General features: G+C 42.3%; 2 protein-coding genes across 2 annotated transcripts in view; one reads left to right on the top strand and one right to left on the bottom strand.

Annotated features, from left to right (window-relative positions):
- The window catches only part of LOC309586895 (uncharacterized protein C13orf42), a gene marked incomplete at both ends in the record, with an annotated part of 4,979 nt that extends 3,500 nt beyond the window's left edge, over positions 1-1,479 (bottom strand). Inside the window, one exon of the mRNA XM_082304522.1 lies at positions 1,066-1,479. Within this exon, the coding sequence (XP_082160648.1) occupies positions 1,066-1,479 (414 nt within the window). The remainder of the gene's footprint in view (positions 1-1,065) is intronic.
- Positions 1,480-30,049: 28,570 nt separating this feature from the next.
- On the top strand, positions 30,050-71,889 carry FAM124A (family with sequence similarity 124 member A; the record flags this gene model as incomplete). Its single annotated transcript, XM_082333816.1, has 4 exons — positions 30,050-30,108; positions 40,669-40,700; positions 58,266-59,005; positions 71,086-71,889. The coding sequence occupies 4 exons, from the start codon at positions 30,050-30,052 to the stop codon at positions 71,887-71,889; spliced, it is 1,635 nt and encodes a 544-aa protein (XP_082189942.1).
- Between the last annotated feature and the right edge of the window lie 200 nt (positions 71,890-72,089).

Raw genomic sequence — 72,089 nt, 5'->3', positions numbered from 1 at the left:
TGTGAGCCTTGTCCTTTCATTAAGCAATGCTTGTAACGGAGCTCAGCTTCAGCCATTCTGACATTCTGCTGTGACAGAACATCTAAATGTGGCAATAACCTTTTAGTAAAGTCTACCTGGCCTAATCAGTAAGTCAGCCATACATCCCTTCTTCCCACCATCCCCATTAGTATCCAGTTTAAAGACTGCACTGGGTAACCTGTGAGTCTGCTGTCAAAGTCATGTTTGGTCATGTTACCTAAACAGATCACCCTACCTGCTGCAGTCCTTTCCTTTGTCCTCACTGAATCAAGTCCAGAGTCATATTAATGAGTGAACTGTCTAGAGAGATGAAATCTGTGAATGGCAACCAGGAGGAAGCTTTGCAATGCAAAGGATACATAGAAACAGTCTACACCAAAGATGATATTTCAGTTTGATTTTTGTGGCACCACTACAGTAAAAGGTGAAGAATTACAGTGGCTAAAAATGACCTGCCATATTAATTAAACGAGAAAGGAACCCTTAAGAATTCCTCATGCCCTACAGCCTATCAGTAGAGCTTGCACTGATGTTAAATGTAGCACTGACAAGCTATCTGACCAGTCAGAAAAAATCCTATTTGTTTCAATGAATTTACAATTACTTTCTGTATGTAGTTTTATGCCAATAAAAAGGCTGTCAGTAAACTTAGGGATTACTGTGCTTGTCAGTCATTAACAGCTATGAATAACCAGAGTGGAGAATTCTTAGGCACTTAAGTAGCCTGTCAGAGTATCGAGAGAACAGCTCATTCTTTCATAACATGTTTTCAGATACTTCCCATACTCTCATACCTCTTTCCTTCTCCTATTTTCTCTCCCCTCACATAAACATAGACATATATACATTTCTTTCCATGACCAGTCATTTATACTTAATTTCACTACTCAGAAAGAATCTTAAGGTATTTAGCAGCATTTCAAATGATGTAACAGTAAAAAGACAACCAGCTGAGACCAATAAAGCAGTAAATCAACATAGGTCAAACAGCTAATTGCTTCATGGCTTAAGACCAAGCACATGGCAAAAGTTCTTAGTAATTACCTTAGAAGACTCTTTGGAAGGAAGTGGAAGAAATGACTTCTTTCCAGTTTTGGGTGATTTTGTGGACGTTGGGGAATCTGCAGCCACATGCATGGATTTCAAGTTATTGATGTTGTCAAGATATTTTTTCCTCAAGGCTAACAGATCCTGTAAGTACTTCAAGCAGTCCTGAGTCTTAGAGTACATCCAGTCTCTGTCTTCCTCTTTTGGCTGGAAGCAAGAGTCGATGCTGGTTGTACTTTTGCATTTTTTTAGTGGTTCACTAACTTTTTCCTGCTCACCTCCAAGGACGTACATAGAAGTGCTGCGGATCAATCTCACTGCAGAACCTGTGCCATCACAGTAAGGGATGTCATCTGTCACATTTCTTCGGTGGGAGTTGGGGTGAAATATAGAATGGATCTTTTTGAACATAGTGTGTCGCTTCCTCCCCTTTATTCCCTTTCTCTTTCAGCACCTTAATTTAACCCTAGATCTGGTAATCAGCAGCTGTTACTCTTGCCCTCAGCAGACAGACAATTTTGCCACTTACTGTAATGAGGAGAAAAAAAACCCTGTTGCTACGCAAATTGCTTTCAGTCTAATACGTTGTGAGGAGCATGATGGTAACGCCGAAGTGTGTTTTCTATTCCATTTGCGTCAGCGAAATAGCTTTATCCTTTCCTCGGTTTAAAATATAGTACAGGAGGTCAAATATCATGCTTTGACCTTCTATTTGACTGCCCCTCCCCATAAAACCCATCAGCATCGAGGCAGAATTCCCCTCTTCCCCGTTTCCCCCGCGCTGCTGGGGGCCGGAGCTGTCAGCCCCGCGCTCCCCTTCACCGCCGGCCGCCGCCGGCCGGCGGGCGCCGGGCGCTGACCGTGGTGCTGAACCGCTCTCCCCCGAGCATCCCGCCGCCTCCCGCCAGGGCGGAGCGGCAGCCTGGCCGGCCTCTGCCGGAGGGTTTTTTTTGGGAAGAGTTTGCGGAGATCAGCCTCGACGGGGACAAAAGCCTCAGTGGGGAAGAATAGCTTCTGTCGGGTGAAGTTCAGCTGCTGAAAGAAGTCGCTCTGGGTTTCACCCGACGGTAACCAGGAGATGGCTACAGCTACCTGATACCACAGCACTGCTAGGAACAAAGTGGATTCAGATGTCAGGCTCTATTACACTCAATACAAAGATGCCCCATGTAAGGGATGCTGTAAAATAAAACACTCTTCCAAAGTACTCACCGGGCAAAGTGTTGCAGACAGAAACCAATGAATTTGTATCTTTCCACATTAGTTCTTCTCCTAGGTTAACGCAAGAACATTTAAGACAGTGGTTTGGATCACTGGTTTTTGTCTGAAAGCTGCTGAGAACATTGACTATTATTGGCATATTTGAGCATTGCTAGTATTTGTGTCTCTGTGACAACATGATGTGTGCTTTAGAGATAAGTAGATAGCGAAATTTGGTCAGTTCTCATGACTAAGACAATCAACAACTTTTTAAAAGCAAGCAGGAATGTCCAGATTTACCATGTTCAAAAGAGTTTTCATAATTCATCCTGCTCAAGCATTGAGTGCTTGAGAAAATAATTATTTTGAAAACCAATGGATATCACCCTGCAGACTCTACTGAGCAAATTTCTGCTAATGCCCCTGGAAGTGCCAACTGAAAGTTTAAGCATCCTAAGATCTGTAGGATCTCAACAGGAAAGATAGGTTCTAATATAAATTTGCATTCATTCCCTCAGGAACTCTGATTTACTGGATACTAAACATATACCACAACCATCTTAAAATATGCACTTTTTTCCTTTTACTTATAGCTAAAGTTGAAATGTCCTTATAACATAACTAAAAATTGCAGCAAACTAACTTTTTGCTACTTTTTCAGGCTTCTAATATTAGCATAGACACTATTCCCACTGCAGCTGAGAGCAGCCTAGGGATTGTCCTGAAATACATTCAGCTGCTTGAGATCTAGTACCAGTATAGAGGTATTCCACTATTGATTATCTCCAAAGTCCTACTCAATCTCACAGCTAGGTAATAGATTAAGTTGACTTTATGCTAGCATAGACCATTAGAACTATGAAAAAAAAAGAGGTCTCTCCATAAAATTACATGTCTGAGATGGAGAAAGTTTCTGGTCATCAATACTAGCATAGAATACTAATACTAATACTAATACTAATACTAATACTAATACTAATACTAATACTAATACTAATACTAATACTAATACTAATACTAATACTTCCATCTACGGATTGATTTAATTTTCAGAGCAAAAAGTTACAAGGGGATTTTAATTTATTGTCTGAATGAGTGAGGTAAATATCTGTCATAGTCATTCTAGACACTGTTTACTAAGTTACAAAAATGAGATTGTTCCAGAATAACCCTATTAAAAATTACTTAGATTTGCTACACGGGATATTGGTCTTTGGTTATAGACATGATACAATACTAGTGAGCCTCAGAGAGGCATTCTAAGGGACCTCATAGTCACAAAACCTGTAATTCAAGAAAATCAGTGGGAGCTCAAGGCATTATTGACAAAGAGTTGAGTCAGTAAGGTCAATAGGAACTCCACTGAGCAACTGCTTTTAGGATCAGACATTGCCTTTCAATAGCAGATTGATTTCTAAGCTCATCTGGACTTACAGAGAGCTACAGGGTAAAGCAAAAGAAAGAAAAACAAAACCCCCAAGATTCTGTTCATGAAACCACAGAAAAAGATATATCTGTGAAGAGTAAATCTGATGATACACTTTGAAAAACATTTCATATGGGCCATAGATTTTCTTATCCTGCTTCAACTAAGTACTTAAAACATATGCTGACATCTCACTAATTTAAAAAAAAACTTTCAGGCTCGTAAGAGGGTTCTCAATTTCAAGCACGTTCATTCCCAATTTTTAAAAAAGCTTGCTAGGCCACATTCATTCTGTGCCAATATATGTGTGGTTTCCATTGTTCACAGTGATGTTAAAATAAGGAAGGATTAATAAAGCATGAGACAACACAGTAGCTGCATTATATGCTAGAATTTCATTTGGACTAATAAAGGGTCATTTACAATTATTTCAGACATGAATATTTTATTCTATGCATTGGTTATGGGCAGTGGGAATTCACAATCTTCCTATCCTATTGTAAAAATGAATATGAATTTGTTTTCTTCAGAGTATCTACTTTAATTTAAATAGCTCCATGGATTTAGAAAGTTAAAGGACAAAATAATGGATATATTTAAAGGTCACAAATGTCTCTAGTGTGTTTTGTGAGAAGAGGGATGCCCTATGCCTTTTTAAGATATTTTCCTATAAGGCATTTGCATTGAAAGATGTTTCCTGAGTAGTGCTTTATTTATTTATAGTCAAACTCTGGTTCCCTTGTACCTTTAAGTGTCTCTATTTAAGTAAATAGCAGGGCAATTATAATTCAGCCACCACAGATCACAGGTCTCTTCCCTAGTGGGTACTGCTGGGGACTGAGTATGCTACCATTGTCTGAGATGGCTGGTAATTAAAAACCAGGATCTTATTCAAGAATTATTTCTTTCTGCACAAAGACACTCATCAAATGGCAAATATGGTTGAAGAAGAATATTTAGTTTGTTAATTCAAAGTACCAAATTCACAGGCAGCTATTAAATCATAAATAAAGACCTCCCAAGGAAGGAACTTGTGAGAAGCAGATCAAATAGACCACACTAATCAAATAGACCACACTAAATATTTAATGGCATCTAAGATTACTAACTTTGACAAGGCAATGCTTATACCTTGTTTGTTCATTTGGCTACTTGAATCTGACTTCACTTACTCAATATTTTTTTTTATTTTAAGTGACTTTTTTTTCTATTACTGCTTTCAATGTTTCTGTTTTCTTTGTAGCCAGCAGAGTGATCTAAGTTCCATAGACCACCACCCAATCACTCCCAAAACTGCTTTTGTTATCTAGCCCTGGCATTCTGGCAATTCCTGAGCCATCATGACTGGGTAGGAAAATCAAGTTAGAAAATCCAATGTATGTGCTCTATTTAACTAAATTAACTATACAGTTGAACAGCCCCCCGCCCCCAAAATAAAATCATAGATAAACACAATTAAAAGAAAATCACTCATCTTTTAAGTTTTCCACAATAACTTATTTGTTAAAATGCATTGTTATCTCCAGAATAACATGGTATCATGCATACAAATCTATGTACTTCATAGTTACATTTCACCCAAGTGACTGATACAAAGGAATGTCAAATCATCCTTGAAACAAAGTAAAGCTGGGATACCAAAGAAGAAAACCTTTCACAAACTGTAGATGACAAGGTATTCTTTCTCTATCATAACGTCGTATGAAGCTGTTGTATCTCATTCAGGATAATATATTTTATTATATTTTAAAAAGTAAAGTGAAAACACCTTCTTTGCTTTTAAAGAAAAAAATCCACTCTTATAAAATATGTGAGTGGATAGTAAAGCTATTGAGCCTTCTGTTATTTTAGATAATTCAGAAACTAAAGTGCAGTTGTCAATCTCTGTTGAACTCTGCTATGTCTATATAGCTACATAAAAGAGTAGATTGTTTGGAGAGAGCTAACCGAAACAGTCCAAAACAGAGGAAAACAGAGCAAACAATTCATCACAACAGGTGTCTACACTTTGCTCCCTAGTTCCTTACTATTTACCACTTCATATGTTCCCTTGAAGTTCTGCAAAGACACACACAAAAAATACACAATCTCACAGAGATTTAAGAGAAAATCAACAACTGCAGGAATGCTGAGACCACAGCTGAATACTAAAGAAAAATAACATCCCAAGGTTTGATATCTGCATATGGTGGGTGTCATGACACTTACTGTTTCAAAGACCACACATGCTTGAAAAGATTTGATGGTGTAGCATTCCCAAATCATGGATCAGGTGCTGAATGTCAGTGCTTTTGGTGGGTGGCAAGAAACATCCACTATTAGAGGTGCAATACCACAGGACTTCTACCTTTCATTGACTAAAAGGGAAGATGGAAGAAGAATGGACCTTGTTATCAAGCAAAGAAGAATCCTCAGGAATGGTTGTTTCATCTCTTTCAGCCCATGAAGGCAACAGTCTGGAGGAGTTCTGCCTCCCCAGAACTGCTATCAGCAACTGCTTGATATTCTTCCTCTTTCGGGAAGTTCTCAAAGTATGGGAAAGGAGAGCAATTCTGATACCATGCATTTGAAATAGCTATGATTGCTTCTCTGAGGCATGAAACTGGGGAAATCAGTTTCCCAAGAATGAAGATAAAGATTTTCATTTGAGCTGATTTAGATGTAAATGCAGTGAATCTAAATGTGTTGCCCATGTCTGATTTAACGGTGATCTTTTTGTTTAAGGGTACATGCTTGAGCCGTGCTGTCACCCAGGCAACACTGACCTGCAAAACCAGCTGAGTCAGAAAATCGAGGCTCCTGTCAGAGGATGAATAGAATTTTTTGTAAATCTGGAGCATCATCTTTCCACCTAATCTAAATTTGAATCTGAGTATTTCCATTTGACTTAGACCCTGCATATTCTCCATAAATTTTCACCACATGCAAAATTTGCATTCATTGAATAGGTTTTGTTGCAGCATAAGCACTGACTGCGACTAACTGAAGCAGTGACAGCATTCCTATCAGGCATGAGAAGATAAAGAAATGACATTCATGTACACAGAAATGCTTAGGAAATGATTACACAAATGAGATATCAGTCAAGTTTTGTTTTGTTTTGGGTTTTTTTTAATTTGTTATCCTGGCATCACTGTTGGGAAAGGTTTTGTGTGCATCCTATGATAAAGCAATAAAATGCACTCTAGTGAAACACCCCCTGCTTTAGAGCTATCTCTATAGGGGCTGCCTGGCAGCATTTTCAGAGGGTAAGAGGTTACCACACTTATGCCCTGCTGCATCTAGCCTCCTCTTTCCCTTTGTTTCCTCGAATAACCCTGCCGTCATTAAAAACTCCATCTCTGTGACAAGCTTGACAAGGGAACTTTGCCTTGTCTTCTGTCACACAGGGTCAAGGGACAACCAGTTGGCCTTGCTTGTTTCATTGGAAGAATTCATGTCCTTTTAGTAGAAACACTGTTAGGACCTTTCAAAGCTTTGTTAGTCTTTGTTGAATTAGTTATTGTCTCGCCTCTTGAGTCTTTTGTTCCAAAGATGGCTGAAGAATTATTGTGATGTCTAGCTTGTTGCCTGTCACATCCATCACCCATTGATAAAGTCTTTGCTAGAAGAATGTGATAAATAGCTAAGATTCCTTCATGATAGCTCAATGAGGAATGGATGTTGTAAGCAGCAGTTCTTCAAATTAGTTTATAGAAGACAAACATTTAAATGACCTGTCTGTCTTGATCTTTAACTGGATCATCTGTTTCTCATTCCAATTAAATTTTAATACACTATTTATCCTTCCCACAAAGGAAGTCCATAGGAGGATTTATGAGAGGGGATGGTCTGGATCTTTGGGTAAGTCACAGAGTTGCCAGACCGTATCAGTCATCTCCAGGCAAGGCCCACTCATGATACCTACAGACATTTTTGTAGGCACCCTTGGGTCCCTAATTCCCATTTCTATCTCCTTCCTACTCTGCTAACCCAATGAAACAGGGCAAAGACTAGTTTAACTGGAAAAGCAAAGAAGGAGCAGTTTGGCTGGGATATCTGAGAAAGCAAGACTCAGTACAAGTGAGACATCATATGAGCACTAGGGAGGATGGAAAGAAAGAGAAGAAATATATCTTGAGCACTTCCCAATAGTTTTTTTGAGCTTATTAACTGTTTTTCTGCTCAGATCACAAAGTCCCTGAGGAAAAATCATAGAATCGTAGAATCATAGAATCATTAAGGTTGGAAAAGACCTCTGAGATCATTGAGTCCAACCTCTAACCTACCTGCCAGGTCCACCTCTAAACCATGTCCCTAAGCACCACATCCACACATTTTTTGATCACTTCCAGGGACTGTGATTGCACCGCTTCCCTGGGCAGCCTGTTCCAATGCTTGACCACTCTCTCCGTGAAGCAGTTTTTTCTAATATCTAATCTAAATCTCCCCTGGCAAAACTTGAGGCCATTTCTTCTCATCCTGTTGCTTGTTACTTGGGAGAAGAGACTGACCCCCACCTCACTACAACCTCCTTTCAGGTAGCTGTAGAGAGCAATAAGGTCTCCCCTCAGCCTCCTCTCCTCCAGGCTAAACAACCCCAGCTCCCTCAGCCGCTCCTCATAAGACTTGTGCTCTAGACCCTTCACCAGCTTCATTGCCCTTCTCTGGACACACTCCAGCACCTCAATGTCCTTCTTGGAGTGAGGGCCCCAAAACTGAACACAGCACTTGAAGTGCGGCCTCACCAGTGCTGAGTACAGGGGCACTATCACCTCCCTGGTCCTGCTGGCCACACTAGTTCTGATACAAGCCAGGATGCTATTGGCCTTCTTGGCCACCTGAGCACACTGCTGGCTCATGTTCAGGCGACTGTCAACCAACACCCCCAGGTCCTTTTCCTCCAGGCAGCTCTCCAGCCACTCTTCCCCAAGCCTGTAGCATTGCATGGGGTTGTTGTGACCCAAGTGCAGGACCCGGCACTTGGCCTTGTTGAACTTCATACAGTTGGCCTCAGCCCATCGATCCAGCTTGTCCAAACTTCAAAAAGCATTTCCCTTATGCCCACTGTGAACAGTCAAATTATACACTCCTTAGAGCTGTGGCTATTTGCTGGGGCAAAGAGAGTTCATTTACATCCTCCCAGGAATTTTCAATCAATTAACATCATCCTCCACAGTAGCTGACCTACTGTGTGGGATCTACATATGAGGGAAAAAATACCATTCCAAAGCAGTGGCTGCACAGAAGTTGTAAAGAGACCTGCCACCAGCCTGTTGGGTACAGTGTAGCTGCTGCTGGAATATCTGGATTCAAAAAGGCTGCATGAAGCCCTTTGGAAACTTGCAAAAGTGGACACTTGAGGTGTCCCTGGGGCAGACACTGCTTGCAGGGGGTTCAGAAGTTTTAAGAAACTTCGAGATGGCTCACCAATAATACTAAAGGAAGTAAGACAAAAATAACCTTTACATATTCATCTTCTTAAAGCAACCTGAAAAGTCTCAGGAAAGGTACCTGGGTTAGATTTCAGTCAGGTCATAAAAAACATGAGAAGACATAGGTGCAGGTGCACATGTATGCTGAACTGGGTTTGCAGCTTAGCAAGATATTTGCAGTGATCTGCAAAGCCAGAAGACACTTTCCAGGCTAAGCTACTCATTAAATTCACAAAGCTTGCAAGTCAACTTAGGCTGTGCTCAAAGGATCATGGAGACTTATGCCTGCACCCTGAAATCGGTCAGGACATGTGCCTTTGACCCAAGGTGGGCAAAATACAGAGGTGCCAAATATGTTTTTCTCTGACACCTCCAGATCAGGCAGGAGGGAAGTGAAGCCGGTTAACTGAAACAGAAGGAAATATGTTAACTCTGGTGAACTGTAAGAGCCCAGTCTTACGGGCCTGTGATCTGGGCACCAGCACTAACTGAAAGGGACCATCAGAAAGGAAAGGATTGAGGTAGACAGCCTTCGTCTTATGATTTTTTTCTAAAACCATTATTAAGAAAAAGCACCCCCAGGAAACTGTGGTAGTTACAAAAGTGCACAGGCCAAAGTAACAGATCAAATTGTGGCCAGAGCTGGCAGCAAGCAAAGGTCACTGCATTTCTGACTCAAAACACAGTCAGCAAGGACTTCATGGAGGATCTTTTACACATCCACTGGAGCTAAGCAGATACAACAGGAACATCCAGAAGAATTTGCTGCAGTGGAAATGAACTGCAATCTATCACCCATAATTCTTCCTGCATAAAGTGAAATCCAATTGTCTGAAAACATGAGGCAGCAGAAATCGAGTTGATATTTCAATTTAATTCACTTCAGTTCACCTTATTGACTTCAACAGTATGCAGAACACTATCTTTTATCACTCAAGTGTCACTGTTCTTTTTTTGCATAGTGAATATGGTTATGGTTATTGATGCACTTATGAAATATGAGCTTAGATTCTTCCACAGTGTGTCTGGATTTGTGCCTGTGGATATCAAGAATTGTTCTGTGGTGGTTGGTATTTGGTTTGGGGCTTGGTGTTTTTTTGAGGGGGGGGGCAGGGGGAAAAGAAGTAGGCTAATCTTGCAAAAGCAACCTCCACAAGGTCACAGACCTCTTTCTTTACAGAGTTTTCTGCTGTTGCAGAGACTGTAATGTCATTAGAGTTTCCAAGAAGGGCTCTATTTGTTCCATCTCTTTGGCATGTCCTTGCAGAAGTGATTGTGAGCCAGATTACAGTTCTAAACCATGTGGGAGAAAAAAGATTATCAAGAGGTCTTGACAGGATGATCGCAACCTGGAAAATGTTGTTCTCCTCACCCTCTATGACAGTCACATTTTTTACTGAAAAATGAAATCTGAAAATATAGATTACTGTGCAGAGACCAGGCTTTGCTTTCTGCCACGTCTGAGGTCATGGGTTGGGCCCCAGTACACCCAACTACTGCCAGCATATCTGCAGAATGTCCTGCCTGGCTTTAAGTAAAAGACAACACCCATCCCAGTGAACTGTCCTCCCGTCCCGCCTGCACTACACTGCTCCTCCAAAAACTCGGAGATTTGTGGGTTCCCTGGTTTTTTTCCTCCTTGTATTTTCTTTCTCTTCTCCTCAGTTACAGTTTGGAACAAGGAGGATGCTCACAAGGACCTCAGCCATGCTCATTCCCATGAACGGCTCCTTTTGCACCTTTAAGTTTTACCACTAGATGGAAGCCTTGACCTCCCGAGTTCCTCTGTCAGCTTCCTGACCATTCAATTGCACACTCGGGCTTCTCGGTGAGCTGTTTATCTACGCTGAGTCAGAAATTTAAGTAACAACTCTCTGGGCTCAGGCATTTCTGTCGCTCACGGATTCGTACATGGAAGGTATAAACCTCCCAGGTGTGGTGGCATTCTCAGATACAACTGTAGAGATTACTAGGGCTAGGTAAATCTTTACTAACGATATGGAGCTAGATTGGATCAGCCTTGGACAAGCAAAGGGAAGAGAATGGGATCACAGCTTCCCATCGGTCTCAGCACAGGGGGGTAGTCACCGGTGGTATATAGCTGGGGTTGCAAAGCCTGTTGAAGGCTATTCCTTTGGGCAGCACTGAGCTCCCAGCACAGTACTGAGGTCCTAGGACATAACATAAATAGTGGCTATATAGTCCAAGTTTCCTACAACATCGCTGGCTGCAAGCACCACGTGAATGAAAAGTGAGTTTTCAATTGTTACTGTAAGAAATTTCTCACCAAATACTTCCTATGAATGAATACTTTTTACATCTTATTTCCGAGCAGTTCACTGTCAATATTTATATTCAGCATTCAAGGTGTTTAGGACATACGGCTCTCATGGGATCATTCTCTGACTGGGGAAGTAGCTCTTAGTAATGGGATATGAACTGCTGAATACTCACGATTATGAACTCAGAATTTGCTTTTGAAGAGAACTGATGTTGGCTGTTAGCCAACATCAATGAGATCAATGGGAGATATTTCTGCTCCTGAGTGCCAAGTCAGATGCTGAGAACTCTACTGTTTTAGCAGACAGCAAATTCATTTCAATACTTAGACAAAGCAAACAGGAAACACAGTTTATAAAAATTTGCTCAGAAACTCAGAAGGCTATTCCTGAAAAGAATTTCTGATGCTCATGTGTCTTTAGCCCTTACTTTTATAAGCCTATGGAAAGATCCAGAGGCAAAGGGACGAAGTTTCTTGTTTCTTGCTCTTCAATTATTTTTTTAATAAAATTGCAAAAATCTGATGTGATCTTGCTGTTTATCCTTATAATTGTTCTCACACACAGCACTACAGCTGTTACGTCTGTAGTGCTACTAAACTGCAGAACAGTTTAGATTAGATGGTGTGCATGTCAACCAGTGGCATGTGAGGTTACATCTGCGCAGGTACATCAGATAGATAGTGAAAGGTTGGACCTCTGGCTCTGAGAGCAACAGACATAGCATGGATTACATCTACCTAAATAAATTCTCTTTTTCCCCCAGAGTATATGGCTTTGTCTTTAATGCCAGACAGGCAGATCTCTAGTCTGTGCTATTGCCCAAATTGTGATGGGTGCTGTTTGATGGAGCGCTAGCTGATACAAGCTGAAACTGCTGAAAAGCATGTAGCCAGTGTGGACAATCACAGGCTAGTCATGATTCCATGGTGCCATGGACCTGTTTCATCTACCAGTATAGGCATAGCTCTTAAAGTCTAGGCCCTGAGCTGGTATAGATAACCTAATTCAAAGGACTTACTTAAACACATTCAGTGTAGTCAAGGATTTGGTACACACTAGCACAGATCAGTACAGGTTAGGAAAAAAACTAGATTTGTTTTCATCATAACATACTTGGGAATTTCACATTGCCATTTGCAAATGATTTGTGTGTAATACAGACAGCAAAACCAACCCTCTCATGGGTGACAGAGGCAGCTCTTTTCTCTTGGGCTCTGCTTGGGGTTAGGATTGTGTTGTCGTTAATCTACATGTCATTAATCCCTTCTATTCATTTGAGTCAATCTGTTTCATAGTCCTGCTTGGTCTCATTGGGTGTCCTTTTTGTGGATTGGGACAGGAAGGGGAAGATGTACCATCTCTGTAAAGCAATTGCATTGTAACAAGCAATACTATTGCTTATTACAAGGAGAATGCCTTATGTGTATGTGCTAGTCCACACCATATACATGTTATCTCAGTGGGACAAAACAGTTAAAGTCTAAATGTAGCATGTCTGAACTTCAAAAAGACACTGTACAAAAGATTACTTTTCCTGGAAAATTGTTTGTTTGGTGTTACCACAAGTAACACTGGAGATTATTGTAATTGAAAGGGATGGAAAACCTTGGGCTTGGACATGGTTTCTTTGTGTACACATTCCCATTCATTCCTTGTGGAGCATACTACATGGGTTAGGGCATGGTCCTGCACCAGCTGGATTTTCTGGCTAAGCTCACGTCAGCTTCACCATTACAGGATGATAGCTTGAACTAATAATATTCAGCTTGTATACATCTCTTATATAGTAACGAAGAAGAGAAGAAGCTATAGTTGAATGCAAAAAAAAAAAAAAGCACCAACTGGCAGGAGTCACGAGTGGCTGTACTATCTGAAAATACTTTGAATTCATTTCTGAAACCAAATGCATTTCAGGTTGCCAGTGTCCTTTTAAGAAGTACCATTTAATGCGAAAGCCATTTGTAGAAAAGAAGCAAAAGTCTCATTGATAATGGTATCAGCATGGAATGAAGGACAATGTCACTGTATTTCATCACTGCCTTCTGTGGTAGGACTTGTGTTTATTGAATGGAAAACAGTAAATAATAAATATGTGGTAAGCTTCTATAAATAGCACCTTTTTGTTATACTAATCATTTTCAGTTTTCCATGATTTGCAGATGCCTCAGATTTTGCAAGCGGAAAATGCACATACACAGAGTGGAGCCTGGTGTATGGGAAGAGGTGAAAATGTCAGTCTGATGGCTAAAATTTGAATTAATACTTGATTTGAGTTTTATTTTAATCTATAGTTATAACAGAGTCATGTGAACATTCATCTTATGGGCCAAACTGCTTAAATCTTTTTTTCCATTAATGAGCCAGCCGCTGCTGAGACATTCACCCAATTCAGTAGATTCACAATCTGTTCCTTAATCTAATTACTAATAAAGGTGTTCACAGAAAACTTATTTTGGATTGCTCAATTTCACCAAGTTTAATGTAGTTTTACCAGTCAGAGATATAAGTCAAAGGCTGCACTGGTTCCAATGTCTGATACAATTAGGTTAACGGCATGAAGCCACTGGAGTGCGGAGATGCGGGCAGACTGCTCCGTGCCCAGGAGTCAGAGCCATGGTCATATTTGCCCTTCCTGTCAAAGAGAAGAGAACAGCAGTGACAACAGTGGCTAGAAGGATATTTCTAGAAATAAAAACTGTCAGGCTTTCCTTGCATTCTCACGCCTGTAGGCAGCTGTCCTACAAAGTACTCCCACTTCCTACAAATTTCAGTACATTTTTCTGGGAGCGGACAGAGAACTTTTTACAAAAGAAAAGTAACAACTTGCTCTAATGAAAGACATGAACTGCTGTGCTCCTCAGGTCTGAGTCTTTTCCTTACGTAGACACTAGCATGAGAACTTAAGGATAGATCAGACTGAGGTCTCCCTGCAAGTGAGAACTCATCTGAAATGACTTGAACATCCCCAGAAAAGCCCCTAACACGTTAAACTTTTTGCAGCAGCCTTCCTAAGTATAGGAGTTTTCTCCCCATTTTCTTCCTGCAACTTGGCTCCATTTTTGTGTTTTTTTTTTTTTTTTTCTCTAGTTTCTACCAGCCTGCTTCCAAGCTGTGTTTTAGTTCAGCTGAAACAAAGTCAATACTGGAATGAGCAGCATACTGTCCTCCTTGGCCATTGTTCTGGCTATATAATGGCTTACCTCACTCACCCTTCAAGTTTGTGATCAAGGTCAAAGATGCCAAGTTTGTTGTCACATCTATACACTCCTCCCACAACTGTTTCTTTTCTACAAAGGTGTAGATACAGGCAATTTCCACCTTGAACAATACCCTCCGTCATGTAGACTTGCCTTTGTATTATATGGAAATCATTACTAAGTATTACCGAGAAAGAGCCTAGTTTATATAGACATGAAGCCTACTTTCATTAGGGCAGTCAGATGTCAGTTATTTATAGATTGGTTCTAGCTTTTTATGTTCTCCTCAGAAAAAAAAATTACTTTCAGTCATAATCCTGTTCTTGTTTCATGTGGAAAAGGAGGTGACTAGACAGACTAGAAAACACAGAGCAGGTTAGGTGGAACATTCTCATTAGTAACATGAATGATCACCATGCGACCACCCATGCAAGGGTCGGACTCTGATTATTCTCTGGCACTGAGGGCCAGATTATCCAGTTTGTTAGGGAGGTGCTATGCTGCATAAGCATGATAAAATCTCAGTCAGAGCCTTAAAGGAGCTAGAGATGCCTGGAGAGAACCCCTTAATATGAACCAGAAGTGCTGTGCAGGTGAAAGGAAGGTATCTGGATATGATACCAGTCGGGTCCAAAAGCAGTCTGTGTTCACATGGCACTGCACCCAGTTTCACAACCCTTGTTTCAGGTGCACTGTTACGTGCATTCACTCAGCGTGATTTGGGACTTGAACTGGCAAGTCTACCTGGCTTGGGAGCTGGGGAATCTCAGTACTGGGCTCCATTCCCAGGTACAGACATCCCTTCTGACATCTTCCCTCCACAGAGATGGATGGGGAGAAGTCAGACAAGGACCTCTGCCAGCACCAAGGAGTGGAGGTCGCACTAAGGACAACTGTGGAGTGGGAAAGGAAGATAGTTTTTTAGCACAGAGGCCTAGGCTCCCACTAAGTGGCAAAAGCTAGAATGAATTTCTAATGCTCTACAAGCAGTCCCTTTCTTCTCTTGCCCGTGTGTAGCTTCAAAACAGTGGAAAAAGAAGTCCATCCTTACAAAAGAGCTCTTGAGCTGCTGGGGACTTTTACTGTAACTTGAGTGCCTCCAGGAGTCCTGAGGCATACAACTTCTAGAGATTTTATTGTAAAATGGAATTAAGATAAATACCAGTAGCACCTCACCATCCTTGTGGCTTTTTGCCTGCCCTGGCTACCCTGCCAGAACTGATTGGTGACCCATGAAGATCAATAAAAGATCATGCAATAACAGTACACACATTCACAGCTCAGCATTCCAACAAACTGCTTGTTTGGTCATTGTCATCTAGATCTTAATACTGTGAATTTTCTGGTTGAAGGCACAAAATCGGCCTTGCAAGTACATACAGGGACTATTGATTTCACTAAATTGAGGCAGTGAAATTATGTGTTTAAGTGTGCTGGTTTTGGCTGGGATAGAGTTAATTTTTTCCATAGTAGCTAGTATGGGGCCATGTTTTGGATTTGTGCTGAAAACAGTGTTGATAACACTGGGGTGTTTTCCTTATTGCTGAGCAGTGCTTACAGAGTCAAGGCCTTTTCTGCCTCTCACACCACCCCACCAGCGAGGAGGCTGGGGGTGCACAAGAAGCTGAGAGGGGACACGGCTGGGACAGCTGACCCCAACTGACCAAAGGGCTATTCCATACCATATGATGTCATGCTCAGCATATAAAGCTGGGGGAAGAAGAAGGAAGGGGAGGGACGTTCAGAGTGACAGCATTTGCCTTCCCAAGTAATCATTACGTGTGATGGAGCCCTGCTTTCCTGGGGATGGCTGAACACCTGCCTGCCGATGGGAAGTAGTGAATGAATTCCTTGGTTTGCTTTGCTTGCGTGCACGGCTTTTGCTTTACCTGTTAAGCTGTCTTTATCTCAACCCACGAGTTTTCTCACTTTTACTCTTCTGATTCTCTCCCCCATCCCACTGGGGGGAGTGAGCGAGCGGCTGTGTGAGTCTTAGTTGCCGGCTGGGGTTAAACCACAACATCGAGATACTGCCTACTTGCAAAGAGTGTGCTGCCTAGTACTTGGAAGGGAACAAATTCCTTTGGAGGTGACTCAGAGGACCTATTTCTCTTCACTGGCTTTGAAGGGAGTCCAGAGAGGTAAGTTTCCAGGTATGTAAACTTCAGCAGTCTGACCACTTGCCCACAAATCGTCTCCAAGAACCTCTGCTACATGGGAGTGAGGGAGATCTCCCGAAGCACAGTCACAGCCTGCCAGCACCATGTCCCCAGTGCTGTGCAGGGCAGCAGACAGGCAGCCTGCGGCCAAGGGCCTTACTGCAACAGCCGTAGTGACACCCCATCCCCTGTCCCCTAGGCAGGGCACTCAAAATCAGAGGAGCTCCTTTCTGTGCAAGGGCTTTTGCTAACCTGCGATGCAGAGGAGTGAGGGCTGGTCCTAGTACATTTCTTAACTCCATGGAAAAAGGAAAGAAAGCCAAGTTGTGAGGAGCAGCCCTAAAATTAGCTCAAAAAACCAATGTGATGCATATTATGGAAAGGTTTCCTCTTATAACCAGATCTGTACAAATAGTGAGAAAAGTAAATAGCAATGTCTCTCTGTTACAGACTAAATAAATATTCTGCTACTGAGGATGCTGTTGGAAGTAGAGCTTGCACTTGGAAAATAAAGAGATCAGATTAGCAGCAGGATTCACAGCCTGTTAGATTTACTAACATATGCAAAATAACAAAGACAACACTCTTACAGCACTTCATATCTTCATAGCACTGTGTAAATATCACCTAGCCATATACCTCAATAAACCCCTATATATTCTGAATGCCCCAGCAAGACCTAGCTTTAACCAGACACCTGTTCTGTGGGAAGACTGGCTTCCCTATCTGTCCAGCCTTTTCCCTCCCTTACAAGGTGGCTAGATATGGCTGTGGTCTTCTGCCACTCACACTAGAAGAGAAACCTACAGCAGATAAATCACTATATAGTTACTGGACTGTAAACCACTGCTATTTTTTGTTGGCTTGTGAAATGATCCAGAGCCCGCAGTCACTTCCCTGAGCCACCTAACACCCTTTCCACAGCCACTGCAAAATTACTCACAAGCTATACCATAAGCTTCCACCATTATCACCCATTAACATTCTTCCTTACTTACAGAATGTTTAAAAATACGTTATTATATCATGGCTGATATAATCATGGCTGACAATGTGGGTGGGGAGGTGAATAAGACTTTTTTGGTCCATTTACATCTTCCAGTGCCCAAAAGCTTTGCCAAAAATGCAAGAAAGGAAGCAATCACTCAAACAATCCAATAAACATTTTCTTCATGTGGGTGATCTCACGATACAGCAACCACAGTAACTATAATGGTTACTAAAAGAAACTTTTCTACCCCAGATAAATGATCTTATCCCACAAGAAATGTTTGTCTAGCAGAAATAGGCAGTATGCTAAGACAGTTACATTAACTGCAGTTTATTGGTTAGTATTATAAAGCTCCTTCAAGAATGAGGAATTCGGAGGCATCTGTCTATACAGGAGAATACTATCATAAGCCTGGACACAGTTTCCCTACCACCCACATGGAGGCTTCTTCTCTAGCAATGAAGAGGGATGCCATGCAATGTGAATCACCCTGAGGGTGCCTGTCTTTGTCCATTGACTAAGGAAGGCAGATGACTAGGTCAGCTAAGCTCCTCACTTCACAGTGCTCAGAGGAGAGCCTAATATTAAGCAAAATTCATTCTGTCCGATATCTGTTTGATATGATCACTGTACCCCTGGAATACAAAATGGAGCTGCACACAGGTCTTCACTCAATGAACTTGCTCCCTGCTTTCATGCATAGACAATCTCTGTTCTTCTCTTCCAAATCTTCTTTCAGACAAATCACTTCCTTTAAACTTTTCCCCAGTTGGAGACTTTTCCTCTGTCCTTGTACACTGGGCTGGTGACTGATGCATCTGGCTTTTTTTACCTGTAAGTTAACACTACTAAGTTCTCTGGACAAAGATCTGTTTCTCTCATACGTTCAGCACAGACTTCTGAAGAGTGAGAGTGGAAGGAGATGATGACAGAGCCCTTATTTATAGCAGTACAGATTTACCTGTACTCCTGCACCACCTTATCGTAAATATTCTCCAAACTTCATCTGACTGTCTGAGGACACTAGGCAGATGTTGGAATTCATAGTAAGAGGTATTTTCACTGTGGTTTCCTGAGAGCACCAGGAAAAAAGTGGATTTTTGAGGAAGATGAACAAATTGGTAGGGATCCCGAAGATGAGCTAAAGGAGGTCAAGTTGTTGCAGTAAAAAAAAAAAAGATACTTCTATAAAAGTAATCCCGTTAGGGATATGAACCAAAAGAAAGGGCAGGAGATGGCAATTTATATGAAAATTGGAGGAAAATAAAGGGATGGCGTAACCTTGGATGGGACAAGAGCATCCTCTGCTTTCCTATTAACCACTCCATCCCTTTCTTACATGCTTGAGAGCTTCCTTATCCTCTGAAATCAACGTTTGAATTAATGGCTGATATTCAGAGCAATAACAGAGATGTAGATTTTGAAGAGTGCTGAGCATCTGCATTGTCCATGGACAGTAAGCTCTGAAAATCTTGTCAGTTTTACGTGGGAATCTAAACACAGATGTAGATACCTAACTTTAAATGGATAGTCTTGAAAGTGATTGTCTAAATGTTGGACAAGATTTTATTTGATAAATGCCAGGTGAATAAACTTGGCATCTGAATCATTACTCCAAGCACAGAACTTCTGGAAAGCGGTTATGGGAGCAACTTCTGGGCAAGCAGAAGTAACTTGTAAAACTTCTTTTCACATTCTTTGAGGAAAGGCAAGTGCTTAAAATCATGTATTTCGCTTCTTCCTTTGACAGTCTTGGAATAAAATTTTTACAAGTTTTTAGACCTTATTTTTTTCCTCTCTTAAGTTTTTCTTAAGGGTTTTTGTGGTTCTTATAGCTATAGCATTATTGTGGAAAACAGCTGAAAAGGAACTATTTATGAGATCAGTCCTGCAAATACAGAATACTGCCCATAGTGCATATTCCAAAAGTACTGTGTAGATCCATAACATACTATGCAGTAATAGGCCATAGTAAACAGTCCCAGAAATGCCAACATGCACGCACACATATAAGGGTATAAAGGATGTACATATTCAAAATGAAATTTAACATTTTTACATAGTAGTGTCATTTGCTGAACAGATAAAAATAATGAATAGTGTTGCCTTAGAGTTAAGATTAACAGTGCATTTTCAGACAATGAACATAACTGTTTCACTGGTTTCATGCATTTCTGTTTTGCCCAGAATCTGTTATCTAAACCATTTCACGAAAGTCACACACCATTTCTTTGAGCATAAACAACATTCCTCACTCACAGACAAGAACATGCTGATCAACTTCCTTGAATAGCTAGTTAAAGGAGAGATGATTAATTTGTTCCCCATTCTCTGTGGAGTGGCATTTTTTTACACACTGACATGCTGTGATGAGCACTTTATGATGCATAGCTGACTGGCTCTAATACCACTTGATCCTTTATAAATTAAGAGGCAAGAGGCTGCAGCCTATCGTGTAACTCCATTACTGGGATTTGGATTAAGAGTGTCTTGCACATGTTATTGTCTTTCTTTTAGCTGCTACATGTTAGGTGCCTTGAGAATAGCTCTTGGAAACCTTTTTTTCAAGTCATCCTTTTACTGCCCGTCTGGGCTCTCTGAAAGGATCTATTTGCAAGTGAGCTGCATGGGCCCAAGTCTGGTGGAAAATCCAGCAATCAACAGAGAAAAAGAGTAAATTTAGAAAGAAATGTTTCCATTTGATTTCCATCTGCACTGCAATACCTGATCCTGGCTACTAGAGTAAATGCTTTTATTTGCGTAATTATTTCTAGGTGCATCCTAATAAGATTTTACCTGTTATATTATGTCAGTGACTGTTTTCCCAAGAGATCTGTTATAGTAGGTATAACAGGGGGTACAATAGCAGTTAGGCCTTTTCCTTTCATCTTTGAGAGTTGGTGGGTTTTTAGAGTTTAAAGACAGCGTGCTTGCTCCTGAATTCTCCTGGGCTACGGAGCTTCCTACTGCAGTGCACCCCGCCTGCCCCGAGTCACACAGCCTCCGTACACCCAGCATATGGGCCACGTGGAATTTTATGGGAAGGAGTAAAATTAACAGGGAGGAGGGAAATGAGAGTTTAGACCCCCTCCTCCCCTCTGCCACAACAGAGCAGCCAGACTGATGCCATTATTCCAGCAGTGGCCCAAGGGAAACAAGGCAGAGGGCCAATGGGACTAGGCAGGGCTGTGCAGGGCCAAGACAAATCCTGTAGCATGATGGAGAGAAGATACATGTTAATCTTATTGTCACGAACAGGACCTTCTTCTTCCTAAAAGGCACAATGTTTAAATCCAGCTGGGTTTCTTTGCACTTGTGGGCAGCCGGGCTTTGGTTTGTGCATCAAATAGCTCGGAGCTAAGAGGTGCAATTAGTAACTTTGTTAGTTGGACATTGTCTTTTGACGTCTCTTCCATGGTGATTGATGTCGTTACCTTTATTCAAACCTTTTCCCCCATCAAATCAAACCAACATATTCAGAGAGGCTATAACCACCCAGCTGTGTACAAGGATGATACCCATAAATCACGAGAGGCCAGCTCCAGGCAGTAGCACTGCCAGCCACTAGTGTGGAGGTCTTGGCAGATTCACCAAGAAGATTTTGCCATGTCACAAAACTCTAACTGAGGCATATCAGGGCTGAGGACAGCAACCATTAGATGCCCTGTCACCTACACAGTGCAGCTTTCCAGGGGAATGAAATTAGAGTGTAACTGCTGCCAAGACAGCTTTTCTGTTTCGTTAAGATTTTTTCCCCATCACTAGCTATGTGATGCTACTAGAATGTGTAGCATTCACAAAATCAGACACATATTCTCATAGTCAAACTGTTACCACAGCCAGACAGAGGTTGGCTAAACGTACCTATGCTCTGATCCACTTTGTACACTCATGATCCCTGGCCTTCTTAAATATCAAAGTTGCATCTTGAGATAAATCAGGGGAGTATCATTAGAAGTTTGCCCTGTCCTTATGCTTTTCTTAAACATCTGCTTTTGGCCACTGAATGAGACAGATACTGGGCTAGAGGGATCTTGGATATGACCTAGTACAACCATTCTTATAGTCTCTAATAAAAGAAGATTGCAGAGCAGCCAGAGATTCCAGGAGGCACTGCTGTTCGAAGGGAAGGCACTCACATGCTCCAGTGACGGGCAGCCATCCAAAACGCTAAGGTAGATGGATTGCAATAAACTCCGGAGATAAGCAGATGGCTCCCAAGCTACAGAACAAGTTCACAACAACAAATACTAGTGGTCTTAAGCCATTTTATGAACTTCTCGCAAAATGCCAGAGCCAGCTATTACATGTCTGAGCTTCTTAAACATCAAAGCTGTTTTCTTAAAGTTGATTTATACAAGCCAAAAGAAGTTATGTAATTTTCAGTTAAAACTTGCAGACCACAGAAATAGCATCTGAATTTTTTTCCTAATAATCCTTTCTGGTTAATGGATTTTTGGGCCAAGTTTCTGCCCTTCCTACTTTTATATAGTCCAGTTATAGTTCTGCAACTCTTTCAGTGCAGTTTGAGAATGGCAGCTGAAGTTAAATTGAATCTGGGCTGCTGTGGAGCCATGCACTGCCAGCCATGCTGTTCCATCCCTCTCTGTTGTCTTGCTGCTGGCATTTCTGCCAGCAGAAGATGAGTCTCTCCAAGAAACTAATTTGGCTGAAGACAAACCACTTCTTTCTTTTCCTGGGCTGGTTTTCAGTCAGATCAGCTCCTTCAAATTCTCCAGGTAATATGGAGATGAGGAGGTGGACACGCATGGTCAGGGACAGGAGAGAAGGGCACAATTTCCAGCCTCGCTTTAGCTGAGTATTAGCTGCTGAGGAGCCCTGCTGCTAGCAAAAGTATGAGACACCCTGGTTCTGCAGGTCATTGGGTGATGCAGTTTGCAGGTTTAGTTGACACCTTTAATTTGATCCATAAACTCTCAGAAAAGGCCACCCTGGTACAAATGGATCAACCAGAAAACTGGGATGGTTTACATTCTTTCAGTGATTTGCCTGCTGTGAGAGGACATTAAAGAACTGACTGGCCCATATGTTGGGGCACGGTGTTTCTCCTCCTTTTAAGTCCCAGTGATTTTCTTTCTATGGTTCCTGTACAAGACTCTGCTTTCATTCCTTGCCAGTTTTTAATAGAAGTGCACATTTATATCAAGTACGATTTCTCTCCTGCACCTGCCTCTCCCCATGCTGATCATCAGCAATGATGCCTCTGAAGCAAAACACTCTTGACTCACAGTTCACTGGCAATCATTGCCTCCTAATATTCTCAGCACAGGTAGAGACATCATGAATACAAGGTTGCTCCCGACATGAGAGAAGGGATGTTTTAACATTTCTTCCTCACCACCATATCAGTAAAAGGAGTCGTTATAGCCTCAGTCTAATGAGGGAGGGGAAAGGAAGGCTGTACAAAGCCACTGGACACAGGAGCTCCTGCAGAGCAAATGGGACTTTAACATCTCCCTCTACACCAGTAAATCTACTCTTGTTTACAGATATCAGAAGTGGAAACAGAATAAAATATCTTCTAGCAAAAATTATTTATTTCTGTGATCTACTTCACTACATGTAGCATGGCTTAGATTATGCATAAAACAGGCATTCCTGCTGTTCGCTTGATAAATCAGTTGCTAAAACTCACAACTACTGGATGAAGAGTTTTAGTAAAAACATTTAAACCTAATAGGACCATCTAATTGTCAATCTTATGATTAAAAATTTATATCACAGGTAATTCAAAACTGGGTTTTTAAAAATGTGGTAGAACAATTAAGAAATAAAATCTCCCTTGGAGATCCAACAGTGTTTTAAATGTAGCTGCTTTCCAGAGTAAAATGTTTTACTGTCACGACCAGCTGCAAAGGAAAAAAACTGAAGACCATTTTCCCCTTCAGAAGAGTCTACACGTAAAAGCTGCTATAACGTTTACTGCTGCTGCCATAGGGGCTTAATCCTTCCTCTTTGAACACCAGTGGGTACAGGGTTGGTCCTTGAAAATAAATGTTTCCTCTGCCTTGTAAAGCACACTATTTCATTAAAAACTTCATTTAATAAGAGTTGCCATGGTTACCATCATAGGAGTGCTTTTGTGAATATGATGATCATTCACTGAGTATATGTGAAGGGCTCAGGATGCTCACCAGAAGCCAGAACTGTCTCGCTGACCTCATAAAAGTGACACCAAGTCCATTGTCTGCTTTTCTGGTAAACTTTCACACACGGGGCACCACATGACACTTGCTAGCACTCCTAAAGTGACAACTGAAACATTTCCACTGTGCTTTAATGGATGTGTGCCAATACACTATTAACACTTCCATCAAGGGAGAAATCAAGCAAACACTTGAGCATCACCTAATACCCACTGTCCTGGTTTCAGCTGGGATAGAGTTAATTTTCTTCTTGGTAGCCGGTATGGTGCTGTGTTTTGGATTTAGGATGAGAACAATGTCGATAACACACTGATGCTCTGGTTCTTGCTAAGTAGTGCTAAGTTGTTGCTAAGTCAAGATTTGGAGGAAAGGCTCACCTCTTATACTTTATCTGGGATGTCAGTACCGATGAGTCCACTCACAGAGCCTGGAGACTGATTCATTATTGCTTGGCACAGAGCCACTGCCCTAAAGTCCAAGCCTGGGTGCTGATCCTGGCGCCTACATGCAGCAAACCCACTGATTACATCCACTGAAAAGATCTGGCTGAATTGGATCATTTGCAATGTGAGGGCAACAGGAATTTCTTCAAGTCCGTGACACAGAGTCATCTTGACTTTGCGTCCCCTGAGAGGGACTTTCCATCACCCAGCTTAGTCAAGCCTCCAACTAGATGGTTGTACAGAGATGGGGTGCAGCTCTGCTCCCCCTTGTACGCCCATTGAGGTCTGGGCTTCGGGATGATACAGAAAGTGACTCCAAATACTCAAGTTTTTATAGCAGTAGTTACTGAGTGCTAGAAGTTTTCAATAAAAAATTTAATATACTAGAATTCAAGTAAAAAAGAGCAATTTGCTTATAAAATACATATTTGCTGCACTGTACCATGAACTTTGGTAGGAGTGTGCATGCTAGGGTTTTCAAATGAAACTTAAAAGAGTGGGACCTGGGAACCAAACTCCCTAAAACTTCACTGAAAACCCTTGCCTCAGTGCTTTGAAGAAACTGCTCTTTATTGCATAGTTGTATTTTACCTCAAAATTGTAGAATTTTAGGAGGTTGGGTGTCTGGCTTGAGACCCACCACAAATGAAACTGACCTCATCATAACCCTTAAAAAAACCCAACAACCCAACAGTCTATGTGAGAAACTGCCACAAATATTTTGGCAACATTTACCAGTCTGAAAGTCAGCCTTTTAGGGCTGACCTAGCATGAAGACTGAACCACATGCCAAGCCGTAACTCCCCTCCTCCTTCCAAAACTGCAATTGTCTCAATTTTTTTTAATCCACAACCCAGTGTCTTAAGTCCAGTAGTGAATTTTAACAAAGTCTTGACCTGCAGAGTGCTGATTTCCTCCGGGACCACTAAAGGAGAAAACCTTTTCTATAAACACTAGATCCTGTAAACCAAGAAGTTCATCACTGCAACACCTAGAGTAGGATGAAAAGTGCCAGGAATGGAATCCAGAACCCCTTATTAGGGGTGAGATTCTGCCTCCAGAGTCAGGTAGCAGAGGATGGAGACAGCGTGATTATAGTCCATTTTGAAAAGTTGTAGTTGGGAACGAAAAATCCTAAGCTAGGTCCATGTTCTGTCTCTCAAAAACTAGAAGGACTGTTTAATTCATAGTATAATGCCAGAAGGAACTGCAGTGGCATCTGTCCCCTTTTCTTTTGGAATTGCACAGAAAAAGGGGAGAGATCCAAAATGCTGCATGAAAAGAACTGATTTGAGTACTTTTTTTCCCAGCAGCACAACTTTACCACCAGAATTTCAGTTACATGAAAAGGGACACATTTTTCTCCTCTTTCCCTACCCCACAGTGACGCTCTGCCACAGCATAGAAAGAAATATAGGGGAGAGGCTAGAAATATCCCATAAGTGATACCAGAATCAGTAGGACATTCACATGGGGCAATGATCAAAACAGCCACTTCTTTTCGCTCATGCCTCTCTGGGCTGGAGAGCCAGACTCACACTCTTCTGCTTATACTCCATCCTCACGGCTGGTGCAGGAAAGATGACAGCCCAGCAGGCAGAACTCAGGGTGCAGAAAAGAGATTGACACTTGACTCCAGGTGTGGATTCATCAGTGAAATCAATGCTTTTGCTTCCTCTTCTGTTTTAGCACACACACAATCTGATGCGGTTCATCTTTCAGCTTTCCACTCTGCCTTTCTTCAGCTCGAGGCCGCAGCTATCACTCTCCTGCACCACGTTCTCGGTTACCAAGACCATTATGTGAGGGATGAGGAGGAGGGAGGTTCTGCTGCCTGCGTTTCCTTCTGCGAGGACAGAGGTTATAGCAGCTGGAGGTTGCAGTTAGGTGGTGCTTAACCTTGCTGATATGAGCTAAGACGGTTAACCTTGCACAATCGGGACACACAGCACCAGGCACATTTAAAGTTTCCTTTGGAAGGTAGACACCTCCTAATTAGCCGCTGTGTAGGACTTATCAGGCTAACAGGTTCAAACACAGTCATAAAAATTCATTTTACATCCTCTTTTCAGTACCTTAAGCCCTATTTTAGATCTGGCCCTAGGCAACTAGAAGCGAGAGAACTTTCTGCAGAAGTAGCATTAATTTCACGTCCTTGGTGTTAGTTTGGTTTTGACAACAGAGCAGTTTACTTGTTTGGCTTCTTTGAAGATGTCTCCTGATATTTTTGTGTCCGACAGTCTTTGTGACTGCTGCTATTAAATGCTATTTAATGAAACGCTTGAAATTTGGGGTAGTTAAACCTAGGAATATTTTCACTCTATCCTTACCTTTAAACCAGTATCACAGACTCGTAAGAAAGTAATTAAAGTTTAACTTCTCTTTTCAACAAATCCTACAGAGGAGCTAATGTGAAGCACAGGTAACAGAGAAAATCTAAGTAAAGGCTAGGACTTAACACTTCATTCATTAAAATCTCTGAAATGCTTGGAATTTAATGCAGAGAAGTCTTCTTTTCACCATAATTATGTGAAAGACCAGAATAAAATGGAGTTAAATGAGGCAAATATATAAATAAGAGAGCCTAGAGTTTGTGGTAGCTTTACTTACTATCTTAATTATATATTTCCTTCAAATGTTTCTTTTTTCCCTCCCTGGGACAGATGGAATAAATTAATCTTAAATGCAGCATAAAATCTATTCCAGATCCTCTCATATGCCAGCGCTTAAACATAACTAACTAGAATAATAAAAGTCAGAGATGGAAAAGATCTATTAGCTGACCACCTAAAATTTTACATACAGAAATGTATCAATTTAACTAAACCTATTTCTAAATATTTAAGGAGGTTTGGTTACATCTTAAATCAGTTCAGCAGTGGCTAGAGTCAATTTATTTCACTTTGAAATCACATTTGGAAGCAAATGGAAGTGACCTGCTTTTAAGCACAGTTGCACTAACGAAATAAATGCATGCGTGTAGACTAAGAATCAGAGAGGCAGCAAGGTCTGTCCAGTTCTGGGAACGCAGACTAGCGCTACCTCCTTTAGGGGGCTCAGGGTCCTCCACTGCCAGGGCAGTTGATGGAGAATAAAGATTTACCTGCTCCCAAAACAGAGGCCCAAGCTGGGAATCAAGATATACTGAATTCATGTCTCAGTTTTGCCTCTCTCTGGCCTTGGACAAATCTCTTAACATCACATTATCTCTGAAAACACGTTAATGCCTCTTACCTGAATGTGATGATGGAAATATGAGCAAGCTGAGAACCAGCTCATGCCACAGTTACTTTCATAGCCAGGCACAGCCTTTTAGTCCCAGTCCTAAAAGAAATTGCATGCATTTAATTTTGTGAGTAAATTGGTTTGGATGGCAGTTTACCAGTCACAAAGGATAGAACAGTTTGTTTCTGTATATTCTGAACTCCTACGTAGGTGCCTGTACAGGACTGTTCTGTATGAGCACTTTTTACAGTATTTTGTCCAAACTAGCTTTTAGCAACTCACTGGGGGAAAAGACAGAAGAAGGGTTGTAACTAAAGGGGCTTATTCCATATCTAAAGCCTTATATTTATGGTAACGTCTATGCGAAATCCTCCACATAAACTGAAAAATCATTTATACTGCTTTCAAAATGACATATATGCAAACCTAGCCAGATATTCGAAACAGATTAAATACCAGCTTTCCTATACAATGATTTTTCTCTTATTCTTGATGAATAGTAGAGGCTGAAAGTTTCTTCTAAAGATCACTGGAGAACCACGATGGACTGACCTCCTGTGATGCCGAGAGGCCACAGGACTGCACGCGAGCCCGACGTCTCTTCACAGCAGAGCGGTGGGAATTCACCAGTTTCGTAATAAGCATTTCTGGTTTTGGTGCCCGCTCGTTGTTCCTACACTATGCTAACGACACCTTGACAGCTCTTCCCAAGGTCAAGGTGTTCTCCTTTCCTTTGGTTTTACAAGCATCCTACCCACATCCAGATTATTTTAGAGAACCAGGGCCACACACTATTAAGGACAACAGTGGCATGAACTACACCCAACGTGAGCCTGTTAAACAATGTTAGATGTTACTATTAATTTGTGCTGCTGTATGCCTATACATGGCTTAATGTACCACTGACAAGCACAAATGTATCTTGAAATGAAGGACGTCAATGTCATACCATGTAGACATAGCTAAAAAAGTACTGGTGGCAAACTAAACCAGTTTAGCACTCTTATGCCAACGTAAGATTGTCTTGTGCAGTATATTTTTACGTTCTGGTCCATTTTGTATTTCAAATATTGAGATTTTCACTGTTTTTCTTCTTTCTTGTAAGGCACAAATAATAAAGAGCAGAATAAAATAATTATTTTTAAAAAAACTTTTTTTTACTTGTGATCACTTTCTGCAAGTGGCCATCTCCCGCAGTTGACAGTAATTTGCTAGTTGGAGAATTTTGAAGAGAAAATTTGAATTCATCAAACCTGATATTTTCCACAAAACGTTAATGGAAAGGGTTTCCCAGTTCTGGGGTAGATTTATTTTTTTAATTGCCCCAGAATATCTAGACTGTGGGGAACACAGAACACCACCCCCAAGTTCTGTGCTTGAACCTGATCCAGAAGAGACACAAGTGCTGGTCTCCCAGCTTGGAGACACAAGCTAACAAATCGGTTCTGTCCCCTTCTCTTGTCATCTGCGACAGCCTGAATGGCCAAGTGGATTAGAGACTTAATTTTTTGTCTGAGTAAGAGATTGGTTCACACCTATGTGGGTGAATATTTTGTTTACGTTAAGTGATGGAGAAACAGAGAGGTGTTCACCTCCAAATACAAAACAGACGGGCACGCGTGACATGCACAGAATGCAGGAGCTCACCCACAACTGTTCACTGCGTGCTCACGTTATTGAATACAACTGCCCCGCTACCGGTAGGCTTTCTACATCAGCATTTCTTCACAGGCAGCATTCAAAATGCTCCTTTTGCGTCACGTCATTTTTTGTCATCATTACAGAAATTCTCATGGGGTTGGAAAACCATCCCCTGTCCACTTCCATGCATAATTTCAAAATGATTATGTTTGATGGAATGAGCAAGTGCCAGGCAGCACTAAGGGAGGCTGGAGAAAGCTCAGCACAGCGAAAGACTTCAAATAAAAGGCTGTAACAGCAGATGCTCCAAAAACATATGGGTAGTGAGGACGTCCATCCAACAGGCTCTCTTAACTTTCACTGGGTATGGGGTGCAGCACCTCTCAGCCCTTCTTCCAACCGGAAAAACAAAAGGGATGTAATGAAGGTGCTGAAGTAGTTTCATAAAATGCGACCACCTAAACGGGGTGGCCTGTCGACAAGCGCGGATGAAAGGTTTTCTCTGCGGGACGGGGGTACTTTCAGGGAACCGGGCGAGGCGGGCCCCCTCCCTCCCCTCCGACCGGGCTCCCCCCGGCAGGCGGGCGGCGGGAGAGGGGAAGGGGGGTCGGTGCCCGCCACGGGCGGGGAGGGGGAGGCCGGGCCGGAGGAGCGGCTCCGAGCCCCGGGCAGGCGGGCCGGGGCGGGCCGGGCGGCGGCAGCCGCGGCCTCTCCCAGTCGGCGGAGCGGCGGCGGCAGAGGCAGAGGCAGGTCGCGGCAGCCGCCGCTCCCCCGCGGGAGGGCGGGCGCGGAGCCCCGCCGCCGCCGCCGCCGCCGCCGCCGCCGCCGCCGCCGCCATGGAGAAGCATCCCGGCGGCGAGGACGACTGCGTGGACTCAGGAGCCGAGACGGGCGGGTGAGTGGCGGGGGGCTCTTACCTTCCCCCCCGGGACGGGCCGGGCGGTGGCGGCGAAGCGCTGGGGAGCTCCCTCCCGGGCCGGGGCGCCCGCCCGGCGGCTGCACTTGTTGCCGGCGGCCGCCGCCGAGCGCGTCCCGGCAGCGGCGGGGCTGGGGCTGGGGTCGCGGGTGCGGCGGTGTCCCCTGGGCTGAGCCTCGCTCCGACAGCCGGGGCTGCACCCCGGGCAGCACCCCGCTGGGCCCGATGGTTCCCCCGGGGCTGGGGGTCCTGTGCGATCCCCCGGGGAGACGGGGAGCGCTCCTGCGTGGGGCATCACCCTGCTTAGAAAGCCCCGGGGAATTTACCTTCTCCTTCGCTTGAGTAAGGGAAAGCTCCCCATCGTGCTCCTTCTACACATGGGGAGGAAGATACTGAGAGATCGTGGCCATGAGCTTGAAGTTTGAGCTCCAAAGCACGTTGTGCTGCCTCAGCGGCGGGGCCCAGCGCTGTGCTTTATGGGCTGTAGACACATTGGTCAGGGCTTGGTGCCACACCATCCCTGTATCCCAGGATAACTTGTGTTGAGGTTAGTCTGGAAGCGTGCCCAGCTACCTATGCTGTCCCTGTGGCAGTGACACCCGGACAACATCAGGCAGACAGAGCTGACTCCTTAGAAGGACCATCAGAGAGCCACAAAAGCAGGTTAGGTTTGTAGGCACCCTGAAATTGGGTTGCTGTTGTCATGATACTCATCGTACTGACCTATTAAGTGCTGTAAACTTGGCTGGTCATTGTCCAACCTGTAAGTGTCATATAAGAGTCAAGGAGAATGACTTTTTTTCCTGACTTCGTGACCCCGCTGCCAGAGGTTGTGCTATGCTTGTTAGTTTGGTGACTTCTTTTAACATCATGGAGCTGCAAGGATGATCCATGGGATCCCCCATTCAGCTCCCACCTTCAGCCCATCTCTGTGGGAGTGAGAGGGAAGTGCTTTCCAGCCTGTCCTACATGCTGCTGCCGTGCCATCTGGTCGGGAGCGACAGTGAGCCTTTGCTCCTTCTCTGGCTCTAGAAGGACAAAAGGAGGCTGCCCTCTCCTGTTAACACTGTTCTCTCCTAGATCTTCATTCTCCTTCCTCCTTGCTTTCCCAACTGTATTTCTCCCCGCTCCTTGTCTAGTGTATCTCCTTTGGTCACTACTCTGTTGGATGGGCACAAGGGTGTACGCATAGACAAATACTTCCCTTTGCAACAAGGTCAGACAGCGTTCCTGTTCTTTCTTTGACTCTTTTCCTTCTTCCTACTGTTAACAGCACATGCTGAGATTCAGGTAAAAAGACGATACCCTAATCTCAGACCGATACTGGTGAATAATAGCACCTACTGTTGCATCAGGGCACTGCGCTGATGTATGAGACTGAGAGCATAACAAAACTGTAAAGACAATCCTTTTTTGCAAAGTGGTGTCAGGTGCACGGCACCAAAACTGAAGTAGCGATATTACAAATTTAAAAAATAAGGTGGAAATGGAATATGGCAATCTTTTTCATACATCCAGCTATTAATTCAAATATATATTTTTTTTTTAATCTCTTCTGTGGTCTGGGAAGTTAAGGACTTTTTCCATCACCTTAAATAGTTGTAGTATTGTGGACACACCTGATGGGGAGAGTTTTAAAATGTTTTATGTGACATGAGCTTAAAGGAAAAAATCCAAGCCTCTTTCCAGATAGTGGGATAACAGGGTTTTAGTTCATCTTCAGGGAATATAGGCAAAAGGAAGACAAAATAACCAGTGAATTCATGGCTGGTTCAAAGCTCAAAAAATCATTGATGGGTCAAGTAACTCTTATTTTGCTGTGTTTATCCAGAATAGAAAAACCTGGGTTTCCTTGGGAGGGGCGCTTGGAAGGATTCGACCCAGCTGCTGACATTAGCCTTCAGACCTCAGTGGCCAGCATGACAGCTGCTTGTGTCTGGTGTTGATGAGGTGCTAAAGCTGATGATTTTATGAAGCATCCCTGTCCCAGGCTTGACACTGGAAGGTGCAGGTTAGCAGAAGAGTCTGTCTGAGGAATTTGAACAATGACATATGGCAATTAATAACTGCAGTGCTTTGCGCTGAAGTTTATTTTGAAAAGCAATGGGTCTCTGCATTTCAATTATTATTTTTAGTTCTGTTTAGCAGCTATTTTAGTCTGATAAACATGTTGCGTATGTCTCTTTCACAATGTTTATATTTCAGCTTTCTCACCAAACCAACTGTTCGCAGCACTTGCTTTTCCCTCTTACCAGAAGGTCTGCTTTTTGCTTTGTCTCAGTTCCATCATAGCTATTGATAAATCGAGCTGTTTTCCTTTTTCTCCAATTATTCAATAGTAAAAAAAAAAAAAAAAAAATAACTATTTTGAAGTTCAGCTGCCATCCTCTGAAAGTACAAGGAGAGACAACTGTCAAACTAATTCAGTAACAGTTTTACATCAAGTGGTCCCTTTTTGTCACTCGGGGAACAATAGTGGGTAGTGACTGTAGTAAATCCAGGCGCTGCAAGCCCTTGTCATCTTGATGATCGTATGTAATGATGTGTGAGCTCTTACACGGAGCCTGTACCTCTGAAGCTGCTTATAGCAGCTAACCAATCTAATACATCAAGTACTCTATGGGGCATATGTTCCTTAAGGTTTTGCTGTGGCTTCCAGCTACAAGAGTAGGCAAAACTCTGTGCTACAGGCAAGATTGGTTACAGTTTGAAGCCTTCATTTCCCTAATCCATTGGAAAATACCTTCCTCTTACTGCGTTCGCCTCGGTAAATGGGGTTGGCAAAGAGGCTGCTGAACAAAAATAGTGTATTTTGTGTTCCTGAATCCAATAAGAATGGATTGAGCTGGTGTTGTCAAGTGCCTAAATAAAGGGAGTAGAACATATAAGCCAATTAATTTATATTGGCTGTTTATTAATGAGATTCGAAAGAGTTTGACCATCCTTCATCTTAGAGATTTTGCCTGTACAAATTGTGTCTTCTCGGGAAATGTATTTTTGGGCTTTTTAGTATAAAAACCTTATTTTATCTGCTACTGAAATCTTTTAGCCCAGAAGTATTTGAGACAGAGAACTTTCTGTGGTAATAATTTTACTAGTGGATTTGTACTATAAACCCTGACATTTTAGGAAGAAGAAAGTGGTCTGTCTTTGAGTTTTGATTAGAAAGCAAACAGAGGGGAAAACAAGTGGAAGAAAGAAATTGAAGGGAGGAGCAATATGTATGTTTAAAGAACTGTAGGTAAATTGTAAAGCAAAACAAAAAAAGCTAGAAAATTTAATACTAAGCTACGTAAAATGAGTCATAGAAGTGTTGAGTTTCAAATTGTCTTGGTTTTACAAGCCATGCAGATACCATTATTTCACTATCCTTAGTCTGAAGAGCAGAGCAGAGTTTTTTGGGGCCGAAACTCTGAAGATGACAAACTAAAACAATTTTAGAAGTTGTTAGACATGTAATTTTGAAGCAACGAGACAGATTCTTGCTACCACTGATGTCAAGGGCAAAGCATCAGCTGAATTCATTGTGTGCAGGACTGATATCCCAAGTGACGCATAGTGCACATGGAAAACAGGTAGCTTCTCAGACCTAAAGTCTTAAATTTTTGATTCCTAAACTTTTATTTGGTTCCATTAGCTGTGTTCAAGGACTACTTCTGTAGGAATGCTCCCTCCAATTTGTCAAGTGTATATGCCTTAACGGAGCATAACACTTCAGTGAGACAGCTGGCATTGATGAAGATTTCAATATATGTGACAATTCCCAGCAGAACTTCACTTGTTCCCATAGACAGCTGTGAGACCCCATGTCTTAAAGGGATCACACTTTAATCATTAACTTACTAATGGTATCAAAGTTTGCCTAAACCTTTAGTTTTCTCCTCCTCACTTAGAAGTCATTTAAAGTTTTGACAAGTTATAACTTTTAAATTATTTGAATTTACAACTTTTCCATTTATATTTCAAATAATTTATCTTTTTAAAGAAAGTGGGGAGACATTATTGAAGTACAAGGCTTCTTTTTTCTGTATAAGAAGTTAAAAACCTAAATATTGATGATGCAGACTGAATTAATTAGTAGTTAATTGCTGAGTATTTGATGAATTTTAGGAAGAAGGAAAATTATACTGTCTCTTTGATAGCAAACAAATGCCAAGGAACAGTTCAATGATATATAGAGAAACCTATTGCAAAACAGATAAACAAAAGATGCTTGAAGCTTAGGGCACTGTACCATGCAGCAGCTATTTTTAACATTTGTTTAGCCAAATCCATTACTGTTTGGTTACAGTTGTATTCGGGGGAGTGTTCCCTCCTTTTCATTTTTTCCGGTGGTTCTATCCCTCAAATTAATTTTGCAGAGATTATGTTAATTTTTTGACTGCGCTATACTTGTTTGTTGGTTTTCCTTGTGGTTCTCACTAGCTGCATGTGTAACCCTGGCCAAATCACAAATTATTTGAGCCTCTGTTAACTTATCTGTTAAGTAGATACAAAAATTCTTTCTTTATTGCAGTTCTGTAAAATGTGCGAGACTCTAAAGTAGAATATACAGTTGCTAATAGGAGACAAGGCAGCCTGTAAAAAAGAGGGTGTACCCCACTTAAGGGAAAAAGTATTAAGAAAATCGTAATTCATGTGTGTCCTCAGTCAGAATGGGTTGCTTAAATTATCAAATTAATAGTTCAATGGTTTATTGGGGTGAGAGGTTGTTTTTGTGTCACGTGTTTCTAGCTTGAAGGGATTCAACGTTTATGACTTTGTCATCTCTATGGTAGTCCTTCAATATGACATGTCAGTCTCTTGTCACATATTTCATCCATCTATGAGAAACTCTCAGGAACAGAAATCACTGCTGCTGAAACCTATTTTAAGGCCTGTTTTTAGCTTGTGGTTTCTTTTTTTTTTTGCCGAGACTTTCACTTCCTATATATCTATCATTCCAGATGTGCCAAGGTAGACAACTTGTCTCTGGTTTAACATTCAAATAATATAAAGTTGAGCTATTTGTCACAAATTGGGGTTGAGGGACTATTTCTAACCAGATTTAATCAGTGGAGTGAAGCTGTTTGGTTGAATCTCAGGGCAGGCAGACCTGCTAGCATGTGGCACTGAGGCTAGGCACTGAAAGTGAGGTTGAAACAGATTTTAAATCATATTCTGGTGGCCAGGAGGTCTGTGCTGACACCCGTGATGGCTAGGTCCCAGCAAGCAGTGAGGTTCACCTCAGCTAACTGTAGCTGTGTGGAGGTTAGGTGTTTGCTCTAAGTTAGGCTGCTTGTGTTATTAGTTCAGAGTGACGGGACCCTGGGAGGGTGACACACCCGCTGGCTTTGGAGGGGCAGGTACGTGCCACCTGAGTCCTGATGCGTCCCTCTGGGGAGCGCTCTGTGAACAAGTGGTGAGCGGGGTGCGCAGGCAGGTGTGCTCACTAACGCACAGTGCGGTCCTGCCCCATCAGATGCTTTTTGAAAGATTACAAACAACCCTTCATCCTTATACAATGATGATGATGTCTCTCACATGGGGCCTCGAGCACTGTTGTTGGTAATAAGCTCTTGAGTGTGGTAGTTACAGCTGAGGGATGGGAATCCATCATCCGACTTCATCACTTGACTAGAAATGCAGAGCAAGGTGTTTTAAGACAAGATGCTCTGCGTTATTCCATTGCAGTTGTCTTGATTACAGAAGTAGAAGTACAGGGAAGGTAATGGATTTGCATTGGACTGATGCTAGTGAAGCAGATTGTAATCTGACCCACAGGAATTCGGTGAGAAGAAACCCAAGACAGAGCTACAAAGCTAAATCTTCTGACTCACACATTGTGCTTTAACTGCTATAAAATCCTCCTGTGTGCCCTGTGGAGCACTTTCTGGGGGAGGGAAGGCAAAGACGCTGTTAAATACAGCTCTTAATATGAAACGATGAAATCTGAAACAATGCTAGGTAGAAAAGGCAGGGGAAACGTGAATCCAGCAGGAGCCATTCCGTCAGTCCGAGGCAAGCGGAAGATGCAGACAGCAGAAGAGCTGTATTTCCACGATTTCATTTTGGGAGGCAATTAAGGAGTCCTGGCAATGGAGACCTTGGGCATATTGTGGTGTAGTATCATGTTAGAATAACTTGAGAGACGTGTGTTCGTTTTACACAGCAGACTGTCTTGTGGAGATGCTGCCTGGCTCAGAAACCCTAGTTACAGCCATGCAAGTGCATTAAACAGCAGTGAGGGTGTCCCTGAGCACCAGGACAGAGTTGTCCATATTGCTGAATACTTAAAATGGTTGATGGCATCAGTTTGGATGGGGCCATCTAGCTCTCTCCCATGTGATTCTTGGGTATGTTTTACCGTGGGCCAGGGACTTGTTTTACCACGTTACCATGGCCCAGGGACCGCTCCCAGCAGACCACTTGACAGTCTGTTTTGGAAGGCAGGAGGTTTTAATGGTACAGGTGCAGACTGTTTCATGACAGCTGGCCTCAGTCCCAGACGGTTCTCTTGAGCGCATTTGTTTATTAGCATAGATGTCACCGCTGTAGCTATGTTAACGTGATGCTGTGCCATGGCTGATCAGCATGCCGAAGTAACCTAAGCACAGTGAGACGTGGTGTAGCTACGTTGCTTGTGTGATTCAGAGATGTAACATAGTCATGCTTCTTACCCAAAGAAACAGGTTTCGAGCGTTTTTATATACCATACTCAATAACTGAAAGTTGTGCTGGCAGCTACTTACTGGTATTCAGTGGGCTATTTCCCTTTCTTGGGTATTTTGAGGCTCTGTATTACTACTAATCAGTAATGAGTAGTGCAGGCTGATCTCAGAGGATTGCTCAGGATCGTTTGTGCTTGTGATGGTCTTACGCTCTCCAATAACGCACAGTCCTGATCCTTCAACGGCACTAATGGGAATTGAGGTCCCACGTTTATCTCAAGCTTCTACATTCCTATTTTAATGTCTCTTGACATGTTCAGAGCTCCTCTTTGCTGGTGGGCTGACCGTTGAGCACAAATTCTTTGCAGACTGATGTGTCTTTTGACTGAGCGATGAGCCTTCCTTTTCAGTACCTCCCACTGCTTCAATACCCTTTTTGATCATTTTTTTCCTCATTATGTGCCTGTAAAGGGAACAGTCCTCCATTTGTTCAGTTTCTGTCCTGAATGTCTCTTTCCTTTTATCTATAATGTGATATCTATCAGAGGAAATAGCTTGCTGCAAGACCATGTAATTGGCCTGGAACCTCTGAGCCCCAGTATGGCCCCAGTCTGTCACCATTAAAGCCCATGAGTGCTTTATGCTTGAGTTAACCTAATGGGGAAATCATCTTCCAAGGGAACTGATAGAAGCCAATACTCAGGATGTTTAAAACAGGGATGGAAAGAATGGGAAGGAACGAAGTTGCTTAATGTCCAGAGAGTCTGCATGACCCAGGAGATGTTTATTTTGGTACTTAATTTTTCTAATGCATGATCTTGTCAAAGGGAACATTTGTTGTGTACAGTAGTCTAAAAAGCTTAAAAGACTTATAGAAACTTCAGAATTTAGTATCCTAAGTAGCTGACTATAAGGAAGAAAAATGTATTTTGTAATACAAAATAAGCCCCTTACCAGTACATGCCATGAATCGAAATGGTTTGTGCTAATGTTTTGAAAATATTAACGATTTTACTAACACTGTTATTTTTGTTCTTAAGAGCTAGATTCAAGACAAAGAAATTCTAAGAAAGAAAGGCATCAGAGGGAGGACAAAAGGTTATTCAGCTTGCCCCTGAGAACACATAGAGAGACTCATATTCATCCCTTTTTTTTAGGCATGTAGCCGAGGGTCCTACATGAGGAGTGTGGTTTCTGTAGGCTTCATCTCTAGAAAACAGCTAGGGAGAGACACACTTCAGACCTCTCATTTTATTGACTATAGAGGGAGCTTAGGGAGGGTACAGTCCTCATTTTGGCATCTGAGGTTGACATAAGCCTTTGAGCTTAATTATCCTTTTTTTTTTAATTCTGTGTATGTCAGTTATGCAACAAACATGAATTAAATATTAGCTTGAACCATATTAGAATTACAATAAAACCCCAATACAATTCTAAAGCCTATTAAAATGTGTCTGTGCAATTAGTCTCCAAGCACACTGTTGTCTCCTCCTTTCTCACTCCCCATCTTTTTATTTTTCCTCTTGTCTCATTTTTCATGTCCTGCCTGTACATAGACCGCCACTTCCTCAGTTCAGGACTCATTAATTCTCCATGTCCTATAATCTGCCTGCAGCACTTTGGGATAATAAAATAACAGTGTGAAGTAATAGAAAGCTGCTTCTACTTGCAGTAAGCAAAAGGCAAAATGTTGTCTCACTTCTGTCTGAAATACAAGCAGTGCAGATCTATATCGAATTAGCCGCCAACTGCTGAACACAGATACATTGAAGGACAGCCCCGGGCTGTTTTCAAACAGAAGTGCAGACTAAATGAAGCCTTGCTTGGGATGCTTGGAGGCAGCTGGATGTATATTGCTTGCCTCTGGGCTTGTGAAGAGTGACATGTTACATGGTTTTAACACCCTTCCAGATATACATGGTGCCAAAGGATACCAACGTGACTTGCTGCTGAAAATACCATGCAGCTTTATGGCCCGCACAGCACTACTCAGCCAGCCCCTGGGATCGCTTCCCCTTGGTCCCTGCTCAGAGCCGGACTGGTGGTGTGTCCACGACCCAGCAGTATGAAGAAGGAGGTCTCCTTCTCTGCTCATGTTGTTGCTGCCTCTGCCTTTCCCAGCTACACAAGGGTCCTGGGAGAGGTGCGTTGAGCGATAACATTGTATTCATAGAGGAGGTGCTATGTAACAGATATATGGGGCAACTGAGAGGGGCTGCTAATAACCTAATCATGTGGTCTCTGCCATGTGCGACATAAATATGTTTCCTTGCTCCCTGGCATTATCAAAGTGGCTGGGGATGCAGGAGTTAGTGAAGGGGAGAGAACAAGAGAGAGCTGCAAGCCCCCATCAGCAGCTCTCCTCCCCAGCATTGCACAGACCTCTTTCAAAAGCTTCAATAACCTCATGGTACTTGATGCTATTGGTGGATTTTTTTTCATCAATATTGTGGAAAATTCAGATTATGTCATCTTTCACCAGTCCAGCAGGATTGGCAAGAAGAGTTGGGGGTAGTTCCTTATGGTCTTTGTCACCTAAACCAGCAGTCTTAGCATCTGATCTTCAGGACACTGAGTGCTAAGCATGGGGCCGTGAAATACGGGAATGACTGTAATTGTTTTGTGTCTTCTGCAGAGATATGTCCATATTAAAATCGCAAGTGGCCACTATAGTTATGTGGGGTTGATGGCCTTTATTCCCTTGGATGCTTGAGAGCATAGAATATGAAGGTATCCTGAGAATATACTTAGATGGTATCTATTTCCAGCCAAATATCTTAGGAGTCAAGGCTCACATGTTTTTTTAATTTAAAGCAATATTGCATACTTGTTGCAATTATTTATATAAACCAAGCATTTAGGTTTGGATCCAAGAACTCTCTTATGACTCCCCAAACAGTTTGCCTGTTATGTTCAGGGCACTGCAGGGCATACATGCGAGCCATTAATTGTGGCAGAGAGCTCTGGCGAGTGGGGTCTGTTTTGGGGACCCAGGGAATAGGGGAATGGAGGCCGTGTGACTATGAACTCTAAAACCAAACACTCAGAAGTCATAGGTAGGGCCTCAGAAGTGGAAATGGATTTTCTTTAAAAAAAATACATGTATTCAGTGTTGGCATATTTGTTTTACCTTAGTATTTCTGAATCTTTAGGATATAAATGGGCCATGATTATGAGTTTTAATCAGCCCAGAATGGAGTTTTCAGGAGTTTGGGGTTATATGCAGCTGCAAAATTGATTGCACTGTTGCTCAAAATGCCTAACTGCTCTGACTTTCTCGTGGGTAATCCAGTATGCACTGAAGCAGAACCAGTGGGCCTGTGGTTTTACAGAGAGATGTCTGCAAGAGGAAAAGGGTTTCCTAAAGCAAAAAGCTTTGTCATCTAAATGTTTATATTTTGGTACTAATTTTATGTCTTCCCTGCTAGTTTTGACCAAAGAACAATAAAAATGCTGCTCTTTGAATAGAGTTCTCTTAAAAAAAGAAAAAAAATGTGCAAAGCAGCATTTAGAGGACATAAGGTGAGGAAGATGAGGAACAGAGTCAAAATCTAGTAGACTTCTGCTCCTAACCTGTGTCTGAAGCAGCCCAGTTTTCCCTTATAGAGAGCTTTCTGAGCTTTAATTTTTGCACCTAAAGTTAGGTGGCATGAATAGCCCCTAGATAAAACCCTAGTTGCTTTACTCACTCTACGTGTGTGTTTTCAAAATTCATTCGAGATGCCAGTTTTTCAGAGGCCATGTTCAAAACCTGTTCCAGTTATTATCTTAGCACAACAATAATGCTAAATGGGTGTTAAACTATTTTAATATGCAATGTGAGTTAGATTTGGTACATTTTTCTTTACCTCTTTTAGATTTAATACTAACTAAAATCTTTGTCTTGCAGGTCTGAGTACAGCCGTATGTCCTCTACCAGCAGTGAGTATAACTATGAGAATTTTTTTTAAATGGATTCTCATATTTTCTTTTTTCTGGTTCCTAATATTTATTAACATCAACCTAGTGTTATGATGGAGTTCACACTGACACAGTAAAGCCCCTGTTCCTTCTCTTCTTGGATCTATGTCTAGAAACAGTATAGAAAATTAAGCTGATTGGATGTTTATGACCAAAATATGAGCCATGTGTAAAGTCATAAATATTGGAGCTCACAAGAATGCAAGGCAAAATGAGAACAAAATCTGTAGACACGTTGTGGCCAGTGTGAATAGGTCCTCCAGCCAAATGAGTTTGCAGTAGTGAACATCATTAGAGCTGGGGGATGCAGGAATAATCGAATGCTTGTTGTAAGCTGATGCCAAGGAAGCACTTGAGAGCAAATTCTGTGAAGCATTTCTTTGATTTCAAGGATGATAGATGCTCTAGTAAGTGTCACAGTCTTTCTAGGTGTTTAAGATAGCCAGTTGAATTTCATGTTATCCAACTGATAAAAGATGAATCCTGGTGTCTGGATTTTTTTTTTTGCTTTCTTTTTCATCAATGCAAAATGGCTTTTTTTGGTTTTTTAGGAACAAGGAGCGATTTTTCAGTCCTCCATCTACCCACTCCAACCATTTTCTTAGTTGTAGGACATACTGTATCCACAGCACTTTGAAATGCATTAACACCTATTCGTGCACAGCTACTAGTATCTCTGTCATGTCAAAGTGCAAGGTGATGCCTGTCTCCCTGATTCACACATAGACGTGAGCTTTATTTATGCCAAGCAAGCAGATCAAAAATTCACAGATGACTAATTGTGTTTTATAATCTGGATCTTTAAGTGCCATGAAAATCAGAGGGGAAGAAAGCTGTCAGTTTTTTCTCATTCACACATTCCGGCTGAAGTGTGGAGAGGGTTATTTTCCGTCTCCCATGGTCTTCAGCAAAGGGCTTTTATTGATTTCAACAAGAGCTGGATCAGACAGTGTTCGTAATGTCTGGCTCCTGAGCTGATGTGACTAGCAGGGAGCTCGCTGTCTTTCCTCCATCTGCTCAATGTGTGTGTGTATCTGAGAAAGAGAGAATTCAGTGCAGCTTTTTCCTAAATTCTGTTGTTTAAATAGATTCCTGGTTTCCCGCTGTCGGATGTGATTCTTGAAATGATTGGCAGTCAAAATCCAGGCAATCAGCTTTTCTATGATAGTAAAAGCATATTGGATTTGACTGGTTACACCAGGTGTGTGCCCCACCACCCCCTCAGCTCACAATTTTGGGTGATGGCTTGGGGAATGTGCTGCCAGCTTCCTCCACTTTTTGGGTGGTGACTCATAATTATTTGCCTAGTAGAAGTGCTTATTTGGCAGGTAGGTTCAGAAGACAAGGTGTAAGTAAAGTATTGCTCATCTAAAAATTTGGTTTTGATCCCTTACCAACTTTGCATGACTGCTGCAAGTTTTACAAATAAAGGTAACAAATTACATTTGTAAGTCTTTGTTTTTATTAAATGAGCTGTTTGTAAGGGTAGTTTTTGGTTGTGTGGCAGCTACAGTGTGTCACGTTAACTGTGGTCACCTCAATGTCTTGCTGGCCACAGCTGTCCAGAATATGTGAGGATTACAGTTGTATTTCAACACCAGTAATTTGTCAGTACAAGGAGGTATTATCATTCCAGCAAAGACACAAAAGTTCGGGAGACAGGACAGTCTCCTCCTTTCTCTTTTCTGCTTCCAAGGCAAATTATATTGATACAGCTTCACGAGCAGCAGTATTTAACTTTGAATTTTGTAGGGTTTGTGTGGGCGGTTTGGTCAGAGAGTGCAAGAGTAACAGAAACAGCTACATAAAAGAATTTCAGTAAAATAGAAATGCTTTCATGTTGGAGGCTGGCAGTCAGGGGGGTGCATAATGCATTTGAAGAAGAGATTATTGGGGAAGAGATATTGGGAAAAAAAGGTGATTTGGCCATTTTAATTTCTTTGGGGAAAAGATTCAGCAAGTGGTATCATTCATAGTACAGAAAGCAGTCTAATCAATGATGCCATTAGGCCCTAACATAATACAAAGTAAGCTGTTGTAAATTAAAAAGCAAAGAATCTCCATTACCTACAGCTGCTTCATCTGAAACTCCTGTTCTAATGAAGTGAAGTTCATCTAAACCAGAAGGATTACGGGCTAATTTGGTTTTACAGGGTTCTTATTCGGTGGTACCAATGAGGCTCTGATTTCAGTGTTTAATAAATGAATAATCTTCTAAATTTCTGGATGAACTCCCCTGGACAATGGTTTTCCACAGACATGGCAAGAAAAGGATAAGAAAGATTTAGCAGGTGAATTAACTGCCTGTATCACTTGCTGCGATGACAGCAGCTGAACAAACTGCAGGACTTTGCACCGATGCAAAAGTATACAGGAACCCTAGACTGCCCAAGTCAGTGGTAAAATCTCATCAGCTGCTATATGGCAATGGAAGGATCATTCTGTACCTGCGTTATTTCTATTACTTTTTTTCCCTGACCGTATGGCAGCAGTTATCATGGGCGACGTACTACTTCAGCAGTTCAAAGCCCTGCCTGATGTGTTGGTTGGACCTTGGGTCTTATGCAGCATCTCAATTCTTTTCTTCTTTGCCCTTGTGTCCCGGCTTCGGGTAACCCAAAAATGTTTTTTACTGGCAGCATTCATCTAACATTTGTGGTTTTGTACAGCAAGTACTTTGGGAAAGAGTACCAAAGTTTGCAGAGTGTGTTTATTTCTGGAAGAAAATGCAGCAGTTATCAGCTGTGTGGGCTCTGGCTGTTGTCAGGGTGACTGTGTGCCACTTTGCCTTTTCTTATTGAGCAGAGTAAATAGGCCATGCAAACCTGTCTGCTGGATGCTGGGTTTTGAGGTATTACAGCTTTGAAAGGTTCAGCAGTGTGATTTCAAGGAAGAGAAGTGCTAAATTAATTTTGACTTTTTTTGTTTTTCCTGAATTATGGTGTATATAGCTACTTTTCCCTTTGTTCTTTAGTAGGAGGTGTGCTTTGTCTTATTAGGATGTTTTGCCCATTGGTGTGCTCTTCATTAATCTAGAAAATGTATTAAGCTTCTTTTTGCTCATATTTTCAATTACCTTTTCAATTACAGTTTTCAATTACCATTAGGAATCCCTAATCATACATGAGAGGGAATTATGCTAGGCGCTTTACACACACAGAAGAGATCTTTACCCAAAGTAAATAATACCAAAATATGAAGACCATAGGTGGCATATGGTTACAGACAGTTGGAATCACAAAGAAATAATTAATTAGTGTTGGTCAGCACAATAAGCAACAGTCTCTGCACATCAACACTTCAATTATCTTCAAATTGCTTTGAGCTATGTGTTTCAGGGATGATTTTCGACCAGGGAGGAGGAGTTTTGACAGGGGCTGCTTATTTTCCTCCTCTGCATAATCTTTGCATTTATGATAATAGCTCTTCAGAAAGACTCAAACCAGAAGTGGGCATTTTGAAGCAAGACTTTTGTGATTTGTAACATTTGAAATATTCCATACCTAGTCAGCTCTGGAGCCAATTTAACCAGCTTGTCTTAGTTATTGTGGAAGTGAGTGATTTCCCCCCCCCCGCCCCGACATTTTTCAGCTAGGCAATCAGTAGGGAGCTGCCTGGATACATGTTTGTACCGCTCCAGCTAAGTCGGAAAATGAAACATGAAACTGGCCCTATGGGATAAGATGCAAGTTTGTGGCAGATTTTAGACCATTTGAGATAGTAAAACCACGTAGCACGCAGTGGTTCATGTTGTGCTGCTCAATGAGGTAAAGGGCTTGTCACTCACCTGCTTTGCAGTTGGAAAGCTGGTAATTTGCCATCCTCTGCTCCCCTGCCTTTCATTCAGCAGCTGGGAAACGATTGAGTCCTTCTGGGGTGTTTTTAGGTTGTATTCTTCCACGGTAAACCTGAGAGCTGGGATATTAAAATTTTATTTCCATGTTGCGCATACTTCCTCACCCATGGAATTTCACCCACTTTCTGGTTCTAAAAATTAAGGGCAAGATAGTTTCTTTTGGCAGATTTACAAATATGTGGGTTACTGAGCAGGTTTCTTTTTAATAAATTTTTTTCTGTTTGGTATTCTGTTCCTATGCTAGTGTATATTCAGATCTTTGTTTTGGGATTTGGTCAACGTTTTTTCAGTGTCGTCTGCATCAGCTCCTTGGGCTGGTTTTGGACTCTGTTTTCTCTACAAGTGGCAAGAGTCCTCATGTGCAAAACTTGCAGTCTTTATGGAGAGCTAGTAAGGGCAAGGTTTCTCTTATTCTTGATTCCAAAGGCAGGGTGAGGTGCTAAGGCTGTATCTCACCCTCATGCACCAGCTGTGTGTTGAAATAGGCTGCCCTAACGGCACTTTGGATGGTAGATTTTATTTCTTAAATGGTGTTTTCTCTTTGTGCTGGATCTGGCCATGGGGAATGGGAAATCATCAGCACTACAGTACTCGCTGATTATGAAAAGCCCCTTGAAACCTTGTGTTTGTGTATGCACCCTGAACTAGTCTAAGACGACATACCCTAATCGACATCCTTTTTCTGACAGACTTATTCCCAGTCTTTTTTAGACACCTAGCAATTCTTATTAAAGACAATTAGGGTAAGTTAATGGCATGTAGTCAAGTGACAATATTCAAATAAGAAGAAAATGGTTGCCCAAAAGATAGTGCTGTCCTGAATTTGAGGTAAACCTTTGTTTTCCTAAACCTGCATTACCTTTCTTTGCTGGTTCAGTGCTGTATTTATCTGTTCTCATTTTGAGTAGCTGTGTTTACTTTGAAGCTAGCTGTGAGGTTAGGGCCTCATTAGAAATTACATATTTGTATGTACTGTGTATTCTGGGAACCCACCAAAAGCTACTCGGGTGCCGATGGAGTCCCTCAGGTAGATTGTGAGGGGTCAGTGTTAGGCCACCTGTCCCACCCATGCTTGGAGCTTGCTGAGGCACAGTTATGTGACAGTTTTCACATCACTTCCATACCATGTGCCCGTAGCAATATACTGCCTCTCTCTTTTGCTCTTTCTGTTTTGTCTCTTTTTCTCGTCTTTTTTTTTTTTCCCACCATGGCATCTGCTTCTTGATGTTACCTGGCAAGAGCTTTCCTCTTCCCTCTCTATTTGAGTTATTAGATTGTAAACATTATTGGAAGGAAATGCAAAGAAGAAAATGTATCCTTGAATAAAAGAGAGAGTCGGATCCAGCCTGAGCACTAGGTCCTTTATAGAGGAGAACAAAGTCAGTGACTCCAGAAGTTCTCACATTTCTAATACTTAAGAATTTTTATTACTAAATAATACAGATCACATCTGTCAAAATGGGCACTAATGGAGCCTTTGATGAAAAGCAAAAGAGGTAGCCTTCCTGGTTGCAGAGATAACAGAAGCTACAGGAGCATAAGGATCTATAGTATTATGCAGATGTATAGGTGCCTTGTAACAATAGCATATGAAGGAATGGCTTCCCGTTACTTGTGTATCATTTCAAAATCGGGCTGCCTTCACTTAACTCTTAAAGGTGATGAAAACTAACCAGGAGCAGGAAGGGGGCTGGGTTTGATTTGGGTTTTTAAAAATCTGTCACAAAGCTAAAATTTCATAATACAGTTGCCTACTTTAAGTCAGGTTAGTTCAAACTAGTTCTGACCCAGCGATTGCTGGACTGGGTATCTTCTAAGTATATTTCTCCAAACAATGTAATTTAATAAGTGTAAGGATATAATTGTATTCTTTTACTCCAATATGAAGATATACTGTAGTATATTGTTTCTTATTTCCATAGAGAACTGAGATGCTTTTACAATGGCTGGCAACGAGCTGTATTAAATACAATTGTAAAAACAATTTACGGTGGCCTTGCCAGCATCATGCTGCATTTCCAGAAGGTGTTATTGTAAAAGGAAGACTAATTAAAGTATGAGGAAAAATGGAAGAGGAAATTGGACCCAAATCATGTAGAGCTCTTAGCCTGCAGCATCTGTCAGTGCTGCAAATTCAGGTGTTTTATTTAGTAGTGAAATCTGAAGTGTCAGCTCCTGTGGAAAATATAGTGAGCATCTTCTGTATATCTTGCCTGGCCTGTGTTATGCTGCTAGAGGTAAAGAGCAGTGCTGTTTCCCACTGTGGCTATGTGAAGAAGGCAGATGTCATTGCTACCTGCCACCTAGCAGTCTTTGGCTGTGAAAAACATGTTTATGTAGCTGGTTGACATTAAATTCCACCACAACGAAGGAGCAAATGCTTACGTACAGGATAGAAAAGTATAGTACCGAACCACAGAAAGTTGAGGTCGGAAGACACCTCTGGAGATCGTCTAGTCCAAGCCTTCTGCTGAAAACATCCCCCCTCCCAGCCCCACCAGCATCCCAGTCTCATCCACAAGCATCCACAGATGATGCATCCAGAGTTTCAGGAGCTGTAAATGGACCCTTGCCTATGTCAGGAACGGCACAGAGTTATCACTGCTGCCAAGCACCATTCCCTGGAAACAATGCTGGAGATGTTGTTATTGAGTTAACAGTGTTATTTGCGCTTCTGCCTTTTGAGAAGTTGAAGTTAGGATGCTGTTCTAGTAACGAGATAGCATGTTGAGGTTGGTCGTGCTGCACATGGTTATTTAGAAGCATAAGGAGTAGAGAGGAAACATCCCCTTAAAGACATGGCTAAAGATGGCCAGTAGCCAGAAAGAGAAGATAAAAAAGAAATGAGGCACAGTCGTGTGTAAGGACATGCACAAACGAATGTGTAACTGTGCTTGAAATCAAATCTAGATTTGGTTTTTGCATGCCAAGTGTGTGGCACTAACAACAAGCATGCCCTTCCCCTTGTAAAGACTGACGTTCCCGTTTAAATGTATTTAGCTTGGAGTAACCCATGTATCTCTGCTCTTTGTTAAAATCAGAGTTTCACTCTTTGGGATCATTTGGCATGCACCAAACTGTGTTCCCCATGGTTAAATTACTTCCTACTGGCTTAGTGCTAGCTTGGGATTCCTGTATCGAGGGGGTGTAAGTATACCCTGAGCAGTTACTGGACCAGAGTTATCAAAACCCTGTTTTTGTTGGTTTGTATATTGTTTTCTGACCACATCCAGTCAGGTTTTTTTTTTTTCCTGGCATATAGAATCATAGAATAGAATCATAGAATCATTAAGGTTGGAAGAGACCCTTAAGATCATCGAACATACAGCAGATAAAAACAGGACTAGTTATTAAAAAAAAAAATCATGTATGAATGACAATCTGGATGTTTTTCTAGCTCATTTTTTAAGCACACATTGTCGGAATCAAAACCACATAAGCAAGTATTTCTTCTTTCTCATTAGCAAGCATGATTCAGAAGCATAGGAAATCTTTGATAGACACTGAGCTATTAAGTGCCAAACAATTCTAGTAAAAATTTACAGGAAAGATTTCAGAGAAAGTTAAATTGGATTATTAGGTGATGTGGGTTGAATTTCCCTCTGTGGAAGTGTTACTGCTGCTTTCCCAGAAAACCACAAGGATCTAGGCAGCTACTTAGTGGGTCTTTTACCCTGAGCAATGGGTTGCAGGAAAGATCTTGGCATTCCAAGTTCAGCTGGTACAGTGATGAGAATGATCTGGAAATTGTTGAGACGTCTGTCTGAATTGTTAAAGCTCAAAGAGGGAAGCTAAAAAAATAAATCTGTCCCATGGCAACTCCTGACTCAGAGTTGTGGTAGAACGGGAAAAGCCATCTGACTCACTGAGTCAAATGACAAAACACTTGTGAAGGCTGAAGCTATTAAGGCAGTTTCTACTAAATGCATGCTGTTTTGACAATGCCAACAATTAGTTTCCTCATTCTATTGCTGCAGTACATTATCGTGGTGTATTTTCTTTAATTTGAACTTTAAAAATAATTAAATAAACTTTATTTTTGCAAGCTCGGTGGGGAACTGGGACATTTGGTAATTGATGCGTGCCACATTCTGGAGCAGTAGATGTCCACTGCCTGCTTCCTTTTTGTTGGTACCACATATTTGTTGATTAATAGTTTTGGAAAAAAATCTTGTATCCGTAATTTCTAAAAGGTTCATGAAATGTTTACCAGGTGACTCCTGGCTGCCAGCGTATGGGATCAGGATGAAGCACCGACAACAAAGCATGCTTTCTATTACTGCTTCCCTTTTCCATCAGCTGGTATGGGGTAGGTCTTTTGAACCGCACACTGCTGCCAGCTGAAAGGATTATGAGATTCAACATAGTTTTCCACTACTGTCAAGTCCAAATGGCTCCTTTGCTGTGATGTTAATATTGTTAATTGTCTACAGAGACACAAACATGGCAATGTTTGACCATGCCCCAGGGTTTGATCCCATATTTTCTTTAGATATGTCTTGAGTGTAGGTGCTTTGTTGTGGCTTCTGCCTTCTCTCTGGCTGGGTTTCCCTGCCACCTCTTTGTGATACCAGCAAGGTTTGTGCAAAAGCACAAACTGATTAAAAAAAGAGGTCTGCCTGAAAATTAACATTTTTAGCCAGGTGAGTTCTCTGACTGCCACCAGAAGGCACAATCCTGATTACTCCTTGTCTGAGGGCTTCTTTTCAGTCTGTTCAGCAAGCTGTTTTAGCTTGCACCTAGACCTGACACGTGGGAAGCACTGGAAACACTTAGCTGGGAATAGCAGGGGGAAGAGTGCCAGCAGTGAAGTCTTAAATTGCCTTAAGCCCATCATAAAATCACACTCTCAGTTAACTAGAGTACATTGTGTGAGGTATGGAGCTCATTGTTGGACCAAATTTGTCAGCTGCTCAAGTGTACAGCATTTCTTGGCTTTTTTAAGGCAATGTTCTTTCTGCCCTTTTATAAAAAACGTATTTTTGAGAATCTCTGCTTTACACAGGAGTCAGATTTTAAGAAAATACAGTGCTTGCAATCAAAGGACTTTGAACAGTATAGTGTTGGACACAGATTGAATGCTGACATGCGTTGTACAGCTTTTGATTTACTGGTGATTGCTGATGGGAATTTTACTGAATTACTACACATTGCAACTCTGTACAGAATCTGATATTAATCTGAAAGATTGGTGTCTGGATTCTTGCCAAGTACAACGATTCATGTCTTTCTTTAGGAAAATTTTATACTTGGGAAGGATGTGCATCTTTGCAAAGCTTAACTCTTCTAAAGTGGAAATCTGCAGCCATTTGGAATACTGCTCTTTCTCTGTTTCAATTTCAGGCCCTCTTCCCTTCCCTATCCCCCGCTAAAAAGTGAGGCGACTTTTTTTTAATTCTACATACAATACAAAATAGCAAGAAAACAAATTAATGTACTAGTTGAGCATTAATCATTAATACACCTTCCCTGTATTTCTCCACTGGACTGAATTTAGCAGCAATGTAGGCTGTTACAGAAAATCCCACGTCTTACCCTGATGGCCCAGGCTCACTCATGCCCGTAGCATCACCAAACTCACTGGGGCAAATCCTGCAAGGAGCAGCTCACCATTGTGCTTCAGTTCCCCACTCAGGGGTTTCTGATTACTGTGTCTTCTTTTGTGTTTCTGAAAGACACAGAATGACAATTGCCAGCTGTTTTGCACAAATCAGGAATACTTTTCAGGGTATAAAAAAAAATTTTACTAACAGTTTCTCTTACAGGTATTGGGTCTCCTGTGAGAATTAATCTTTGTGTGATGAAGCCATTTGAGCCCCTAGATGGGCAAATAGAGGTAGGCTGTGGCTTTTGAGTGAAGACAGCTAAGACAGTGAAGAGAGTTTGAAGATGCCAAATCATGTGAATCTGTTTTGTGGCATGGACACATCCAGACATCCAGACAGCTCTCAAATTGTGGTGAACTGTGTGGGAGGGAAGAGGGGAAATTACAACAGTTGACATCCAGGAGAATATCCCTGAAGGTGTATGAGTACACCAACATTTTGGGGTTCTTGCTTTTCAGCAAGTTAGTAGCTAAGTCTGTGGTTGAGAAGAGTATTGAAGTAAGACTTCAGTGCTCTGCAGAAAATAAGTAGATGATAGGGATTTTTTTTTTTTAATTTTGATTATATCTAACACTGCTATTGCCAATGTAACATATGTTGTCAGCAGCTGAGGGAGGAGAACACCAGGTTGCAAGAGCACCATGCAGCAAGAGTAAAGAGCTCATGGAGAAGACCACAGCTTATCTTGGGGGGTGTTTGTGAGGAATTGCCAAGCAGTTTTCTTGCTTGTAACCATGGTGTGAAAGCACCCACTGCGGGTTCCTGCAGTTTGTCTGCATGAAGATCCCATACACCTTCTTCTCCTAGTTGGGGGTCTTTTTTTGCTGGGTGCTTAATATAGAGTAAAGCACAGCCTCTGCTTTGGTGTGCCTACAGGCTCCATAAAGCCTCGGTAGATCACACAGACACGGCAAGGAGAAGGCTGTAGTGTCAGGGACATGGGATTACACAGCCAGAAACACAATGTGGCACTCCCGTCCCTTTCTTTTTAGCCCATTTTTGAAGGGAAACATGATGTGAATGTGTGCCATCTTTCTTCACACTAACTTCCCACATGTTTCATCGGAACTGGATGAAAGGCAGTGGGGCAAACTTTTGTCTCCATGGAGAAAAAAAGCTTTAATGTGAGTTCAAGTTCTTCTCCTAACCTACAGTTGGACAGTCAGCCCACAGGCAAAACACACGTACCTTTATACCAAGTGTGAACTGCTTCTTGTCTGCCAGGTAGTTAGGGGATAAGTGAGAAAGTTGCAGTACTGTGAATGAGGAGATGAGGGAAATAGGGACTGAGAGTATATCTGTGACCTAAGGAGTCCCTGACTCTTCGCCTTGCTATGAGCAGTGAATAGTCGGACTACAGGAGTCAAAGAAGTTGGTTTTGGAGGATGTAATGGAAGACGTGACAATCACATAGTTCAAGAGCATTTCATCCATAACATCACAAAAACGTCTCATTCGTTGACAAAGTGGTACAGCAAGATAAGATACTAGAACAAGAATGATTTTCAAGATAAGCATGTAGGCCTGCAAACTTTCCCTCCAATTTTAGTTGCATAGCTCAGGTGCCCAAGATGGAAATGGAGTTACTTGGGTCCCACTACACTTGTGGACAGTGGTGAATGATGGGCCTTATCTGAGGTTTGATTCTGTCTCTCACCATGGACTACAAAAGGAGCCCAGGACAGCCAGCCTCCTGCTGGAGGGACATCTGTCAGGTACCTAACCTTCCATGGGATGACTCTGGACCACAATGGTTGCGTTTGCTGTGAAGAAGGTGAGGATTATATGGTTTTGAAGGCAAGCCGAGATGGCATCCTTGGCACCGTAGACCATATGACTGCAAACAGGAGAGCAAGTGTCAGGGTGCAGTTGCATGATCAGCTTAAGATGCGTAGCTACACAAGTACCTAGGCCAACATAAGGGAGGGGGCAGGAGTGCACGGAGAGGTGAAGGATGTGAGATGGAGTGAGATGGCCCATTTCAACAGCAGCTTGAGTTGATCATGAAAGGTTACCCTTAGGCAGGGGAATGTAACTGGTGGGGGAGGGATGAGAATTCACTTGGGGCTGTAGCACAGTGGGGAGTTTCAGCAATTCCTGCACCCTCTAATGGCAGAGGTACCACATGATGAGATCTGCCATTGCCTTTGCTTGATCATGCAGGGCCTCTGTGTGCTGTAAGTATCACTTTTTGATAAGATTCATTCCTGCAGGGTTGGCTGCATGCTGTACACCAAGGGCAATGACACCTCATAAGACTCTTCATACTAATGTACCAGAGAAAGCTTTTTATCTCCATCAGGCAGATAATGGGCTTAATTTTCCAGCTTTATTTTTGCTCAGTACCTTTTTTTTTTTTTTGGTTCTACAGCAACTGGATAACAGCACAGAGAGCCTATATCATGTGCCCATCTGGAGGAGCAGATTGACCATTTTGCCATGCTTGTCAGTATGCTGGTCTGCTGTGCATTGTCTATACTACCTTAGTAGGGATGGAGGAGTGAACATCCTGGCACCATTATCTCCATTAGAGAACATTCAACTGCAGCTCTGCAGGAGAATGCTGCTCTGATGAGAGCATGAAAGAGGTTTCTCCTCTTGTCGCTGTGCTGTGCAGAATATGCCCTTTCTTATTGCTTCTGAACATCCTTCATGAGTTTGAGGTGGTGTGCAAAAGCAGGGCATGCTGAGAAGCACATTATCCTGCAGCCCTGCGTTTGTCAGATGCTATTAAACAGTGGGGATAGAGAATGGAGGAGCTGGTGAATCTGTCACATCCTGCTTGTTCAAAAGATTATTGATGCTGCATAATTCATCAAAGCGTGACCTAGCAGTAGGTTTTGCTGCCAGAGGTGTCCAGTAACCGCTTCTGTTGCAGCTGCCCATAAAGTGATGCTCCTTGTTTATGAAAATAGCCTCTGTCTTTGTGTCTGCCCATGAGCCTTTCAATTAATACACCTAAAACGGTCAGTCTTGCCTTGGACTCAGATCAAATATGAAGGTCCTGTTCCGTGAGAAATGCTACCATTTTGGCATTTCTTTGTGTTTTGGAATGGGATTGAAATAGGGAAATACTGACATTTTCTGTGCAACAGAAATCCCGGTAAGTTTCAATTAGGAAATACTCTAGTGTTTTTTTTCTGTTCTTATTTACACAGTGATTTTTTTTTTTTTTTTACATTCCCACAGTTGAAATATTTTCATTTATTGACAATGAACAAAATATGGTGATCTGTAATGTTCAGTTTAGAATTATTTCATTGCTTCCTGATAGCAGTTATTTCCTGATAATGAAGTACTGCTCAACGGAGTTGCAGGTCAGAAGCCTGGCTCATTTACTCTGACCCTCTCCCATTGCTTGATTTACGTCTCCTGTAGTGCGTCATGCAATTTGGTCAGAATGAAATGTGAAATCTTACTGCCTGATGTAGTGATAAAGGAATCTAGTCTGTACAGTGTAAGAGAGGTTCAGGTGTTTGTTCCCATGAAGTGCGAAAATTTAAGTTCGTGTTCCAGTGTTCAGATTCTCAATGAAATATTGAGGGCCAGCTAAAAAAAATATTTACGTCAAGTATTTATAGGTTGAATACTTCCTCCGAGTTTTCTGGATAGAAGATTGAAAATATAGGTGGCTAGAAAATTGAAAATATCTGCCACAGTTTGGAAATGCACTTTCCCATGAACAAACTGGGGCCAGGATCCAGTCTGCCTAAAATCTCTCTTTGCCATCGACTCCATCCTAGCTCACATACTTACCAGGTCTGCCTAACGCTGTACGTAACTCTTCATTAAATATCTCCTGGTGAGTCTGAGAGGTCATTAAGTCCATATCTTGATTCACTAACACAGGGTTAGCAGAGACATTTCAGGGAGACAGATACTTATCTCCTTCCTAAGCTCTGCTATGGGCTGATTTTAGGCAGTCAGTGGATTTCCAGCCAAGTCCACTGGAAGAGCCTGGAAAATCAGATGTCATCAAGACTGCTGAAGGTGGTGACTTCTGAAATAAAAAAGTTGGTTGGAGTACTGCCCCGAGAAGGGACAGGTCTGCGTGCAGGGCAGCTCCAGGGGGAATGCAGCCTGGGCCTCTCACAGTGTAAAAGAGGGACCAGACTGCCAGGTCATGGCCAGATAACCCAATGACCGTGCTGGAGCCAGGTGTGCAGGAGTCCTGGGGCCAAAAAGCAGATGCAAGAGGGAGACTTCTGCAACCTAGGGTTATTCAGGTGGCATGGGAGAAAACTCTGCTCATTTCTTCTACGAACATTTTGCCTCTTGTGTGGTTTAATGTAAAATACATACTCCAGGGAGAAGGAGTTGTAGCTCCAGTTCGCCATACCTCCAGATGAGCCTAGCTGCTTCCCAGCTGCTACGGTTGCTGACTTGAAGTTACACCCGCTTGTGCCTGCTTTGGGCCAGGAGCCCTGCCTTCCAGGCCAGCTGCAGCAAGGATGGTGTTACCCCATACCCCAGTCTTTATAGCACCTCTCAGGGGTGGTGGCTGCCCCCCCACCCTCCATCCCAAGGAAGCAGAGCACTTAACCCATTGCTTCCCGCTTCACCCATGGGTGTTTTTGCCACTAGGTTGCCACTGTTGTCATGGCCATCCTGCTAGGCACCGCTGGGCAGCTCTGGATGCCAAGAGGGTTGTCCTCTGCAGGCACCACTGTTGCCTACAGAGTGAGGGGCAAGGAAAGGAATTAGGAAGGCAAGATCATCCTCCGCAGGTTTTTCAGAGGCAGCAGCCGCTCTCCATGCACTCAGCAGGGGACATAGGCAACTGGGCTAGACAGACAGGTACCTGTCCTGTCTGTCCCCAAAACAAGGCAGCTTGAATTTCAGTGAAGTCATGCCGAAATGAGGCAGCTGGCACAGGGAGACTGACAGCACCCACTGCTTTCTGTCAGATTGTCTTTCTGATGAAAAAATCCTGGTTTCTGGGCAGGGGAAGGAGGGGAGGAAGAACCACAGGGCAAGACTGCCATTCTGCTTTGCAGGACTTTCTTTTTTCTCCACTCAACAGTACTGCATCAGCAGCAAAATAAAAATAATATGTCGAGAAGGACCCATCCAAAGCTCAATCATAATATATCAGGCCACCTTCAGCTTCCAGCTTTAGGACATCAAGTGTGACAGCCCCGCAGCATTTGGGCTGACTGTTTGCTTTAACATCTCATGGGTGGTTAAAGCTACCTAACAGGAGTAAAAAATTTAGAATTGTAAAATACTCTTTCAGTCCTCGTAGTAATTACCTCTTAGCAATGTTAGTGCTTTGCCAACTCAAAGAGAACTAATCCCCTTCTGTCATAGGAAAGAAAAAAATGTAATAGCTGAGAGAGCTGTGGAGCTTATTTTCAAATAGATGCCTCAGCATTTTGATATTTTCTGTGGGATTAACTAGTAACACAGGAAGGCTAATACATATGCAGAGCTTTCATTTGCTTCTGTGAAAATTTGCCGGGGGCAAATTGAACTGTGTCATGAGAAATGGTGTCATTTTCCCCCCTTCCTTGTCAGTTGAAGCAAAAAGCCTTGATAGTAACACAGGAACTGTTTGCAACTTATCGTCAGTTCAGGGGAAGTTTCTCTTAGCTCCTTGCCTCATATTTCTGCTTTTCTTATGTTTCTCTTTTTCTTACCAAAACAGAAAGGGCTGCCATTTTATAAGCACAGAAGCCCCATAATGAAAGGTGTAAAACTGTTGCAGTAAAAGCATCTTTGCTAACATAAAATAGATACTGCAGCTCTTTCTGTACTGATTTGTTACACTTTTCCCCCTTCAGCATAGTTGCTTCTAGCTCAAAAAAAGATTATTTGCTCTGCTGTACGTATAACCCTAGCTCCTAACGATGGCTTTGTGCCGTGCTTTGGTGGTCTTCTGAGGCTGGCTCTGCGAGCATCTGGTGCCGATGGGCACAGGCAGCGACGGCTGCAGAATACTAATGCTGGGGCTGGCTCCCACAAGGCTCCACTTTTGAAAAATGCTTTAGCCATTCAGTGTTCATGCACCATGCTGAGCAACAGGAGGGCAGAAAAGCCATGCTCAGGGATTTTTTTTTTTCAATGCAGAGCAAGAAGCTGACAGGAACGATGGCTCTTTGCTTCACACTGTTGTGTCCAGGCTTCTTTCAGAGCAGCGGTCATTTATATGCATAAATATCAAGCCTGTCACTTGTTGCAGGCTTTGATAGCATTTGTGTAACAAAGGAAACAGAGGGAGAAAAGAGCTGAACATCTTCTATTCTAGTCTTAGAAAATGAATGACTGCGTAGCTATGGCGATTACTTTCTCTCTGGTTTTGTTAGATCACTGTCCTCCGAAATTTGTTTTCCTTCCTGTCCTGCTGTCCCATCTAAAGGACCATGAGAGGACCTCTCCCCACGCCCCCTTTGTCTTTCCCCCACACTGCGACTATCCACAGGAGATATCTCAAAGAGTTGCCTACCAGTAACAATTGCCACAGCAAAGCCTCTTGCCATATACTGACACAGATTTTTTTTTTTTGCTTCCATTTTTTTCTTCCATTAGCCATCTGACAAAGTCACTCCACATCACCCATTTCATGCAGCGATACGAGAACTCCACTGTAATTGTATTTTTGATTATTTACTTGATTTTTCTGTATCTCCCCTAGGCAAAATGCATGCTTGCTATTTGCTCTGCATACCATATCTTTCTGCAGCTTCTAAATTGAGGCTGATGGTATGTTTACCAGTCATCTCTGGAAAGCTATGCAGTTGCATCTAGCTTTTCTCTGGGTCTTGTGGCTATTCTGTATTGAAAGACAACTAAAATACACTACTTGTATAATACTGCTTTTCCATTAAAGCAATTGCTGAAGTATCACAGGAATGTTATTCTGATGCCAGGAGGGAGGAGGGAGAGGTTCGTACTGATTGCCAATAGGAGGGGAAACAGCCTGTGAGACAATCCCCCTATTAAATGTGATCTGAACAATGAAAAGCTTGGGAAGCCTTTCTAAGGCTTCTCACATTTAGGCTTTGTGCCCAGGCTCGGGGTCTCAGACATGGAGGTGGTTTCAGAACACCGCATAGGGGGAACCATTTCAGCAAAAATATCCAGATTACCTGGATAATTTATTAAACTGTCTTGGATCTTCATTCACATGCATCTTTATTGGCATCCAACTCCAGCAGAACAGAAGTGACGATTTCTCCCCTGCCCTCCAACCAGCCATTGCTCTGCTTCTGAGCTATCAAAGAGGTTTCAGGGACAACAACAGATAGAGCCCCTGTGAACATTCCCAAGGCTACCTAGAGGTTTCTTTTTTCCCCTGAGTAAGTGTAATTTTTTGTGCTTCCCGCTTTTACCAGTCTTCCCTAATCTTATAAAAACCTTGAAGCAGTAGTATTATAGTCTTGATGGTCTGAAGATATAAACAGTGCAGGATTTGTAGGGACAAGTAATATCTTTTCCTGAAGAAGGACTTGTGTGCCTGAAGGCTTGTCTGGTTTTTTTCCCAACTGTATCGGTTGGTCTAATAAAAGATATTACCTCTCCCTACAAACTTTGCCTTACTTATTAAAACAGTTGCCTCTAGGACACAGAACACTCTTAACTGGGTGGAAAACTCCAACGTCAAGGTGATAGAGTGGAGTTCAGTGGTGTGATTTCTATGCTCTGAGCCAATTGGCACAAATTAAAACAAGGTGGGATGAACAGTGTCCACACTGATCATTCTGCACATCATTAGTGTCCCTTTCACCCCCACTCTATGTCAGTATTTTTGTCTTTCCTACCTCTCAGCTGTATGGGGTAGCTCCTTTCTAACACAGAAATGCACATTGGGTAACATCCTTTGGATGCTACCTCAGTAGAAACAGCAACTCTTATGGTATGCTTGATGAAACTTCTCTGTCTTCTGATTATTTTCTTGGTTGCTGTATCTATGTACATTATTTTTAGTTTACTGCAGGTGAGCTTGAGAGAGATGGAAAAAAAAGCCCAGTGTGACTGAGTAGACTGTTTCTCGTTTAAGGATCACCTAAATGTTGACAACTTGGTTACAAATCTTAAAGGATATTTTTCTTTTTATACTCTCAGGTGAACTTTCTGTGGAAGGCATACAAGACCCATTCCTTGTTAGTGTACATATTATCACAGACCCAGGTGAATCCAAGACTCTTCAGCACGCCATCGATAAGCTTCTAGCCTGGATCCATCCAGACCTCCAACTGTTTCGAGTCTCAGAAAGACGAGTGCCCAAGAAGCGCAGGAAGCCAGGGAAGGCTGGTGTTTCTCAGCCAGCCCTTGCCATCATTCTGTTTCTGCAGGAGGAATATGGAGAAGAACCTATCTTGCAGCTCCACGAAACCTTTCAGCGGCCACCTTGGCATTACCACCACACAGAGCGAGTGCATGGGAAGTTCCTCCCTTACATGCCGTGCAGCCAGGACTTTTACACTTTGGCTCCAGAGACTCCTCTGTGGGCCATTCGCCCCGTGCACTACGGGAAAGAAATTATCCGCTTCACTATATACTGCAGGAGTGAAAACTTCGTTGACATTTTGAAATTGTATGAGTTAATACTGAAAAGACCAGTATGTCAGAAAAAAGCAGACTTCTGTGTTTTTCCTGTCTATTCAAACATGGAAATAGACATTCAGTTTTCTTTAAAAAAACTTCCAAAGGGCCAGGTGCCAATGCCGACAGAGTCAGCAGTGCTGGAGTTCAGAGTAAAAGATGTGGGGCAGCTTGTGCCTCTCTTGCCCAACCCTTGCAGCCCCATCAGTGAAGGCAGGTGGCAGACCGAAGACCATGATGGAAATAGGATCCTTTTGCAGGTAAGTTCAGTACACAGGGAAACAGAAGCACATTTATTGGTTTTGTGCAGGAAAGCTTAACCTGCAATGGTAGCCAGAAAAGGAGGCTTTTTTTTTTCTTGCTCTATCCTGGGGGAAAGAGCCAGGACAGTACCGCTAAAGAAAGAACTTGAAACCCCTTGCTGTGTGTGTAACTAATCAAGAAAGCAGTGGATGATACTATCCAGATATCAGTCAACCTCAGTTTATGCAAAGAGTGATGTGAGATGAGGTAGCTGTTTAAAAGAATGAGGAGAGAAGGAATTACGAGCCCAAGTGGAGAAATGATGGCTGATGGGTGTAGTTTTATAAGAAATATGGGCACAGAACTGACAGGGGTTTATAAAATAGCTCTCTGTTATGAGATTTTTGTGGAAGACAAGCAGAATTCCTGATGGTACTCATTAGTTTCTAGCATCACAGTGTGACAAACTGCATCTCTCTTTTGCACAGTGATTATCAGGATGGGGAGAGAGGTGGTGAAGGAAAAGAAATGCACCCTGAAGAGCAGCCTGAGAGAGACATTCCCACAGACTGTCTTTTTGAACTAATCACAAGTGCTCGTAACCAAGTCCTGAAAGAGAGTTTATTTGTTAGGACATCTGTAGGCACCATATCTGGGCAGCGTATCAGCATGCTCTGCTTCACTACACCACATCCGAGGGAGATAAAGGGGATAACAAGCAGCGAGCTTTTAATAGCTGCCTGCCCTGCAGAGGGGGTATCTGTGGCAATCCAGAGCCAGGTTAATGTGAATTCCTGCACTGCAGAGGTATTTATTGCTGCTTAGCATTCAAGTCAAGGAGCACAGACCCTCACCTTTGGAATACTGTTGTTCAGATTTCAAACAAGGGTATTTTTTTAGAGTGAATTGCATTCATGAAACTTGTCAAATTGTCCGACCTTGTTTCTGTGGAAGAGGCGTTACGGGTGCCATCCTTTCACTGTACGGACCTCCCAGCGTGCAGAGAGGTGTGTACACCCCCCCTGCAGCACAGTGCCTCTGGGTTTGTAGCTCCTGGGACTCAAAATCCAGGTACATGGGGCATCTGTGCTCTTGTGAGTCACATCCAGGTGGTGGTGAAACCTTTCAATGCGGCTTTGCAGATGCCGCCCACAGAGATACCCCATGCCAGAGCTGAACAGCACGCATGTAGGGCTCAGAAGGCAATTCAGCTTCCCTGCCCATCTGCCAAGACGGTCACGAATTTGTCAGGGTTACTGCTTGCACTGTAGGCATATCTGTGTTAGCCTGAGATAACTTGTAAACTCAGGCTTAAAAGAGCCATCATGAAACTTTTGCACAGCAACCACACTCACCTATGTCCTCTTTTCCCTGTTGTTTTTCAGGAGGTTTCTGCTATGTGATATAACTTTGATTTATGAGATCTTGCACTGGTTTCAAGTAAATTGAAGGGAAGGGTAAAAAAAAAACCAATCAGGCTTCTAAAGAAGGTTTTCAATTTCAAAACAGCAAATTTTTCAGAAATAACAGGTGCCAGGCAGTACAGAGGTAAAGCAAGACTTGCCGAACAGCAGGCTGGGGTAAACCCTGCAAAGAAAATCAGAATAAGATTCTAGCCGTATGCACCAAAAGAGAAGAGTGAAAGCCTGCTAAGTGCGGCCTCCAAGTACAGTTAATTTTCATTTCTGTTTTCAGTGAGGATGATGATGCTGAACAGGAGGGCAAAATGGCAAATGGGAATGAAGTTACAGAAATGGAAACTATCACATTGGAAGTGTAGTGAAACAAAAGAAATTTAATATATGTGAAATGGGGAGAAAACAGAGACTTTGGATCTAACTTACGCAATTGTAGTCATGAAGACTAGGTCCTAGTATACAGATTTTAAACAAGTCTGTACAATCAGAAGTGGAGCTCTATAACTAAACCAAAGGGAAAATGTCCTGTTTGTACTCAGATGACTACAAGCCACCAGTGCAACACAGCCATGAAAAGAAAAGTGCAGTCTCTGGTGTGTACCAGAGTTATTATCCCCTAAGGAGTGTGGGAAGTGCTGGCGCCATTGCCCAAGGTCCCATGGGCCTCACCTGTCTTCAGCCCTGGGCTCCAGAAAGGTGACTTCAGAGAGGTGCGGGTACGGGGAAGGGGTCTCACCCCATGCAGAGGAATGGAGAGACTGTCTTACAAATGGAAACTGGAAAAGTAGGGTCATCTGAGCCTAGCCACAGTAAGTCTGAAGGGAGCTCTGACTGTGCTCGGAAAATATACCAGAAGGTAAGCGGCAGGAATGGGAAAAGGCTGTTTCACTAAATGACTCTTCTGGCACAGGAACAAAAAAGTGTCAATAAATAGATTAAAGCTGGCAGTCGTACATATTGATGGCAAACTATATAACAGCCACCCAGCAGGTGCAAACAGGTTAATACCCTAATTCAAGACAGGATGGTCAGTTAAGGACAAGGGATTATATGATGGAGCATGGGCTATAGGAAACACTGGATTTGGTGATCCATGGACTCCTTATATTCTTTTAACTCATTCTGAGTCCAAAACAATTGTAGTATCTAACTTTTAAAGTAACAGGACTACCTTTTGACTTCTCACACAGTGCTGCTATTAACAATATTATCAATGCCACAGCACTGGTAATAACTTTCACTTCTTCCCAGTTCTATGAACCCAAACAATGACCTCCTAGTATTTTTCAGCCTGCACATCAGTTGGTACTTAGTAATCATCAGAATATTTTTATTTACTTCATATGGATACTGCACCTTTTTACAGATTAAAATTACCAATTATACCCAAAATGGTAGATTATCATCCCTGTTAAATTACAGGCAGTGTTTAATGTTTGAAGTTTGAATGTACCTCTATGATTAGACTAACAAGATGTGACCTCTTTGTTTTTCTTGGTGTGCTTACAGGGACTTGGATTCTTGCCAGCCAGATTGATCCATGTTCTTAACCCATTTTGCAAATGCAATTATCAAGGGGCTTAGATAGAGTCAGTGCAAGAGAAAATAAAGTTATTCATGGGCAGGATAAGTCTGTCTAATACCACAGAAACTATTCCTTCATTTGCAAAGAAGCCCTTCAAAATTATTTTGTCACAGTAGCTTTTCCACGTTGGCAAGTTAGCTCCAAGGGTGCAGCTATATACCAGCTGAGGCAAAGGGTAAGCTTCAGTTGGCTTTAGCAGCAGCAAGGCTTAAGAGCATGTTTGCATCCTGTGGGAAGACACCCACACTGCTTCACCAGTGCTAAGCCCAGAAGCAGGAGCTCCGAGGAGCTCTTGTCAGAGCAGTGGGAAGAATATGTAAATAATGTAGCTAAGAATATACTATATACCGAATATACTGCCAGTTTTATAGGTCTTGTCCAAGTTCCTGGCTGCCTCTGGGCATAATCTGCACAGACAGCTGAAGTGCTAATGAACTGGCACTCCTGGCAGTGCAATGTGGGAAGCAGGAAAGGTTAATAACTGATGGGACTGGCTTGGCCATGCATGTTTGGGAAGCAGGGATAGTGAGCAGAGAGAAGAAAGTGCACAGATAGCTTCTTTAAATTATGAGAATGTCTTTGGATAGGATAGGAAAGGTAAAATAACATTTTGGCAGAATTTCCTAGCTACTCTGCATGAGGGGGGACATGCAGACATGCTTGGGAGGAAGGTGGGGAACAGAAAATTAATATCTCACCTAGGTGGTGACTCAGCACTTAAGCATAAGACCTGCTGCCATTTTACATGCCAAAGGGTACCTGAGCCACGCAGAAGAGATGTCCTGGCAATTAGACTCAGGACCTACAGGAGGGCTGTGCCCTCCTGGAATGACAGACAGGCACCCTAGGAGATACCAGAATGGACCAAATGCCTATGTTCAGGCACCTGATTCACCCTGTAATAACCAATTTCTTGCTGAAATCCCCCCCCCCCCCCATCACCATCTTAAGCACCAAGACAACATTGCCTGAAAGCCAAGACAAATAAAAATCCCAGGAAATGTGTGGTTTGTTACCAGTCTATGCTAATCCTGCCTGAAACAAGGTAGTCAGATCTGGCATTGTAAGGCTTTTATGCCAGTTATTGTGCTAACGAACCTATACTGTTTATGGGGTGGCTGTTTTCTGCCTAGTGTTGCTTTATAGAGCATCCTTGAAATAACAGTGCAAATGTTAACTCATCGCAGCTTTTAGTTAGAGGGATTTTTTTAGCTGATTTGCTGAGTTAATCAGCCAATGTTCTTCTTACCTATACCAGGCAACTGTAATCTTGAGTTCAGAAGTGGTATAATCATATTTAGGAAACATAGTTTATTACCTGAAGCTTTGGTTCTGAGAAAAGATTGCTTGTGGACCCAACCATTAAGAATACTATTCTGCTGCCTAAGAACAGCACCTGCTGCTGTGCTACCTGCAAGCTGAGCTGTCTGCCACCTTGGAGATTTCTCCATCGCTTGGTGTATAAAATGAGTACTCTAGATCTATGGTCAGGCAGTAGTCATCCCCTAATGGTTTCATGAGGTCAGCTGCAGTCATTTATGTACAAGATTAGTATGTTACTGTTGAGTACATCCTTGGAGTTGCCAGAAGTCAATATGGGGGTGCAGATGGCTGCCAGCTGCATGCTTAAAGGCATTCTGTGCTAGGCATTTGCAGTGCAAAATGCCTGAAGATGGGAAGCAGCATGAAGGTTACATGCCTACACAGACATCGGCAAATACATTATACAGAAAAAAGAATCAAAAGCTTATAGCTGAAAACCTCTTTGTTTATTCAGTGTATTATATACAGGTGTCTGTGAGACTCATGAACTCATCTCTTCATCCCCTTTTATCTGGGGCCATGAGGAGAACGAAAGTGCCTTTATTTCCTGCAGCTTATTTAAAACATGTACATATCTGCATGAAAAGTATGCTTGTAGTCAAACCCCACACTCAAGACAGCTGAACGCAGAAATCAGGGAGAGAGGTTTTTCCATGATGCACAGCTAACCCAATGTGTTTTAGGGAGCAGAAACAGTGCCTTCTTACCGAGTGCTGGAGACTGACCGTAGCTGAAGCAAGGAACTGGAACAAGAGGACTCGGACAGTACCCTGTCTTAGATATATGGGCAGCAAGGGTGGGTATTACTGAGCTTCTGAGGTCAAAATAATTACGAGATCTGAGATTAGGACAAGCTTTTCCGCTTTCCTCCCAGCCCCAACTGAGACTAAAAGAAACATTTTACTCTCCTCTGCAGCACAAGGAATGGTTTGCTTCTCAAGCTTATCTTAGCCAAGGAGAGGCAAATCTTGGAGGCTCAGGGTTCACTTTTGTTTCTGTTGAGAGGTTTAGAACACAAATCAGTGTGGTCACGGTTGCATTTACTTCAGCTGACCCACCAAACCTTTCCAGACCTCACCTGGCTCCGCATTTCCTCTCTCCAACATGAAGCAGCGTTCCTTCTTCTTCCCTTACTTTCCAGTTTGGGTGCCTTGATGGTCATCCAGCATTCATATGATCTTAATAAAACATGTAAATAGTCTAGGAGCATTAGTCAATCTGCTGCCATTTTAGGGGTCTTGGGCTTTGTGGCACCTCTGTCTTATGCCCCAGCCTGAAGCAGACAGCAATTTAGTCTCCTGAAAACTGAAATGCATTCATCTGCCTAAAGTGTCAGCAAGCTCAGTAAAGAAATGGCTTAATGATTTGTAAAATGATGAACACAAGGTCAGACTGGATGATGTAATGTACCCCTGTAGTCTTAAATGCAGTTAAATCATCTCATCCTTGTTACTCAAAGCATTACCAACTACAAACTCTGGGAAATAAAGGAAAGAAAGCGCAGTCCCACTACTGCAGTCTTGAGTCACTAGTGTTAAGTACAAGTAGAAGAGAGAAAGATAAGTAAGTAGACTGGGAAGCAGAGAAGGTAAAAAGGAAAAACAAAAACAGGCAAAGAGAGGGCACTTTTGCAGAGAACAGTTTGGTCTGCAAGAAGGAAAATGGAGATGAGAAAAGAGCTTCAAGCTTGCTTGAATTAATAGTGCAGATAGAGCAGCTCTGAACACAAAGAGGAAGAAAGGCAAGAAAGGCATCAAGGACAAGCAAGGATGTATAAAGGGCACCTTTACAAAAATTACTTTTGGTTTCTCTTGAAACTGGTGAAAAGGACAGACTTTTGGAGTAAAAATTGACTCAGTCAAGGGAGGTGCCTTAAACTGATTTAATTAATCTATATGTCTAATACTAGCCTCCTGTTTCTAAAAATCTTCTACTCTATTTTTCCTCTCCTTTTAGTGCCATAGGTGTTTGGTTCTTCTTAGTGCTAATGATTGGTTTTGGGGGTGACACAGCAAATCAGTCACTAACTCAAATAGGAGGAGATTTTTTAGTTGTTTTTCTTCATCCTAAGGTACTTTCTCTGTCTTTTCCGTTAGTGCTGTGAAGTTTCACGGCATAGTAAGATCTCTGACGACTCTATACACCCGGCAAAAACTCCTGAGAGTGAATATATTTAACGTTACAAGACACCCACCTGTTCTATTTTTGTCAACACAGTGCATGCCACTTTTCAAATATTTTCAATTCAATTTTAAATCAAATGTGTGCATTTTTCCTTTTGATATGCTGCCCTTTTGAATACATTTTGCCTTTCAAGAAAGACTTACTATGGTGATACTGAGAACTAACCTCTGCCACTTTTTCTTGTGTTGTTTTTTTTTCCTGGATCAATCCCACTGGTTTTAATACAATTAAACAAAGACTGTCGTACTCCTGTTGAGCAAGGCAGGTAAAATCTGGGCTCAGGATGGTGATGTCATTGCCGTGCTGGCTGTTTGGCTGGGTTCTGACCTCAGCAAGGCCTTGCTGGCAGTGCTTAATACAGATAATGCATAATGAGATCATGATCTGCTTTCTTAAAAAGCAGATAGCTTAAAATAGACTGCAGGAGCACTCATGGATTTTTTGTGTCAGGTATAGGCAGTCCAAGTGAAGTCGAAAGTGCATTTCTGCGAGGTTTGCCCCAAGTCGTTTATGGCGTTCCCGGATATTCGTCATGAAATTCTTCTGCAGCCCATTGTAATACACAAAGACCCTAAATCCCTCCAGGCTTCACAAAGATTTGTGCAGAGATTATAAATGAGCAGCAGATAGCGCCAGATGAAAAAATCTGTTCTGTTAGAGAGCTAATCTCATTCAGTTCAGTCAATGGCTGGTTTGTTGTGTGTCTTTATGGCAAGGTCTGACAGATCTCTCTCCCTGTATTTGGAATTTCAGTCAAAATCAACGTGTCGGTTTGGATAGAGCCTTTGTCCTCTCAGATGGCTGACCCTCTCTCCAGCACCTCGGCCACACTTGTGCCTGACGCAGGCAGCATGGCTGTACCAGGCAGGGCTCTGCCGGGCTGCAGCCAGGTAACAGGCAATGCAGAAAGCAAGCTTTGAGAAGGCCGAAGAAAAGGACTTAAAAAAGAAAAGAATTCAGAAAAATTAAAGCAGATGCAACGGCTTCCAAAACCAAGGGAAGAACTGGGGAGGAGGGAGAAGGCTGTTCTGCTGAAAAGAGTAGCTGCATGTGCATGACGCTGTCTTCAAGGCACAAAAATAGGTCTTGCTGTTTACAGCATCCCATGGCTGAAAGGGCAGTGGAATATCAGCATCTCGTGCTTGCTTGTTGTGGTTTCTCCCGAGAGCAGTCACATGTGGAAATCCAGTTTGAACTTTGTGGGACTGTCAGGCACTGCAAGGGTAAAACAAAGAGGAGCGACCACGTGAACGCACAGGCTGCACGCAGTGCTCCCTATGCCGTGCCAGGGTGGTACGAGGGAGCACAGTCAATGGCCTTGGCACAGGACTAGGAGCTAGTTTCGCCTGAATTTTAATCCTTGCTAAATCATTGAATCCTCTCTGTGATCTCTGATAAGCTACAGAATGTAGATATAGAAAAGTCTTATTAGTCCACATAATCCAGCTCTCTACAATATAGGATTAGCCTGTAGTCTTTGTTCACTACTATTTCATGAGATGGAGCTTCGGACACTCCACCTGTAGTACAGTTGTGCAGTCCGGTATTCTCACAGTCAGGAAGGTTTTCAGTTATGTTGCTTTAGGATGAAAGTATTAAAAAAATCTCGCTCTATTATTTCCCCTTTCTGCTTGTATCATGAAGACCAGCACTGGAAAACAGGCCTTCTAAATCATAACACATCTAAACAAAAAAGGATCGAGGTAAACAATTCTTCCTATAAACAGAGCTGTTCAGAAATAAGCTGCATTAGTGATGTCTCTTGGCCTGCCCTGCAGGCAGCCGTCCTAAGGGCAGGCTGTACTTGTCCCCTTCTGCTCGCTGATCCACCATTACCTCCTGCCAGGCCAACTGGGCTTGACCAGGAGCTGTGACCCAGTAGCAGGTATAACAGCAAATACCTTGTATAAAATGAAATGCTCTTATCTGTCCACAGGAATGTTAAAAGAGCTAGGAAAAAAGTTAAAAATAACAAAACCTTAAAACTAATACCTTACCTAAAGTAGATTTTTGTTGTTAGTGTAAGTACGTTGCAGTTAGGGCAGGTACTTAAAGCTGTTCAGCTGCACGGGGCAGGTTGCCCCTTCCAAGTGCTCCCACTTAGTGCATTTCCCCTTTCCTTCGAGTCTCTCTTTTTTATCTGCATTTTGATTAGAAAGCTCCTACATGAGAGTCCCCAGGGTTTCTAGCAGGGGTGTTTCATCTCACCTCATCCATTTATCCTGGCGTTGCCCTCCACTCCACACTCTCATAGGCGATGCCTCGAGTAAGCATCCTTTTGAGTACTGGTAATTTGGTTGCACCTGTAGTCATTGTATTGCATATCTACAATCCAAAACTGACACAAGCTATTTTAAACTAGAGGGTTTGTAAATATTAGAAAGAGCTCAAAACAGCTATTTTTGTGTCTATGCTTTATTCCCCAAATGCTTAAGACTTTACCTGTATTAATAAATTAAACCTGCCCAGGAGCATTCCCTGATACGGAGTGGCCCGCGTGTGTGCTTGCAGGCCAGGCAGGATACAGCAGGTACCTACAATTACACAACTGAATCAGACCCAGTATCTCTCACCGGTGGTGACCTGAGACCAAATTAAATTACTTTTTCTTTGGAACACGTCAAAAGTTCTGTCAACACATAAGAATAACAAATTATTACCATCATCTAAATGCATGAGACTTTTACTAGTGTGCAAAATATGTCCTCTGTATACCAAAGCAAAATGAACACCTGGGAGTTACCTCTGCAGGATTTGGTTCGGCTCCAGATTGTAGACACCCAAAACTGGTGTCTAACTGCTGGTATTTTTGTGTGAGCTACAGTCTGTGTTCTCACTGTAGTCGATGGATATGCACTCAGTACAGCCCAAGGACCTAGAGAGCAATTCAGATAACCAGATACAGGAATTTCCTTTAGGGAAAACTGAATTGCTCTCCAGGCTCCATTGGCTATACTAACTAAACAACTAAATCCTACCTGTGATGTCTGTGGGTTCTGCTTTGTATATATAGACAGATGGTATGGTCTGTGCAAGGTAAAGGCAAGGCTTTCGTACTGCCCACAGAACTCTACCCCGTGCAAGCGTCAGATCTGTCCCCAAAAGCCTTACGTTTTCAGGTACAGTTTTGTCCAAGTTGTTACCAGTGCTTGTGGTCCCAAGGGCCTCCTTACCCTTTCACAGACAAGAAGACTGCACTTGCTTGGATCCTTGGTTTCTTTGGATGCTTGATCTGCCAGATTATCAACTAAGTCTATGAAAACACAAGAATATAGCATAAAAAGTAGCCATGGGCAGGCAATCCGCCATCTTCTCTCTGTGAGGTAGGAGAAGTGTTCTGGAAGCGCTTCTGTTGATTCAGCAAGCATGGAGGTTGAGTCCATGTACTGTATCTGATATCAGAGCTACTGAACAGAAAAAAAATAGTACCTTTGGTTAATGCAAACACAATACAATGCGAGTGTTTTCTTGAAAAAACTCATCAAAAGAGTGCGGTGGTTTGGTTGTGTACTTTCAGCATGTCATATTGTTATTGCTGGGTTATCCAGAAATGTCTTCAGTTAAGAAACAGCTGGTATTTTCTTCATGGACACAAGCCTTTTATCTTGCTGAGTAATTTTTTAAACAAATTAAATCACCTATTGCATAAATAAAATAATGTTGCACATAGAGGTCTAAAGTGATTTCTGGATAATGTTTCATTGACGATTTGACTTATTTGACTCTTTTGTACTCAAATTTTTGTCAGTTGATGAAACTGCTACACTACTGTGGTTAATTTATCCATTAAATCATTTAATTCTTTATGACATTAAGGAATACAGCTTATTATATTACACAGAAATAGATTATGAATTAACATACCTCATTACATATACATTGGTGTATATATAGATACTCATCTGCAATGCCTAAGTGAACTCCTATGGTTTGGCTGTCCTATAAATCACCTCTAGCTGGACGATCACGAATGAGCAAAACATTTTTTGCAGATGTGAAAATCCTTTTTTGCCTATAAAATCACTGCAATAAAAAACAGAAGATGGTTATGACAGATCTGGGTCACTAAGGCAACGTGATGTGCCCTAGCAAGATGTTAGAAGCAGCAATGTATGGCATTCTTTTAGAGACAGCGGATACAAAGGACCTCCTTGGTTGCCAGGTCTCATCCCTTTCTGTCATGTCATATAATCTCTTTAGTAAAATGATCAAGCTCCATCTTTATCCATTACTCACCCCAGAAGACTCTTCTGCTGTGATTAGAAACCTTTTATTAGTTTGTGGTTCAGGCTTTTTAATTGATAGTTCATCCTTTTTTTTTCGTGTGGCTGCATCTTTTTTGGTTTGAATTTATTCTTTTTCACATAGGCATGATTTGAGTCATGTGCAGCATCCTGGATGAGGCCATGGCAGTGTTGTACACAGTGCATTAATACTTTTTTAACTCACTTGAGACTGCCCAGAATCATGTTTGTCACAGCCTTGTCACTTTAATACCACATAGTGACCAAGATACCTAGTATTTCTCCTCTGTTATTTCCAACTGACAAGTCCCATAGCTGAGATCAATGTTTATATTCAAGTGTATGGTCTTGCACTTTCTCCCACTGTCCCTTTTGGGACAGAAATCTAGCATTTTGTATTATGTGAGAAATTCCAGTAAGAAGAATTAAAATTAAACTTTTAAAAATTCAAACTTCTAAAACCCTTACTGAGATAAGCGGGGTGATGAAAAACCTTATGATTGCTCAGACACTAGGGACTCAGTTCAGTCACCCATCCATCAGTGTCTAATCCCATAGGAAGGCCACTTGGCCTCCAGCAGCCTCTTGAGAAGGACATGGGCTCCTCATTGCTATCCTTGTGCAAATGCTCAAGTATCTGGCAGGTAGACAACTGAATCCTGCCCTAGGGATGAGATTCAGGTCCAGATTCAGATCACAACCATCAGGTTAGGTCTTCAGTCTAGGTGTCTACAAGCAATTAGGTGTCCAAAGCTGCCCTTAAAGTCATTAGGAGCAAGTTGCGTTCTAGGGCGCACCGTTCAACTAGCCAGATGTGAAAAAGAAAATGTGAAAGAGTTGAAAGAAGTAGTAAATTCCCATTGAGACAACAAAGAATGACGTTGCTTGCTAAAGGCTTTTTGATGTTTCAGAGGAAAAAATAAAAACATTTGCACCCCAATAAGGAAGAAATGAGAAATAATAATGATGGTAACATACATGTCCCATTTCTTCATTTTTGTTCTTTAGCTGTCCACTAAGGCAGTAATGTTGGAAGACAGAATATGAATGAATCTGAACAAGTCAATAGTAAGTGAGAATTTCAAGCTAGCGTAATTCAGCCCACAAGGCAGGGTTCCTCTACCATTTATTCTTGTTGTCTTCAAGGCTTCTTATGTAAATATTTGGGATTTTGGCAGGGTGCTTTCTCTTTGTTATTGAAGTGAAACATTTGCTGCAAGCATACTGAATGAAGTCTGCTTCGTAATTATTTGCAGTAACAACTCAGCAACGGAGACTTAACGGTTGTAAGACTGCCAATTCTGTATTAATGTGATCTTCTTTTCTCCCTCTCCCGGCTGCAGCAAGCACGCAGTTGGTGTAGGAAGTCTGCAAAGCAGAACAAGCAATCATATCCATCTGTGTCAACAGATTCCCGCTTCACCACTCTGCCAGGCTTTCTTCCTCAGAGCCACCAAGCTGTCCCTGAACAACCAAAAGAAATGGGTCAAAACAAGGTACATCACACAAACGGCCTTGGTCACCATCTTGGTTTCTCCCAGGAGGACTTGAGACACAGTGATCAAGGAGACTTCACACGCAGATCCAGCAGTGCCTCCAGCATTTCATGGTCATTTCAACGAAGCAAGTCTCTGTTCTGCTTGCCCACAGTGAGCTCCTCCTCAGCCTCAGAGACTTTTCGTTTCAGTGAACCATTTCAGTTTTTAAATACTGGGTCACCTGCAACCAGGTTAAAAACATGGAGATGCAGCCCCAGGCTTAACATTGATGACTTAGAGGGTGCCCAGGAGACTGATGTAGACACAGGGATGAAGCTGTCCTTCTCAGACCTGTCTGTGGTCTCTGCATACTCTGCCCTTAATGGATTTTGCAATGACTTGGAAGCCTCTCTTCCCCCACAGAAGCAAACTGTCAGTAAGACTAAACAGGCAGCCACCAGTGGACGGCCTGTATCAGCCACGTGCAATACCTTTGAGTCAGTTGACAGTTCATTGCCTTCTCTCTCTGAATGGTCTTCCAGTTCATTCACATCAGCATCTGTCTCCAAGCAGCCCAAACAGTCCTCGAGAACAGCTCCTTGTTCTCTGGACGATCGTGGCAGTGTTTGCCCAGCTTCACCAGCTAACGAAGAAGAATTTTACATCTGAGGTTTCTGTCTCTTACGCCTTCCAGGGCAAACATGTTCTACTTGTGAATGACAGCAGTGGGCCCACCTTGAACTTGCAGAAGGTTCCTCGCTGAGGAGAAAGTGATGCAGCAGAGCATGCTAAGTATTTGAAGGAAGCATTTGGATCCCTCAGAGATGGGTGTCCCCATAGCATGTACAGTAAAGCAGTCTGAGCTTGCA

Source organism: Platalea leucorodia (genome assembly GCF_965183815.1).
Source record: "Platalea leucorodia genome assembly, chromosome: 2".
NCBI lineage: Eukaryota > Metazoa > Chordata > Aves > Pelecaniformes > Threskiornithidae > Platalea > Platalea leucorodia.
This window is presented reverse-complemented; position numbering and strand designations above follow the sequence as displayed.